The sequence below is a fragment of the Miniopterus schreibersii genome (assembly GCF_964146895.1).
Source record: "Miniopterus schreibersii genome assembly, chromosome: 1".
NCBI classification, from domain to species: domain Eukaryota; kingdom Metazoa; phylum Chordata; class Mammalia; order Chiroptera; family Miniopteridae; genus Miniopterus; species Miniopterus schreibersii.
In genome coordinates, this window is record NC_138101.1 from 53561768 (window position 1) to 53633856 (window position 72089).

At 36.0% G+C, this 72089-nt stretch overlaps 1 protein-coding gene across 1 annotated transcript; it reads left to right on the forward strand.

The window, feature by feature from the left end:
* The first annotated feature begins 12150 nt into the window (after positions 1 to 12150).
* Positions 12151 to 59659, forward strand: MMRN1 (multimerin 1). The gene is made up of 8 exons (XM_081140602.1): positions 12151 to 12839; positions 23232 to 23351; positions 25845 to 25951; positions 35829 to 35933; positions 37233 to 37406; positions 42196 to 44181; positions 57380 to 57526; positions 58705 to 59659. Exons 1-8 carry the CDS (start codon positions 12256 to 12258, stop codon positions 59124 to 59126), a joined length of 3645 nt encoding a protein of 1214 aa, XP_080996728.1. The 5' UTR covers positions 12151 to 12255; the 3' UTR covers positions 59127 to 59659.
* Positions 59660 to 72089: the final 12430 nt, after the last annotated feature.

Here is a 72089-nt window from a genome sequence, read left to right on the forward strand (position 1 = left end):
CAACTGAGCCACACTGGCCAAGCTCAAAACTAAAATTTCATTTTTAAATTTGAAGCAAACACACTTGTAACACTTTTTAAATATTTATATAATCTTTATTGATTTCAGAGAGAGGAAGGGAGAGCGAGAGAGAAAGTTGAAACATCAATATGAGAGAGTCATTGATCGGCTGCCTCCTGCAAGCCCCCGACTGGAGATCAAGCCCGCAACCCGGGCATGTGCCCTGACCAGGAATTGAACCTTGATCTCCTGGATCCTAGGTAGATGCTCAGCTGCTGAGCCACGCCCAGCCGGGCTGTAACATATTTTTTAAATTTAGGACCTGCTCATCCTAACATAATAGGACTCCACTGGAATGTGGCTGTTTTCTAGACATGACGTATGAAATCTTAAAAATTTGAGAATGTTGGATGTACTTGTGTTGTTACAATAATGTATTCTTTCTGAAAAAGCACGTGTTCTCATTTTGTGTGAATGCTAACGTGTGCATGCATGAATTATATGTCTCTTTCTAATGAAGGACCGAGACAGGAATATCAATTAAAGATGTTTTGTATTTGTCAAAGTTGCCCATGATGAATGTAAGATGCCTTATTCTAATCAGTACTGTTGCTACAACTCTAGTGATGGATATCTAGCAGTGATTCCTATTCCTACCCAGTTAAGCACTATACACCATCTTCAATCCATTGATATATTGTTGCAAGTTGTATACTGAATCCATTTCTATAGGGTTATCTTTCAATGCATAATTTAGCTTTTGAGAACTGAACAGTAATAATAAAACTAATGAAGGAGTTGAGTATGAGTTATACATCACAATTATTGAGAACACTTCAGATGAATATAAACTGCTTTGTGAGCTATTTTTGTTCTGATTCTAACACTTGTTTACAACATCTGGTCATTTCCCAAATTTATTACTGAAGAAGGTTTGTTAGCAGCCAAGATATCTCTAAATTTAAACTATTTAAATTAAGATATTATATTAATCAATTTCCTGCAATTTAAGAAAAGTAATCCTCTCAAAAAGACTACTTTCACATTTTGGTGAATGACCATACTTCTTTAATTTAGTTCCTATAAGAATGGGGGGTGATATTATTGGCTCTTCATTCTTCTACCTCAAGTGGCTTTTGCCATGGTGGGGGGAAAAAATTGGATTGCTATTCAATGATTTATTATTAGGTTTAGTCATTTCTGTCTTTTTGCAAATTCGTATTTCTGATATTGAATCACTTTATAAATATTATTTTGACTTAGTTAATATGTAAATATATATGTGGTTAAAATCACTACTTAGCATTTTCCCTTCTTTAATAAAATTAGAATAAATCTTCTAAGCTCTTAATTTAACTGAGTTTAGAGGTTTTAAGAGAATGTGTATGAAGACAGAATTAGGTTTAGAAAGTCTACTGACTTGGTTTTAGAAAACCTGGCCTTTAGCTCTGATTCTAACAGTGAAGATTTCCTAGTGTCCTGCTATATTTTTCATTTTATTTCATGTTCTAGGCATATTACCTTTTTGGTAAATATTAACTCAATTGTAGTTGATGTCCTGCCCTATATGCCATCTCTGCTCCACAGATGAATATAAATATTAGATGTGTTGTATTTGGCAAAGGAAGGAAAGCTTATACACTTGATTTAAGAAAAAGCAACACACAGCTAGGGAGGGGTAAACTTTTTTTTATTTTATTTCAAGCTTATTAAACTCTTTTTCTTTCACTTAAAAAATTAATGTGTAAATTGCATACAATAAAATGTACAACTCTTAAGTGCTTAGTTCAATTACTTTGACACTTGTATATCCTCAGTACCCACGACCCAAAGAAAAATGTAGAATATTTCCATCATCCCAGAAAGATCTTTCATGTCCTTTGCCAATAAATCCTGTCACCACCAGAGGAAATTACTGTCTCATTTCTACCACTATAAATTACTATTTCTTGTTCTTGGGCTTATATAAATAAAAGTGTAACATAGATATTCTTTTCCATCTCAGATCTCTCACTCAACATATTGATTTTGAGATTTATATGTGTTGTTGCATATATCACTACTTTATTCCTTTTTATTGCAAAAATAGCGCTTCATTTATATATTCTCTTGGTGGACGTATGAGTTGTTTCTTGCTTGGGGCTACTCTTAGGAATAGGCTGTTATGAATATTCTTGTACAAGTCTTTTTAAGGACATGCTTTTATTTTTTGGGAGTAAATACCTCAGTGTAAAATTCCTTTATCAGGGGTGAAATACACATTCAACTTTATAATTACTGCAGTTTTCCAAAGGGGTGGTACCATTTTATGCTTCTACCATAAATACCCGAATTCTCGTTGCTTCACTCACTTCTGACATTTGTTGTTGTTTGAGTCTTTTTAAATTTTAGTTCTTCTAATGGTTGTGAATGCTAATTACAGATGCTTTTTGACTTATGTACCGATAAACCCATCGTAAGTTGAAAATATCCTGTCGAAAAGGCATTTAATATACCTAACCTACCAAACATCATAGCTGAGGCTGCCCTGCCTCAAACGTACTCAGAACACCTACATTATTATCAGACAGTTGGGCAAAATCTTCTTTTTTTTTTTTTTTTTTAATTCTTACCCAAGGATATTTTTTCCATTGCTTTTCAGAGAGTGGAAGGGAGAGGGAGGGAGGGAGGGAGGGAGGCAGGGAGGGAGGGAGAGAGAAACGGGAAACATCGATGTGAGAGAGACACATTGATTGGTTGCACCTCCCTGCCCAGGTCCAGGAATGGAGCCTGCAACCCAGGCGCCTGCCCTTGGCCTGAATCGAGCCTGGGCCCCTGCATCCGGGCGACACTCTAACCACTGAGACACTGCTTCTAACACAGTGGAGGCCCTGCGGAGCATCAGCTGTTTGCCTCGCCATCGCCTGGCTGACTTGGCAGCTGAGCTCACGGTCACGGTCCAGCATCACAAATAAATATCTACCCCAGAAAAAGATCAGAATTCCAAATTCCAAGTATAGTTTCAATGGGATGCAAATCGCTTTCAGATCATCGTCGAGTAAAAAAGCGTAAGTCGATGCATCAAAAAATAAAAAATCCAATTATCTTAAGTTAGGGGTCATCTACATAGTTTCAATTGCTATGCTTTTTTCCAATAACTAAAAAAAAGAGAAAGTTTCATTATGAATGGAGTTTTTAGATATTTTTATGTCTTTTTCTATCAATTTTAGTCAGTTTTTTCAAAAGAATATGTCCATTTTATTTAAATTGTCAGATATATTGGCATGTGGGTCATGTGGAAACAAATTCTTTCAGGTTTTTGCCTATTAAGATGTTTTTATTTCCCCGTTATTTTGAAGGATATTTTTAATATATAGAATTCTAAATTAACAGGTTATTTTTTCCTTTGAGTACTTCAAAGATGTTATTCCACTGCCTTCTTTTATTTATTGTATTTAGTGAAAAGCGAGTCATAACTGTTATACCCTTTGTGTAATATGGATTTTTTTTTATTGAGTGGTTTCAATATTTCCTTTTTCTTTTTTGTGTTTTCGGATTTCACCTACAATATACCCAAGGGTAATTTTCTTCTTGCGGTTTTCTGAACTTCTTGAGTGTTTAGGTTGATGTGTTTCATCAATTTGGGAAATTTTTTATCTATCATCTTTAAAAATGTGTCTTTTGTCTTAATCTCTTTCTTTTCTCCTTTATTTTTTCCTTTGTTTACTCCAATTATATGCATATTAAGCCACAAGGAAGTGTCCCACAGATCTCAGACACGTTCCCTTTTGTCTACACATTTATCTTCTCTGTTTCAATTTGGATGATTTCTTTTTTATCTGAATTCATATTAACTGATAGTGTTTCCTTAAATATTTCCTATGTGCTATTAAGCTTATCAAATACATTTTTATTTCTGATATTATTCTTATTTCTAGTGTTTCTATTTGACATTTTATTATAGCTTTCATCTCTGCTGAAATTCCCTTTGTCTTCAAGACAGGTAGCCCCCATTCTCTACCCCATTCGATCCTACTGTACTCATTTTAAATCGCCTGTCTGATATTTCTAATATCTGGGCCTTTTCTGTATATTTTCTGTATATTTTCCTGTTTTCTTGACCATGGGTTACATTTTTAAAAATTTATTCATTTGTCTCATAATTTTTTATTATCTGAGAGGCATTATGAGTAATAAAACTTTAGTAAATACTATTTACCTCCGAGAAGGGCATGGCCCTTTTCCTGTCAGGCCTCCGCTGTGGGGGCCGAGTCACACCCGTCTGTAGTTGAGCCAGGTCTAATCCAAACGAAAGTTATTGCAGCCTTAATTAGTTTTAATTTACTACAGCCTTTAAATACTTGGAGAGTATGATCAGGATTTACTTTTTAACTAAGATTGAGATCAAGCCAGACAATAGAATCCTCTACAATAGAGCAAAAAAGCCTTCTAACCTTTGTGTGGTATAAGGACTCAGATTAAGATGCAATATTATGTGCTGCCTTGACATGAGAAACTGGAGGGCCTCAGATGGCCTTGACCACAAGTTCCCTTCCCCACTCTGCTCCAGCGGATAAGGTCCCCCAGCCAAAGGATCTCCCTTATCAAGGGGACCAGGCACAGTTTCTGCTTATCCATGAGTAGTGGGTTTCAGTTCCCTTCAGCCCGTGGAATTATTTAAACAAGCCAATTACATCGTTGGTGGGAGCCAGGGGCCAACCCACAGTCCTGATATTACAGACCCTGTGTCCTCCAGGCCCTCGCTATTCACTCTGTTCCTGAGCACAGCTGGTGCGTGGCATGTGGTGTTCTACTGTCCCCCCCCCCCCCCAAGGATGTGAGTATATGTACAGGCTGCCGTCAGTCTCATCCATCCAGGGTCGGGTTCCATGTGTTCACTCACCCCCATAACCATAGGGTGGGAATTCCTCCCTCCCCAGCGGGGTGATAGGAGGTGATGAAAACACTGTGGGGGAGCTGCTACTTTACAGTAAAAAATCATTAAAAAAATATATCGGGTAAGTTCTCTTTTTTCCTCAGACCCACCCTTGTATTTCTACACCATGGATGGTATCTCTCCAACCTCTTGCCTTATCTCCAGCCTTTGGGGGTCCATTGAAATGTATTTGGTGAAGGCCTGGCATGCCTCTGAGCTATTTGTTTCTTTTAGTTTTCTTTCCCTTTACCCAGTCTTTGGATGGCTATGGCAGTGACGAAGTGGAGCCTTTTTTTTTTTTTAATATCTTTTTATTGATGGAAGACAGAGGAAGAGAGAGGGAAAGAGAGAGATAAAAACATCAATGATGAGAGAGAGTCATCGATCGGCTGCCTCCTGCACGCCCCTTACCGGGGATCAAGCCCGCAACCTGGTTATGTGCCCTGACCGGGAATCGAACGGGAATCGAACTGTGACCTCTTGGTTCATAGACTGATGCTCAACCACTGAGCCATGCCAGCTGGGCAAAGTGGAGCCTTCTTTTTTTTTTTGCTTTTACCTATTTCCACATATCTTTATTGGGTCCTAGGTAATTGCTATTGGTCCTTATTTTTTTTAATTTTTGTTCAAAATATTACAGATGTTCCTTTTTCTCCCCATTCACCCCTTACATCCCTCCCCAGTCCCTCTCCACACCATTGTCTGTGTCCCTGGGTTGTGCATATATGCATATAAATTCTTTGGTTAACCTCTTCCCCTCCACCCACCCGCCCCCCTCTATCCCTCTGAGCTTCATCAGTCTGATCCAAGCTTCCATGTGGTTGAGTCTACTCTGTTCATCAGTTTATTAAGTCCTTTAGATTCCACATATAAGTAGATCATGTGATGTTTGTTTTTTTCTGACTGGCTTATTTCACTTAGCATAATATCTTCCAGGCCCCTCTATACTGTCCCAAAGGGTACGAGATCCTTCTTTACAGCTGCCTAGTATTCCATGGTGTAAATGTCCCACAGCTTTTTTATCCACTCATCTACTGATGGCTACTTGGGCTACTTTCAGATCTTGGCTATTGCAAATAGTGCTGCTACGAAGATAGGGTGCATATATTCTTTTTGATTACTGTTTCAGGATTCTTAGGATACATTCCTAGAAGTGGGATCACTGGGTCAAAAGGCAGCTCCATTTTTAATTTTTTGAGGAAACTCCACTCTGTTTTCCATAGTGGCTGCACCATCTGCATTCCCACCAGCAGTGCACCAGGTTCCCCTTTCTCCACACCCTCGCCAGCACGTCATTTATTAATTTGTTGATAGTAGCCATTCTTATAGGTATGAAGTGATACCTCATTGTAGTTTTAATTTGCATCTCTCTGATGATTAGTGATGTTGAGCATTTTTTCATATGTCTCTTGGCCATCCATATGTCCTCTTTGGAGAAGTGTCTATTCAGATCCTTTGCCCATTTCTTAATTGGGTTGTTTGTCTTCCTCTTGCTGAATAGTGTGAGTTCTTTGTACACTTTGGAAATTAGCCCCTTATCAGATTCATCCTTGGCAAATATGTTTTCCCAGACCATGGGCTCTTTTGTATTTTGAGGCTGTTTTCTTTTGCTGTGCAGAGCTTTTTAGTTTGATGTAGTCCCATATGTTCATTTTCCTTTTGTTTCTCTTGCCCTAGGAGATGTATCAGTGAAAATTCCACTACATGAGATCTCTGTGATTTTACTGCCTATATTTTCTTCCAGGATTTTTATGGTTTCATAACTTACATTTAAGTTTTTTTTCCATTTTGAGTTTATTTTTGTGTATGGTGAAAGCTAGTGGTCTAATTTCATTTTTTTTTTTTTTTTGCATGTAGCTGTCCAATTTTCCCAGCACCACTTATTGAGGAGACTGTCTTTACTCCATTATATGCTCTTGCCTCCTTTGTCAAATATTAACTGACCGTAATGACATGGGTCTCTTTCTTGGGTCTCTGTTCTGTTCCATTGATCTATATGTCTGGTGTTGTACCAATACCAGGCTGTTTTGATTACACTGGCTTTGTAGTACAGTTTGATATCCGGTAAAGTGATCCCTCAAAGTGGAGCCTTCTTGATGATGAAATTTCTGGCTTCTTTGTTGGCCTTCTCTGACACTACCCTAGGGAAGGGATGAGGGTCAAGGAACCTTGTAAGGTGGGGAAAAGCTAAGCTCTTCTTACAGCCTTTGCTGGTAGACCACAGTTTTTTGCTTTTGGTGTTTTTTTGGAGGGGGAGGTTGGTGTTTTTCTGGGGGCTTGTTGTTAGGTGGACTAGAAAAGTTATTGTCTAAAAAGTTTCCTGTCTTTCTAAGCTGATCATTTTCTGGTCCTTGGCTTTTCTTGGGGCTCATATTGTTTGTATCATTGATGTTTCTAGTTTGCCAAATTCTCCAGTACTCAGTCTGGGAGATAGGAGGCAAAAAGAAAATCCAGAGGACTGAATGCTGTGTTTGTTCCTTGGACCTGCTAGCCAGCCTGCTTTCTTTTCTCCACCTTTCAGAGTCTTCTTATATTTGTTTTACAAATAATGTTCAGAACACTTAGTTAGATGCACTTGGCAGGAGGAATAAGAAAAAGAATGTCTATTCCTTAGCTCCAGAAGCAAAAGTCATAAATGATAATCACTCAATAGCCAGACATAAATTTTCATTAAGGAAATGAAAATACTGTTATTTCTAAAATGTTCAAAAGAAATTAGTCTTAAAAACTTTTAAAATTAGCTCTTTCATTTCAAGTGTATTTTTCTACTTAAAGCGAACATATAAAATAAGCAATAGAGTAGTTTTGCAACCTATCAATACAGACATTTTCTTATGAGGGATATTTGGTCATCTTTTATCAATGTGTTTGTTCTTTATATTCTTAATTATAAAGTAAAAAACTTAATGTTAGAACAAAATATGTTGTGGTGTTTTTCTGACAATTTAACATGCCTCTCTCACCTAATATTAAGAATTGTACTCATTATACTTTCATATTTTCTTTCCTACCACCCCACTCAGGCTGAAATTTTGTTCTTAATTTTAACCTTTTTGCATATTTTAGATTGTTCTGGAACTACTACTGCTTAATTATCTTTTATTACACAGTTCTGAGTCTTTGCTTTATGATTTTCATCGGTGATAGTTTCAAAATAAACTATCTCAAATTTATTTTGAAAACAGATGAAGTAGAACAGTGGGTTTTCTGAATTTTGTTTAGAAAGGACTTGCAAGAGGCAATCTGATTGAAAGTGCATTATTCTAAGAGACGTTTTAAGCTGTATTTATAGGGTCAGTACATATTTATTTAGATTGCTTTTTTTTTTCTTTTGTGTGTCTATGATTTTAAGAAATAGCTTGTCTTCCCTAACTCCCTGGCAGGTGCTATTACTGTATATAGAAGTCCATTCAGAGTTTCATCCATTCATTTATTTATTCAAAAAATATTTATTGGATGCCTACCACTGTTCTAGATGTTGACGATGTAGCAGTCTTCTGCTCCCATTGAGGTTCCAGTTTAGCAAGTGAAAGGAGTATGTTATCTGTGCTGTCAAGAATAAGGCAACACCATCCCTTACAATATTGCACAGGAATTGAAAATGCGCCCAACCAAAGAGAATAAACAAACAAAATACCTGAAAAGATTAAAGTCAAACTTATAAAAACACAAATCCTCCCCTCTAATTTCAAAAATTCAAACTAGTAGCAATCTTTATTTTATTAACAGCATCACAATATATTTTAGCTGTGAGATAAAAGCAAAAAATACATTAAAAACAGTTGAAAAAATACACTTAAAACAGTTTTTAGAATATTTTCTCTAAATTTAGATCTTTACTTTTTATTTTGGGGTGGGGGGCATTATTAAACGGTGGAAAGACTCAGAATGAGAGATAAATGTCTGTTTTATCAATTAACAGTGTGTTACCTTTGGAAGTTATTTAACTTCTTTAAGCTTACTTTTCTAACAGTAAAGTGAAAGTGGAACACTTACCTTGCATGATTGGGAGAGTTAAAAAATATGCCAAATTTATCTTACCTAGCAGATCATTTGGCTTATCAAAATCACATGTAAATCTGCTTCTTTCCTTCCCCCAGGCCTCTTACTGAATGCTTATGAATCTCTTTGTCCACATACAAATTTAACTGAGTTTTGATACCCTTCAACCACCATAAAATTGAAAAAAAGTTTAGAACTTCGTTTTGTACAATTATCCTTTGACAGTGTCAATTTATAGAGAAGGCCTCTAATAAAATCTTATTTTAAATGCTTGAACTTTTTAAAGAAAATATGAATTTCTTGTGTAAAAAAGAAAGAAGCTGCCAAATCATCTGATGAATCTAGTGGCAATTATTCCATACCCCCAACATTTTACAAAGAATAATAATTCTTGCAGCCATAAAATAACTTTAAATAACACTTAACACAATCTACAAACAATGAACCCTTCGATCTAAGATTCTCTTTTAACTCACATTTATATTTCGTTTCAACTTAGTAAACATTTTTGTTTTCTCTTGTGATTAGAAAATTAATTCCTATGTATTTTAAGGGAAGAAGAAAATAAACCTGCTATCTCACCACCTAGAGAGAACCCATTTTGCAATACGCTCCATCCTACGTTTGTGATACAATGAAAACTGACCAAAACCTCCTGATAGCACATAATATAATGAGTTTCACAGTTTCTTTTTTATAAAATTACTAAAGGTGGATAAATGGCAATAAGGTAAAACATAATTGAATACAAACAATCCAGTGGGCAATGGGTGCATAGCAGAATGGTGGAGTGCAAGGATACAAATCTCTGATGGCACAGTTCGACCCAAGCATAGCATTTACAGGAGCTAGAAGAATGGATTGAGTATCCCTTCTTCAGACTGTAACCCAGGGATATTATTTTTCTTAATTGTTATTTGATGAGGATTAATGAGTTTTACAAAGCAGAATTTAAGACTAGGCCTCTGACAGCATCTGGAGTACTGAGTTTGTGTCTTCAACTAAGAGATAACCCAGACACCTAAAACCAACTGTCGAATGAGCTGGGGATTCTCTGGGGAAGTGCAGCCGAGACGACTGAGTGGATTGATAATAAGATCCAGTACCTCTCCTTGTATGCTAGAATAAGGGTAACCAAAAGTCATTATGGGTCAATACCTTACAGGAGGCAAAAGAAATTACTTAGCTCAGGTCAGTTTTTATTGCCATTGAGAGCTACCTGTTATCAGTTGTAGATCCAATGAATGACCCTTTACCACTAAAGTTTACCTACCCTGAGCAGGGCTAAGTTTTTTTTCTTCAAAACATGTTTGTGCCATTATACCAGTTGCTTCTTAAACTTTCGGGATAGTTTATTCATCTACTGTTACTAAATCTAAGGAAATGGACTTAAAATTGTACACTATTAAATAGAAAATTTTTACTTGGGTTTTTCCAAATTACTGTTCTGCTCTAAGCTAAAGGCAGTTAGTTGCCTTTAACTTTTTCAGATAAAGAAGCTGTCATGTGTTTTTCTCAGCATTAAAAACCATCTTTGTGCTTTAAAAATTGTGCAATTTCTTTGCTCTTTTTAGTAACTAATTGCTGCCTGTATTGTCTGTGCTGGACATTTTTGCTCTTTTACTAAAGCGAGGTTTATGGGATTTTTCTGTGGTATATCTGAGAAGCAGATGCTTTGTACTCCATATCAAATTCATTTGAAGTTGCTGCTGATTAATGTGTCTTAGTTTAAATAATCTTACATTATATACTCTTTAATATGTCAAAAATGTACTCATAGAAATGAATGGCCAAGATTAAGGAGGAAAAAAAGTACTAAGACCCAGTAGTTACTAATTTACAGAAAAATAAGGCCTTATTGCAAATCCTGGTGTCCTGTATCCAGGATTAGGAACAAAAGTACATGTCTGCAAGTATACATAACCAAACAGGTAGTAGGTTTCACATTTTCCAACTCCGAAAGTAACCGTTACATGACTAAATATTTAGCAAGAGCCTGATGCCCCGCACAGAGGTTGACAGGAAGATTAATTACATAGGGACCTAGTTTTCAGATAACATATAATAGAACATGAGCAAATTGAAAGCCAAGAATATTCTTGCTTTCCTTTATAATCTCAGTACCTGAGAGAGTGACTTGCTGAAGCCAACTTAGGGTTTGGGTAATTATTGAATGAATGACCGAAAGAATGAACGAATGAATGAATGAATGAACTAATTTGTTATTTGTATGTCCAAAGGGTCTCTTGTGGATTTTTTTATGGGTGAGAGAGCTTAACTGAAGTCTGAGAATCAGAGATTTGCTAGAATAGTGAAATCATAAATCCCATAAAACATATCTACTAGAAAAGCAGCCATAGAAAAGCATTTGATCAATTTACTTCTCTATTACCTACAGCTAGTAGACTTTTGTACTACAGTAAAAGTACAAAAGCATTATATAGGATCCCATTTTAATGTATTTTCATGTGACTTCACTTTTTCTTCATACATTCCTTAGTGGTAAAATACTAATTATCCCCAACCACTAGAAGATCGGAATTAGAAAACAGAAGAAGTAAAATTCTGATTATTCATTTCATTAAATAATTCTGGTAAAAGTTCTGAGAGCAAAATTTAAAGTGTACTCCTTGTATGCCGGTATAATTCAATTATTTATATTTTTCTTTTTTATTACTTACAATTGAGCTTAACTTCAAGTGATGCTACAGCTGAAGAGTATTTATAAAAATGGGGTTTAATATTTTTTTAAAAGAACTCAACCTGTGATGTGTAGAGACCCTGCAAATGAGTTTTTGTTGATATGTGTATGCATGTAAGCACTTGAATAAAATGTGGCTCACTGGGTGGGGCGTAATGGAAAGGAATTGTCACAAGCTTTTCCCCCCTCAGTTCCCTTGTGTAGTAGAACAAGATGCTAAACTTTTCATTCAGTTCATCCAAACAAATTCCATCATCAACATGAAGTTCCTCTTCAAAATCAGCAACATATGACACATAAGTGTACCCAGTACCCAGAGAAGCAAAGTTACTTCATTTTTCCTCGTGGGCTCTCCTGATAACAGCTCCTGTGTTTTCCCATTTGCCCTTAGCCTCGTCAGAGACCCTGCGCCACTTCCATAGATCATCCCACCAGAGGTCACAGATCACCCCGAACCTACAGAAACAGGAAACCAGACTTCCTCAGGCCCCTTCAAAACACAGAAACCTGTTTCCTTTACACATCTCACATTGGCAAAGCTCTGGCTTAGCAGATTCAGTGTGGAAGCAGCTGCCGAAAAGGCCAGAAGGACTTAATCCTCAATTTCGGATGAGTTGCCTTCCTTCAAACCACTGAGATGAAGGGGGCAAGGCTGTTTGTTCTGCTCTCCAGTATATGGAGTGGGGGCCTTGGGCTTAACGACACCACGCAGACTTGGGCTGCATCCGAGGATGGCAGCTCCCAGAAGAATATGAGCTCTGCTTCGGTTCCTCTAAATAAAATACAAAGTCACCAAATGCTGCCAACCTCTCAGACCGTGCCAGCTGAGACGGCCCCTGAGGCCAGAACCTCCGAAGAGAGTCGCCTGAAGTCAGCACCGTCTCGCCCAGAGTCAGGCGCATCCCCTGCGGGTGTGAGACACCCAGGCCTCAGGTCCACGGAGGGGACAGAAGAAAGGGTGCTGCAGGTGCAAACCCTCGCCCCGCCGGCCAAGTCCAGCATCAAGGTTAGTCCCGGAGCAGAGCCCGTGGTCCTTTCCAACTCCACGCTGAAATTTCTGCAGAGCTTTGCCACAAAGTCGAATGAGCAAGTGACTTCTCTAAACGCAGTTGGCTCCGTGGGAAATCGATCACCCCGGGAAGCATATCTCGGCAGAGGGGACACCAGGGAAAGCCAGAGAACCAGCTACCAAAAGCCAAGCTTCGAGACAACTAGAGGGAAGTAAGAAACATTATTTTCTTCTTTTTCTCCCTAGCTATGGGGCCTGTAAGACGGCAAGCCAACAGTTAAGCTACCTCGCTCCCAGAAAATGATTTTGTGTTCCAGGTGAAATTGGACCATATTTCAGTTAGATAAGGCCAGTAAGATAACTGAGCGTTGCCTTATCTAACGGAGAACAGATGAACAAACAAAATGCAACAATCCCGTTTTAATTGAAGTTGTCCGAGTCACTTATAGAGGTGTTTTCACTTGGGATGGTTACTAACAAAGAATGTAACACCACAGTGGCTGTTAGTTTAGTTAACTCAATTCAAGGGCATGTTGGTTGTGCTCAGAATTACACCCACAGCATGAAAGAAAAAACTTCAATATAGTTGGGATGTGAACAGATTTAAAAATTGAGACAGCCTGGTGCTGTGGAAAGTATACAATTATCAAGATCAAACCAAGTAGCCCTGGGCTGCAATCCTGGCCCCAGCACTATCTAGATTCATAACTTTGAGCAAGTCCATTGATCTCCCTGAACCTCAGTTTCTTCATATGTAAAATACAGATACAGTATAAGGAGTACAAATGAAAAATATAACTTTTCATGCTTACCATGCAAGATTCGAATTAATGAACTATGTTTAGATGTGTGCTTCTCAGAGCAGGTGCTCAACAAATCCTACTTTACCATCACTGTTATATTCAGTTATGTCATCATGAATGTGATGAATAAATAAGCCAATTCTTCAAAGTGATTTAGATTTAAAATTAGAGCAAAGTCAGTTCGAATTGTTGAGTAAATTTACAAAACACAGCTTAAAAGAGTATCATTAAAGACTTTCAAAAGGACTTCCCCCAAACCTGTGAAAAATGCAGATCAATATTTTACTCATTTAATATTCAAAGTTATCTGTATGTTTGGAATACTAGAAGTTTAGTGATGTGAAACTAAACTTTCAAATACCTTTTGCCTATAATAAAATAATTTCAAGATACCAAATAATCTTTTAGGAGCTTAAGTGAGTTAAACACCTTACTAACTATAACACATATTCAAGCTAATAATAGTAGCTTATACCTGCTACATGGAAGACATTGTGTTCAAGCTGTAGTTGATATAAAGATGAGGAGACACTGGGAAAAATGCAAGCCACTAGATTCCCATTTATGTATTCTCTATTCATTCTATTTCAGAGATTACAGAAATTTTAAAAACACTTAATTAAATCTGATTTTAATTAAAAACTTAACTTGGTGGAATTTAGAACAATTCCAATTTACTGTGAAACAAATGCTACAAATTACAAAACGTTCAATTTGGGATAAATACATTTTGTCTATAACAGACATTTTAAGATATAAATTAAACTTTCTCATGTTTAGGGACAACAGAATTGATCTATTAAATAATAATAACAAATGCTACTTATTGAGGCCCTTTTCTAAGTCACTTACATGATCATTTCTATGAACCATATTTTGTTAATTTAATTTTTTAAACCAATTATATAGAACTCTCAGGCATTCACAGGAAATGATTGGAAACTTTTTAGAAATGGCGTCAGCAAGACATCATCTTGTGTGGCTCGGTGGTTGAACGTTGGCCCAGGAACGAAGAGGTCCACAGGTTCGATTCCCGGCCAGGGCACATGCCCGGGTTGCAGGCTCCATCTCAGCAGGGGGCGTGCAGGAGGCAGCCAGTGGATGTTTTTCTCTCATCAGTGTTTCTGTCTTTCTATCCCTCTCCCTTTCTCTCTCTCTAAAAAAAAAAATCAACAAAAAACCATATTTAACATATCATTTAAAATTTATATAGCCTATAGAAAATGGGATTCATTTCATAATTAGAACTAGTAATTCATCATTTAAATAATACTAGTTTTTAAGTAAATTCTAGTTGTTCAACCCAAGGGCCTCACTTCTGAAGCTTGTGGAAGGAACTCTTATTTATTTGATCACTCTTCGTACATCACCTATTATATGCTCAAAACTGTGCTGGTCTCTGGGGATACATGGAATTTTCAAAATAAGAATAATTCTTGCTTCCAAGGCATATGTCATATCAAAGGTAAGCACCAACATATGAATCAGATTTTTTAAAATTTAATATTTTTAGGAGGAAATAAATTATTAAAGGTATAACCTACTAAACAGAACTTTATTTCATGGATTTTCCCATGAAAATAATATTAAGTTATTTCTGGAGAAAAGTACCAACTGTCCATAGAACTTCTATAGGCTGAGGTACTGGAGAGTCTGAGGTTTGCTTTTGGTAATCCTTTCCATGGAGTACAAGACTTCTTGCTCATTAGGCCCTGCCTTAATAATAGTACTCCAGAAAACTTAAGTCTGCTTTTTATGGACACAGTATTGATGCAAGGATAAGGCCAAAAGGGGTCTTTCATATTGTCATTCAATTAGTAAGTAATAATAATTTAGGGCATTTGTTCTTAGGCCTGTACTGTTCTGAGTGAATATATATATACATATATATTTCAATCATTTAATCATGACTATAAATCCATGAAGAAGCTTCAGTTGTTACTTCTTTGCAGAGAGGTTAAGTAACTTGACTAAGGTCACTTACTTAGTACAGCTCAGGACAAGATTCAAACCCAGGCCGGCTGCCTTTAGAGACACAGCTCTCAATCCCTTTAGCAAGCACAGCCTACTATCCCAAGTGGAAAAATAAGATGACCACTCTATTTCCCTTCTTATGAGCCTTTGAGGCTATTCTTTGCCTCCAGAATAAAGTCCAGGTTCCTTACCCAGTCAATCATGCAATGCTATTCTTTTCTGGCTCCTGCCTAGCTCCCAGCCTCATCTTCTGTGTTTCTGGTCATTAAAATTTGTAGTTCTCTGCTCCACAATGTGCTATTTGTTCAACCTACCTTTGTTCCCTGTTTGGTCTTCCTCTCCCGTCACCTACTTCCTTTACACCTAAGAATAATACCTCCAGGAGCCTTCTCGGGCTAAGTTAGGTGACCCTTCTAACTGTTCATATAGCTCTTTTTAAATTCTTCTATCACTGCACTACAACAGTGTACTGTAATGAACCTGTGATCTCCTTGAGTACAGGGACATTTTTTCATTGCTAGCAAAGTCTCTGGCTTATAAGTACACAATAAATATTCAACAAACTGAATGTAAAATATTTATAGACCAATATGTGAATATAAAGAATAATCCTTCCCAAAGAAATATTCTTATTTCTCTATTAAAAATCCTGGTTGATTTGGGTTAACTAATTTGAGATAATTTGGGATTGAAAAAATAACTTAGATTTTTTTTTTCCTACTGCTTTTGGAATTTTATAGTGATTCTAAATAAAAGGAATACTTATGTTTATAGGGTTTTTTCTGGCATATTTTGTCTCATCCTATACTTTCTCTCATCTGAGCACTGCAGTAATCACTACTGGCTATACCAGAGCCGTGTGTGGTTTCCTGTCTAGCAGAGTGGGTGTTTGTCAGTGACCAAGCACATTGAAATAGCCTGCATAAAAAAGAAGAAATTAGGCTTAATGCATTTGTGTGTTGAGCAAGTATGTGCTGAGGACCTAATCTGTCCCCAGCACTGTGCTTGCCCTGCCCTCATGGATTCTGTAGACCAGTGGGAAGGGCATGGGGAGGAAAACAGTGAATCACAAATGTTGATGTTGCATTAAAATGGTTATAAACATTCTGAATGAAGCTCATGAGTATACAAGGGGGCGCCACTGGAGGTTAGTAAACCCTCCCTGAGAGGATAATAGGTGAAGTGAGGTATCGGTGCACATCAGCTGCTTACTTCACTTCTCCCACAACCACAACCTCTGCACACATGTACTTGAATTTGAATCTTCGCCATCTCCGTGAATGGCTAGTTTCATAACTAGAAACCTGGGATGTATTCTTGACATTTTTTTCCCCCTCTAGTCTTAAAAAAAATTCTTCTTGGTGCCCCCTCCAATATATTCCAGATTCCTCAGCTTTTCCCCACCTTCACTACACCATCTTATTTCTAGCCACTGTTATTTAACCACTAGTCTCCTACCTTGTCCACATGTTTCCACTCTTGCCTTCTGTAATTCATGCTCCACACAAGTAAGAGATCTTTTAATTTTTTTTATTGAATATATTTGACATATGACTTTGTTTAAATTTAAGGTGTTTAAACTTCTAAATAATTTTATTAATGCATTTCATTAGATGTAAGACTTCATCTATTGTGACACATTATATTACATACTAATAAAAAGAAAGTATGACATCAGTATTTCTTAGGATTTTTATTTTTTATTTATTTTACTTTATTATTATTTTTTTCAGTCCTCACCTGAGGATATTTTTTTCCATTGCTTTTCAGAGAGAATGGAAGGGAGAGAGAGAGAGAGAGAGAGAGAGAGGGAGAGAAACATTGATGTGAGAGAGACACATCGATTGGTTCGGTGCCTTTCGCATGAGCCTCAACTGGGGCAGGGATCGATCTTGCAACTGAGGTATATGCCCTTGGCCAGAATCGAACCTGAGACCTTCAGTCTGTGGGCCAACATTTTAACCACTGAGCCAAACTTGCTAGGGCTAGAATTTTTAGATTTACTTATCTCTTAGACTTAGGGATGTTTTTTACTATATATCACTTTTTTGCATATTTAAATGAAAATATAGATGAAACTGACCAATACTCACTGAAAAATACCATTGATTTCAAAATATATTCTGGATTTCAGAGATGTGTGTCTTAAAATCTGTGGAATTTTGTATTTTTTCACATGCTCAAAATTACTCAGTAGCTTTCTATTGCATTTAGAATAAAATGCTGAATTCTTACCGTGGCTCACAGGCCTTTCTTGACATGATGAGCTTGGCTATTTTTGTGATCTCATCTTCCATTACGATGCCTGCTCACTCCACTTGACCTCCTCCAGCCACACTGGCCTTCTTTCTGGTCACTGAACCTATCAAGTTAACATGCATCGTCAAGGAAATGTTCTGTTCACTCTTGCTAGAATGCTCCTCCTTTGGGAGCATTCGTTTAGAATGAGGACTCCTCTTCCTCATGAAACTATAACGTTAATGTCCCTCCTCAGAGACCTTCTCTGACTACTCAATGTAAAGTTGTCATCTTTATCTTATCACCTTTTTTTTTTATAGCACTTTTTGAAATAATTGGGTCTATTTATGTAGAGTTGTGTATTTCGTGTTTTTCAACAGAACATACATCCCATGAAAATAGGAACCTTGCCTTTCTTATTGACTATTCTATTCATTGCTTACAACAGTGCCAGGCACATAGTAAGAGCTCAACAAAACTCTATAGGTTGTGGCTCAGCTGTTGAGCATCGACCTAAGATCCAGGAGATCTCGGTTCGATTCCCGGTCAGGGCACATGCCCGGGTTGTGGGCTTGATCAGTGACTCTCTCATCATTGATGTTTCTGTCTCTCTCTCCCTCTCCTTTCCTCTCTCTGAAATCAATAAAGATATATTTAAAAAAACAAACAAACCACCAAAACTTTATAGGCTATGGATAGATTTGAAAATTTAGAGATCAACTAGAGATATAAATCTTGGAAATATAGAAATATGCACACTCTACTGAGGAGGTTTTATTGTGTGTGTTTTTTTCTTTTTTAATAAAAGAAAAGAGAGAGGCAAAAATCAGAGGTAGGCCAGAGGGTTTTTTCACTTCTTTATTTGTTGTTTTATTTTATTTTATTTTATATATAGACTGGTCATAAATATGGTAAAATGTTAATAAAGAGGGCCAGAAGGAAAATAAAAGTTCAATACAAAGCAACATAAATATTTTATTTGCTGAGTTTAATAACTTGGTTTCTTTTAGAATTTCATTTGTTAATTCTTTTTCTATAAGCTTCATATTTTGGTGTACGTACAAGTAGGCGGCTTAAGTTAAATGAATTCTAACCTCTAATATAATATGTAAAATTATAAGTTCTACAGGTCTTTTATTAGGCTACACATAGACATAAAAAATCTGATCAATAAAATTCACCTGTTGTCTAGGTCCGTTCAGGCTGCTGTAACAAAATAACACAGACTGAGTGGCTTAAGAAGAACAGAAATTTATTTCTCACAGTTCTGGAAGCTGGGAGTCTGAGATCAAGTTGCCGGCATTGTTGGGCGAGGGCCTTTCCCAGGTCCCAAGCTTTTCATTGTATCTTCATATGGTAGAAGAGGTGAGGGCTATCTTTAGGGCCTCTTTTATAAGGGCATGAATCCCATCATGAGGGAGTGCCCTGATGACCTAGTCATCTCCCAAGCCCCCACTTCTAGATACTATCATATTGGGCATTTAAATTTCAACATATGAATTTGGGGAGACACAAATATTCAATTTATAGCATATGTAATTTGCAAAGTTATTGTCAGGACTACTAGCATCCAAAGGGGATTATTCTCATATGCTATAAAAAGAAAACCATACCATTATATTAAAGAGTATTTTTTCTTTTATCCTTAGAAAATAAATGCATCTACTGTATTACCACCAGTGAAAACTAATACTAAATAGAATGTAAGCTGCATCTTAATTTTTTCTCATTGTTCGCTCTTATTTTATTCCTTTTACATTTCTCTTCAGTAAGTTACTACTGAATATATAAGTTCATATTGTTTTATAGATGCTAGAATTTAACGAGCCTTTAGTCCAGGTGATTAAATGAGAAATTTTTGTATTTCCACACCTTCTGTTTTTTAATATGAAAGGGTTATTTTTAAAAATTTCTTATTTAGAGGCAAATGCTGAAAGAGTCCATTTTCAGGAACAACTGGCTTATGTTTAGAATTAAGCATCACAGTTTCTAGTTAGCCGGCCTTTCTTGAGGCTTCGGGGTCTGCACACTAGGAAAGCCTGACACCTGCTGGAACTGAAGCAGCTTGCATTGTCTCTGAATATGTGAGGTTACAGTGTGGGGAAAAGAAACAAAAAAAGGAAATTGGTAAAATAAAACAAATGTGTGGAAAATGGTTGTTTTAAAGTAACTTTAAAAATTGTTACTTATAAATATGTTATACATATCTAATTCTGTGTACCTTTTAAAATGTACTATTATTGGCTTTAAAACTTGGAAAATAGGTTGGATCCCAAAAGCAAACTCCATGTGTCTCCTGGGATGGGGACACTTTCAGCTAATTTTCCTAAAATTTTACACGAAGAATACGGTATATACACAATAACTTGTGACTCTGAGGCACGGTACAGTCATCTATCATCAAAAACTCAATTACATTCACCATACTGTGCCCACTATGGAAGGCGAATTAATGATGTCTGACAAAAGACTTTAACTGCAGAAGTCAATATATAAAAAGGGGCTTATTCTTAAAACCTTAATTAACCAGAAAATTAAAGTATCAAAAATTCCCCATGCTCTGAGCTTTGCATGATTGCCTTTCAAAATATGTTTCAAATATTTATTTACATGATTCTTGTGTAAAACTAATTTGTTTCAAATATTTATTTACACAATTTAGTGTCAATATTATTTTTAGAGTAAATAGACTTTTGAAAAAGATGGATTGTATAAAAGTACTTACACTAAAATAAAATGAATTAAAAACATGAATAGTTTGTATTTGAAAAAAGTTATTTTTCTTAAGGAGGTAAATATCAGGATGAACTTATCTTTTAGACTGTTAGACAAAAATAAATATAAAAGTCTAATTATTTACGTGTGGTTTGCATAATAAGAATCTTTTCACTAAATCTAAATACCTATTTCTGATTTTTATTATTTCTTCTTTCATAAGGTGTATATTTTCTCTAGACTAGTTTATCATTTATGAGTTGAACTATATGTAAGTTCTAGTCTCTCATAATTTGATACAGGTCACTCCTTTTTAGTCTAATTGAAATTCTTATAAAATAAAGATTTTATAACATTTGGGAAGTATTTATGTTCATAACTTCTTAAGACTATAGAGATATTTTGAGAGCTAAACTTCATTATAAGAATTAAATATAAATGATATTAATAATCCTGTGTAATGGTTTTCTGGAAATTGTTATTGAACTGATATATGAGCAATTATAGTTAAGATGAATTCATCAGGTCATGAAAGAAGTCAAAACGGAGCCATGTCTCTACTTGCTATGAGGCAAAAAATTGGAAATATATAAATATATAGACCTATAGATATCTATTCTTTTCATTAAAAATCCTACTGAACTCTGAATTTTTAATCATTATTGGCAACAGCAAGTGTTTTATATATATTTTATTAGCTCATTTAGTCTCACAATAATCCTGTGAGATACATAATATAATATTTATTGTATAGGTGAGGAAGACACATTTAACATACAAACTAATGGCTAATAAATTGTAGAATCAAGATATAAAAGCACACAGTCTGACTCCAACATCAAGTCAACAGCTGTGCTGCATGCTTCTCTAAAGTCAAGGAAATGTTTTCTTTATTTTGTTTCACTAATTTAGTTATCCCCAACCCTGCTCCTCTCCTTCTGCTTAATTTGACAATAGGGAAAAAATTTTTAAACATCTACACAGAATCTTTTCTTCATTTGCCTCCATGTGTGGAGTAAAAAGAGAGTGAAAATCTTGTTCAATAGTTGGTCCTTCATCATAGAAGTGACCTTCTAAATCTGACTTATATTATGGATGCTAATCCCTTTCATCTGTGCCAAATATCTTCTCCAGTTCGGTGGCCTTTCTTTTAAAATTATTCCTGGTGCCTTCACATAAAAAAAATTCTTAAACTTTATTTATTCAAGTATTTTAGTTACTATATAGACTGAGGAATTGCAGGGGTGGGTGGGAGTGTGTGGGGAGAGATTAACCAAGAAATTTATACGCATTATGCATAACCCGTGGACACAGATAATAGTGTGGTGAAGGCCTGGGGTCAGGGGACAGGTGCAGGGTGGAAGGAGTCAATGGGGGAAAAAGGAGACATCTGTAATACTTTAAACAATAAAGATAAATTTAAAAAAATAAACATGTGACCCATCACCAAAAAAAGAAGAAAAAAACCCACAATTGATGTTTTTGTAAATTGGATTTATATCTTGCAACTTTGCTAAATTCACTTATTACCTCCAATAGTTTTCTTTGTAGATTATGACCTTGCTCATAAAACTCTTGTTTTCTATAAATATACATAATCTTGCCTCTTAACTTCCAGTTTATATGACTTTATTTCTCTTTCTTGCCTTATTACATTGACATGGTAATCCCAGGTTATACAAATATATATATACCTGGGCTTTCTTCTAAGAGCTTTACAGTTTTAGCTCTTACTTGTAAGTCTTTGATTTATTTTTGAGTTAATTTTTATATCTGGTATGAGATAGATTAAATGTAGAGTTCAGATCATGCATGTGTGCCCCTTTCTCTCAAGAATCATATCACTGCATTGTCTGTTGTCCAAATCTGAAAACTATTGCTTTATATATCTTGTCCAGCTTTATAGTTCTTACTAAAAACCTATATAGATTTACCAGGTAGATCTGGGGCTTTGTTATAGCCAGAGCCAGAAATTTCTGGAATTTATGTTTTTAGTTTATTCCATAAAAATTTGTAGAATAAGCTTATTAAACTTGTATCAAACTGAGATTTGATTAAAAGTGCATTGAATCTATAGAGTAAATTGAGGAGAATTGATATCTTTACCTTGGCTGTTCCCATCAATGACCATAAGGTATTGGATTTTTTTTTTTTTTCAGGCTTTTCAATAAAGCTTAAAATTTTCATATATTAAATCTCATGCTTTTTTGTTGGATTTAACAAGATAATATTATTATTTTTGCTATTGTAAACAGTATTTTTTTAATTTGTTATTGGTACATTGAACTGTAACTGATCTTAAAGATGTGGCTAAACTTTTTATTAATTATTAAGTGTTATAGTGATCTTACCTACATTGCTGAACTCTCTTGTTAATTAGAATTATTTGCATCTAGACTATTTCATTTTTTTCTTTATTCATAGTCATTATCTGCTGCTAAAAAGAGTATTTTTTTCCCTCTTTTTGATCCTTACACCATTTATTTCTTTACTTCTGTCTTACTGCACATTATGTAGAGGTAATGAACGTAAATCTGAATCTCCAGTCTCAGCCCTAATATTGGTATTTGCCATAAGGGCAATCTTGGATTTTGACTTAGCTTATAGCTAAACAACACAGGTTCTGGTTTTATTTCTGATTTATTCTTAATTTCTTTTGATCTCCCAGTGTTCCTTTACTTTCCATGAGTACAGCAATGCAATAACAAATGCGTTTTTCTCTCATCTCTAGATGTTCTAAAGCTAGATATCAATATTTCAAAGTATCTGATCTCCAGTACTGGCAGTAACAGGCATAGTTCTATGAAAATAATTTTGATAAAAAGAATTCTTGGACAATGATTTTTTTCCTAACAAGAATCATCTCTTCCTTAGGAACTGGTGTGCGTATGTACATACCAGATTATCTCCCACAATGATACTGTACAACCAAGCCACTTATGTTCCCAGTGGGAGAGCGCCTTGTGGCTGGAACAGCGGGTTCTGTTCTCAGAGGTATGTAATGGTTCTTGAAAATAGTAATTTCTTCCATCAAAATCATATATGGCCTGGAATATATAGAGAAAGTTAATTATCCCAGATACATATGTAAAGTAGGGTCATCACGTTAAACTAGATGTATGATCTTGAGTAAGTAAAATGTAGATACTAATAATACTTTGCCTCATATGGGTGTTTTTAGAACATGTAAGATAATGCAGTGAAATACTTGACACTAGTACCTGGTACTTTGTAAGTCTTCAATAAATGTTAATTCTCATGCTTGTTTCTATTTTTACTACAACTATTATGTGTATTCTGTAACCTTATCAATAACCCCGTCCTTTATTTCCTTATGAAATTCACACACAGCTTTAAAGGTTTATTGATAATTTTTCATTCTAGGTTAGAGAGAAGTCCACCAAGTGCAGTTATGCACAGTAAAGCAGCTACCTGGGGCCCTCCTTTTTGTGTCTATTTTCATGACTCATGTTATTTAGTTTTCACTTTTAAAAAATCTATGTAATTGTCCTAATATGTGGAGCTGAGTAACTGATAAATTCTCTGAATTCATACACAGGAGCTTAGCTGGGTGTATTTCAAAAGAACCTGCAATAAAAACTAAAATTGTTATTCAGGTCATGATGGTTAATGTTATGCAAATTGTCATACAAATAACTCGGGCAGTGAATCTGACACATCAGCAATCTGGAACAGCGCGCAGTAAGAATACATAAAATCAAGGTGTTTCTTAGTCCCTGGAGGAATCGCCACAGTTCATGGTCCAGAGAGCTAAGCACATCTTAGGGATTTGGGGGAGCTGAGCTCCAGTTCTGCTTTCAGCATTTACTCCCTTTGTGACAATTTCCTTGTCAACATGAGATACAAAGAATGCCTGGTTAATTCTTTAGTAATGAAAATATTACCCCAGAAACCTGTATCATATTGCCCTTTTGAGTTCAAGGTTTGTTTGTTTTTTATCTCTTTAAACAAACCAGAAATATGTATCTTTATTTGCATCTCTTATCTTTCTCTACCTTTGACTGGGTCTCTCCATTTACTCACTATTTCAGTATGTAGGCAATGGTTGTCCCTTTCTTGTTCATTGTGTCCGAGCAACATACAGCAGAAACCCAGTTTGCCAAAGCGGGGAACATAGACTCCGAGAACAACGCAGTTAACTGCCTGAGTTCCCTCCCACAAACCCGAAAGAGTCTTTTCCCCAACTGCCTGACTTCCTATTTAGCTTTAGCTGCTGGACTGGAGGTGATATTTCACTGGGCAGAGTTATTTACTGAATATAATTTACTGAAATAAGCAGAGATAGATAATTAGCCTACTTTTAGAGATGGAAGGAATCTTAAAGCTCATCTTAAAATTGAGGAATGACCTCACACATTTTGAATTACTCATCAAGTTACAGCAGAAACTAAAACCCAAGTCTCCTGAAGCAAAGCCCAGTCTGTTGTAATGCATTTGCTCCACATAACAAAGGCTTTATTGATGAACTTGACTGCAGTGTCTCCAAGATGTTGTATCTCACAAACTCTAGCTCGTGCTGGGGAGCTCACCCACACAGCGTGGGCTGAGACTCTAGCTCGATCACTTTCAGATGGGAGACTCTGAGCAAATTATTTCATCCTGTTCCTCAGGTCTTCATTAGCAAAGCAGGATAATAATAATAATACTTTCTTTATAACTCTATGAGAATTAAAATAATATGCCCATTTCATAGACCCATTTGATAAATGTTAGCTAAATATTGAAGATATAGGGATAAAAACAATACGACCAAGTTGTATTTGTGATTTGCACTTATACACATAGAGCTTGCAATTGAGTATCATTCGCTATTTATGTTGATTATTGAAATATTATAGTTTCTTGATTTTCCTTTCATGGTTTCTTCTCAGAAATATTTCCTCATGTTAGATATCTCTCTCTCTCAGAGGAAAATACTATGTGAAAGAAATAATATATAGTATTATTAGAAACCTTGAGAAATGAGAAAGTTCAGGTTGAAAATCATAGTGGTTATCATAATCTCAATTAGATCACTAATTTGTTGTAAGTTGTTTGATATTGTTCAGGAGTAAAAAGGATCCTTTTAACTATAACAATATAAGAAATAATGACAATTAAAATAAAACAAATTATCCCTATAAACTATTTAAAAATTGGAATTAAAATAACTTTTAACATTGATTTAGTGAAAAGCATTATGAAAAGAAAAGCTATAGTGTTTTTAGAAATGTAATGATAGATATAAATTTAAAATAGCAAATAGTATGACCTTTAGTACAGTTTGTAATATGTTTAAAGAAATCTAAGTTTGACAATAATATTAATAATAAATATAATACTAATACTAATGATAATAACAGATAACACTTACTGAATGCTTATTATATGTCAGAAATCATCCCGAACACTTTACATTGATTATTCCAACTGATACTTTCATGTGAGACAAAATAATCCATTTCCTGCCGTTGCTCTCCTCCCTAGACCTCAGAGGACAGCAAAGCCTGTCTACAGGATGCAACATAAAATTGTTACCTCATTGGAATGGAAGTGCTGTCCTGGATTCAGTGGAGCAAAATGTGAGCTAAAAGGTACAGTCTATTACTAATTTTGTAATAACAATTAGAAGCATAAAACTTCTGAAGGATAAGCAACTGATTCCAGTAAAGAAAAGAGTTGCATTTTCCCTTTTGAACCAGTTAGTTAACATGTAACCAAACTATTAGGACTGTCAGCTTTCAGAGCTCCCTAACTTAGTAACTATTATAGTACCCTAAAATCTCATAAGCTGTCTTTTAAATTCTCCTCTCATTTTTATGTTGGTTTTACATGACGAGTAAATGGAGATCTGATTAAATAGCTTCCTTTTTTCTTAACTATGTGCATGCCTTATTAAAGTACCAGAAATCCCAATTTTTAAATACATCATCATTAGACGTGACCCTATGTAAAAACAAACAAACAAAAAACTACTCTGTATTTTCCTTCCAGTTCAATTATTTGAAATAATACTGTGTTTATAAATGAAATTCAGTTTTAAAGAATACATACAAATATGGCATGAATTATTCTGCTTTTTTAAAAATCCTAATGGAGCCATTTTTCCAACTGAGATTTTAAGGGTTTTCTGGTGGCAGGGCTGATCAAACACACGGTAACCTGCTGTGGCCTAACATCTACGTGACTATTATTTTGCTTATGGCTTTAAACAGGTTTCCTTTGAAAAATATGTACGGCATCAACATACATATTTTAAATGAATGTTACAAGAAAGGCTATTAGCAGTGGTGAGGAATTCAATCAGCAGTGTCAGAGTCTGTGATTAAAAATTAATGTAAGTGTGGAGAAACCATTATGATTCATATTTAAAAAAAAGAAAGTTGCAATAAAAAAGCTATAGGAACCCTGAAATTTAGTTAGGGGTATTACATATGGTTCTTCTAGCCCAATTCAATGAGCATCTACAGGTAAATTGCACAGTTATGCTATTTGTTCTCGGTCTAGCCTGACTTTCAGAGATGTTAAAAAAAATTAATACATTTTCAGAGTGTAGCATAAATATGTGCTTCATTTATAATCAGGTAAAATAAACTTTTAAACAAAATATCTATACTAAAAATATTTGGAAACAAGATAATTTAGGATATTCTTTAAAAATTCAAGTATGATACTGCTTTCAAAGGACTTTGGACTACCATGAGGTGCACAAATATGCTCACAGTGGTAAAACATATTTGTTTATAGTTCTGCATTTGGCAGATGGCGACAGTTCTGGGCAGTATTTAGAATTATATTTCTAAAGCCTGGTTAGTTTTTATATTTTTCTTCTGTGAAGAAGGATTTGTTAGGAATATTAATTCTATTATTATTTCTTAAAGACTCAAGTGTTTGTTCACAGAATACATTTCTAGAAATTTAAAATGTCGTTACACATCCTATTGCACATAAGGGGCTGAATGTAGATTTGTGGAAGGAAGCAAAGTCTGTACAATAGAGAATGTCATGGGCTCCAGCTGATAAGCACTGCTGTTGTATCAGGCTTTTTTGTTGTTGTTTTAAACTTATCTTTATTGTTGAAAGAATTACAGATGCCTCCTTTTTCCCCCATTGACCCCTTCCACCCTGCACTCACCCCCCACCCCAGGCTTTCCCCACACTGTGGTCTGTGTCCATGGGTTATGCATATGTGCATATAAATTCTTGGTTAATCTGTCCCCACCCACCCACTCACCCCCCGCCTTCCCTCTGAGATTTGTCAGTCTCTTCCATGCTTCTATGTCACTATTTTGTTCATCAGTTTATTTTGTTCTTTAGATTCCATATAAGTGAGATCATGTGATGTTTGTCTTTCTCTGCCTGGCTTATTCTGCTTAGCATAATATTCTCCAGGTCCATCCATGCTGTCTCAAAGGGTAAGAGAGCCATCTTCTTTACAGCTGCATAGTATTCCATGGTGTTAATGTCCCACAGCTTTTTTATCCACTCATCTGCTGATGGGAACAGGGCTGCTCAATGTTGCTAATCATCCGAGAGATGCAAATTAAAACCACAATGAGGTATCACTTCCTACCTGTCAGAATGGCTCCATCAACAAATCAACAAATGACACGTGCTGGCGAGGGTGTGGAGAAAGGGGAGCCTTAGTACACTGCTGGTAGGAATATAGACTGGTGCAGCCACTATGGAAAACAGAGTGGAGTTTCCTCAAAAAATTTAAAATGGAGCTGCCTTTTGACCCAGTGTTCCCACTTCTAGGAATATATCCTAAGAGTCCTGAAACACCATTCAGGCTTTGTTTTTTTGATGCCTACTGCAGTTAACCCTTAAACAATGCAGGGGTTAGGGGAGCTAATATCTTGCACAGTAAAAAATCCACATATAACTTTTGACTCCCATGGGTGATTGGTGACAGGACTCCCCAGAGATACACAAATCCACAGATGCTCAAGTTCCTGATATAAAATGGAGTCTTACAATGCATACAGTAGGCCCTCAGCATCTGTGGATTCCAAACCACCAATAGAAAATACTGTTTTCCATCTGGGTTGGTTGACTCTGTGGATGCAAAACCCTGGATACAGAGGGCTGGTTGCATATTTATTGAAAAAAATTCACTTATGAGTGGACCCACGCGGTTCAAGCCCATGTTGTGCAAGGGTCAACTCTAATCTGTTATTAATACACCAGGGAGGGAAAACAAACCATAGAATTTCATCATTATAAATGTACACACAAGAAACAAGACTAGTTGATGGTTTTTAATATCTATTATATACTGTCATTCCCTTTTTCTCAGAGAATTATATGAAATATTTAAATTAAATTCAAATAGCTTAGTTTTGAATGTTTAATGACACCTTGTATTCTAAGTGGAAGCAACTTGTGGATATTTTTAACACAAGGTTTATAAATTGTTTCCATAAATCCTCATTAACAAAAATGTCTCAGAACCATTTTGACTATGACCCTCTGTCACAATACTATAATTAGAATTTCTCACAATGGAGGTGTCTGCTGATTAAGCTGCTGTGGAAAGGTCTTCTTTCTATTGAAATCTATAACAGGAATAATTTTCTGATGGCAGACATTCCCATTGTGTGATATTGTCATACAATTAATTCTACTATCACTGCAATTCCAAAAGAACCTGCTGTTGCTCCCTACAATATTCTGACCATCCTACTCTTTAGTTTTATTGCAGTATAAGCTTCTGAATTTTTTATTAGTGCAACTGATGCACTGGTAGTAACAAGAACTACTGTGTCCCTTCGTCCCTTCAACCATTCTTTATCATCTCATCTATTCTGGGGTGATTTTTTGTGTGTGTGCACATTTTCCCTAATTCCTACCCAATTACATGTCAAGTTCCTCCCTCTTTTTTCTTTTTTTTTTTTATCACACTTTATATATGTGCAACAGTCTTTTATGCTTATATAGGAGAAAAAATTGTCAGGTTTCCTTTGACAACACTCTCCATGCCGCCTCATATGACAAGCCACCCCAAATAAGGCAAGCATAATCAGTGTGGCCGTCCACTCTTTAAACCTCCTCAGAGCCCTCAAGGGTTTGGAATAACCTGGTGGTATGACACCGTGGTAATTACTTCAGGGCCAGTCCTTCACATTAGGAGATTATTGTATTCAAGGAAATTTGTAAAATACTGCAAAAATCTCTCAAGTTCTTGCTTCCCCAACAAGTTTCCTCCTTACAAGCAAACTAAATTCTATAAAACAGAAATCATAGTTTTCTTTAAATTTATATTGCAGTAGGAAGACCTTTTTAATTACGTAAAGAGATTAATAGATCAGGAATAAATTTGAGCTACTAGCAACTACACTCTTTTACTTTTCCTCCCCCAGTTGGTACCCCTCTGTCTTTTTCTTTCTCCCTCTGTCTCTATAGATCCATCCCCAACCCGTTAGGAAGGAAAGTCATGATTCAAAGTCCTGGGGCAACCGGTCCTCTGTCTTATTCTACAACATGCTATTTCTATTACTGAGCCTCCACACATGTTCTTTTTGCTGCAACTCAGATAGTCGAAATTCTGGTAATAAGTTTTAGATTAGCTTATTTAAGTATTAGTCATGTTTTCAAGAGGAAACCAATTTTTAAAAAGTCTAAGTGAATAGAACTTTGTTGAAAAAAAAGGAGGAGCGTCAGATCTAATGACACTATAATAGTTTTGATGTATTTTACATTTGTTATACCTTTTTAAGGGTCAAATAGTTTGTTTTCAGAAAGGGATCTAATTTTGTAATATGATATCTGAGATTTTTTTTGAAATGTCACTAACAACATACTTTTTAAGCCAATTTTATAAAATTTGCAATAATGTGTTTTTCCAGTAGATGTCTCTAAAATGTTCCAAAGTGGAACAGGGAAATTGTGGCTTTCTCTAATGACACAAAGAACAGAAATTTAAGTTCAAATAATATTAGATTAGAGAGGAGAAAAGAACAACTCCTTTGCAAATATGTTAAAAAATATTTAGTCATTTCCCCTTTATAGGAAAAAGGTTAAAAAAAGAAAAAAGCTATTTAATGAAACTATGCTTGTATAAATCTATCACAGATATTCTGAATGCTGAAAACATATAATCATGCAGTTATTGGAATAAAGTGATTCCTACCTTATGTTATGAATATGTGGAAATATTTCATTTATCAAATACTAAAAAATAATTCAATAAATTATATAAGAGCTAGTGTAACTAACATTTTTTCAAATGGGGCTTCTCCAATAAGGTTATTTAAAAATATGACTTCAATTAATATGAAATAAAAATTTTAATCTTTAAAACAGAAAAAAAATCCCTCTGTTTCTTTTATGTTTGCATATCTAATTCTTCCAAGTAGTGACCCAATGCTTTTCTCTTTGAGAAAGAGCATTACCTCCTGCAAACAGGAGCAACCTCCTGTATTGTTCACTACAATTATGATACATTTTGTCAAAAAACACCTTGTACCTTAAGTCTTTCTTGCTCCAAATTGCCTTATTCGATTTAACTACTAAATCTCAGTAAATCTTTATATAGGTACTGACCTCCACCAAGCAGTCATTCACTGAATATTGCAGGATCAGCTGGACACCGTTCTTGTCAAGCCACACAGGAAGGTTTCTGGTCCTAAGGGCGAGAGAGCAAGCTTCTTCATTGCTGAGCTGCCATTAATGACTTCCTCCATGTGTCTCAAAGGCCTGAAAGAAAAAAAGAAAATTCACAAATAGCATTTGTCTAATTTAAAAAGAGAAGAAAAAAAAGAAAATATACTTCATAAGGAAGCTGTTGCTCTTGACACTTGCCAACCTTGCTTTCTTCTCTAAGTCCTTTGTCCATCAAGGCCAGAGTTTACAGTGCAAGGAAAAAAAGAGTAATTATGTTGGGAGAAGAGAAGACAGGAATCCAATTTTTTAAATATATTGAATTTTTAAAAAATCTGAAGTGCATAAATAAATGCTTTTTTGTCTCAGTTTCTATCTCGTACAGAAGATCCAGAAAAAAACAGACTTAGAAATCTATGCTCTATGGGACAAAGCAAAGGTCTATGTGTAAGTGCAAGATAAGATAGATTGCCTGGAAAACCTAAGATCTGTGGCAGTCCTTGTGGTAGAGAATACATATGGGAAGACAGAAAGATTGCTCAATGGAAAAAATAAAAGAGCATCGATCAGCCAGGAAGTTTATCACAGGAGAGTAACTGACTCCACTGTTAGAGATTCTATCAGCACTTCTCCACCAGCTAAATCCTGTGCAATAAATTGGGATGAATGCAAGTATTGAACTCCAGTCAACAAACAGAGCTAGAAAAAGATAACTTAAACTATTGAGTTTGTTAAACAGGCTTTTAAAGGGTTTAACAGACTTGGCAGGGACCCCATCCAATGAATTCCAGAGAAAAGAGGTTCATAGGGCAATTGAATCCTAAACGTCTTTGTGGGATGCTTACTAGTTGTTGTTTTTTTAACGTAAGAGTACAATTTTCTCACCTATTTCCTCCTAACACAATTAATTTAAGAATAACTGTAGCTAAGAGCAAATGGGAAGTTTAATGCACACACACAACCACATTAGTTTTTGTCATTCACTATTTAAAGTATTTTTCCAATGACAATTTATTTTAAATCAGGCTTTTTAAAACTTCACAAAATTATGGAGAAAATTTTTCTTATTTCATATGTATGCTTCCACATAATTGGAATGAATCGTCAAAAATCAGCATTCAAGAAAACTGGAGATTTTCACTCTTTACTTCTGTGTATGATTCTTTATGCCTTTCAGTTTCTTTTTCCTTTCTAAAGAAAATTACCTTAGAATAATAAATAAATTATTATTTATTTTTCCCTAATCTTTTTAGATATTGTTTCTAATCTGCTGATTTTCTCCAGTATGTCACTTTTTATTCCCTTGTTTGCAATGCAATAGCATTTTTCCAGATCACTTGAAATTCTTTTGACCCTAAGTTCAATAGAAAATTAGACTTTACTCTTCATTTACCTCCTTTCTATTCTGGGCACCTGACCTTGTACCCAGGTTTGTTTTCACCTCTTGCACAGTCAGGATCTTGCCTTGACTGGGTGGCATAGAGAGAGCTATGAGGAGAAAGTGCCCCCACTCAAATATGACCCTAGAAGACTGAAAATAACCACCCCCACACACACGCACTCTTGTGTGTGATTCTCTGCTTTTCTTTTTTTTCTTTTTTTTTAATATATCTTTATTGATTTCAGAGAGAGGAAAGGAGAGGGAGAGAGAGAGAGAAACATCAATGACGAGAGAGTCATTGATCGGCTGCCTCCTGCACGCCCCCGACTGGGGATCGAGCCCGCAGCCTCCCTGCTTTTCTAGTCCTTCCCAAATGCAGAAGGAAACAAGTGAAATGCGGTGTTATAATCTCCACATTCAATGTACAACATGCAATACTTTACAAAGCATGAGATAAAGAGGCCTGATTTCATTAGAATATAATAATGCACTATAAAATAATGCCATACTATTTGTAATAAAGCTTTAGCAAAGTATTTTGAACCTCTAGAAATAAATCCTATGTAAAATGCTTGTGATTTTTGTTGAGGTCACTCCATTTCAGTAAGGGTCCTGAGCACCTAAACCAATCTGCCTCTTGGTTATGAGGATGCGGTGGAAAGGGTCAGGGGTCGTATTCAAATCTGTAACAACCAAGTCAGTGGTTATTTTATATATTAAAAGATGTTCCATAGTAACAAATTTTAATAACTTATTATAAATTCTCAAATAATATTTATGGAAAATTATGCACTGAAAACAATTAGTATGTATGAACAAGTAAACTAAGGTTAGCACCAAACAATTTGATGATTCTGCTAAAACACTGAATGTTTCATAAAGTCTACGTAGTGCATGACATGGGCCAGCAAACTGTTAGTTCTGAAAACACTCCCAGATCTTGTTACAATAGGAATTCCATTCATCATGTATTCTACAAGACATATCCTTTATTGTGCATCCACAATTACCTTGGAATGTTAATTTTATAATATTTATAACTAATTTGTCATTGTATGTTTATTACATATTTGCCAACAGGTATGGCTGTACTTCAAAATTTTAATAATTGGTAGGCTACATTAGTGCACAGTGACTAAATATAATCTTGGAGGTAGGGTACGTAGAACGTTACTAGATGGGAGTGAGGAGTAATAGCCTGGATTTTTAATGGAAAGGGTATTTTATTTCTGACACATTCAATAATTGTCTTCGATTGCTGGGAAGGTGGCTTAAACACTCTTCACAGTCTTCCAGGCTTAGCAGTACATATCCAGGGATCTTGTGTCATAACAGTAGAGAGCATGGAATTGTCTGCATGAGGGAATCGTAGAACTGTGAAAAGCACCTTCCACCCCACCCTACTTCACTTATTCCTTATAAAGACTCACCTCACTATAGAGTGGTAGGAGACTCAAGGTTTTCATTCATTAGAGTTTTAATAAATCATGTCTTTAGCATATGCTCTTGTTATCAACAAGCCTGTGTGACTATTTTAAAATCTATAAAGATCAATGTCTGTATTGCAATTTTAATATAAAAAGTATCTGGTATTTTAAACAATGAATTTACTTCTTAGAATTAGAAAATTTTGCAATTTGTTCTCAATCAATGCTTCTTAAGCAGGGTGATACCTCAAAATCAACTGTCAAGTTTTTAAAAATATATATACACATGCTCAATTCCCCAGAACAGATCTACTGAATCAGAATCTTCAGGGTGGGGGTGGAGATGGAAAGAACATTGACACTTCTAGTGTTTCAAAGTTTACAGGTGCTTCTTATATCCATCCATGATGAAAACCACTATTCTAAAGGAATGTTCAAAAAAATCCATAACATGTGGAGAAAATTCATGATAGAAAAGGAAATCTTCCTAGTAGGCTTGTTTGTATGTCACAAAACAATATAATCTTTGTTTTCACTATAATTGTGTAGTGCTTCCTAACAAACTATCTGCTGCCTATTAAGTGATATTATGCCTTTTAATGCAGCAGCTCTTTTTATATTCCTATGATCTAGCTCAAAAAGTAACCAGTTAGAACATGAAAAGACCATTTGTTCATCCTGTTAAACCCACCTGTTCCTTTTGCTGTAAATACTCACAAGTCTGTATCCTGAACACTGTTTCACTGCTAAGAGAAACAGGAGGTAGTGAGGTGGGAGTTGCTAAGGAAGATTAATCTTTACACCCTACTCCAGTGTTTCTCACACTAATGTACATTGGGATCACCTGGAGAGCTAGTTAAACCACACATTGCTGCCCCACTGCAGAATTTTTTAAATGAGCAGGTGTGGGGTGGGGCCTAACAGTTGCATATTAGGAGTTCCCAAGGGATGCTGATATGGCTGATTGAGAGACCCTGGTTTGAGTACCATTGCTCTAAGTACCTTCTTGGGAAGACAGATTTTAGCTGCCAGAAATGCTTTATTACATCATCGAAGAAGGAATCTTGATTTCTAAAAATGCAATTATTTAATAGATATATTTGTATGAATTAATTTGAATTTAGGCTATAAAAACATTATTGCTAGAACTTAGCAGAAAATTAACACTTTCCATCACATACTCGAAGTCCCAAAGTGAGTCCACTTTTCCCCAAGCTATAGATTGTCTTCTTCAACCAAATAAATCAACAATTATGTAGGACTTTCTATAATACAGTGGGGGGTGGGGGTAAGATCAAAACAAAAACCTTGGACATGAATGGAAATTCATTAATTTAGCTCAATGCTCTGAAGAAAGGCAATGCAAAATTCAATCTAATAATAGAGGCTAACTCAAATGTATGCCAAATATATTATACTTCCTATGGAGTGGAGATACTTTACCATTATTGTCACAGCCACATACGCTTTTGAGAGCATGATTTCCATGAGCCAGAGGTGCAGTTTCTCTTTCTTTTCTTTCTTTCTTTCTTAAATATATCTTTATTGATTTCAGAGAGAGGAAAGGAGAGGGAGAGAGAGAGAAACATCAATGATGAGAGAGTCATTGATCGGCTGCCTCCTGCACGCCCCCTGCTGGGGATCGAGCCCGCAACCCGGGCATGTGCCCTGACCGGGAATCGAACCCTGATCGCCTGGATCCTAGGTCGAGCCACACGCTGGCCGGCTGGAAGCTGCGTTGCTAACAAGCAGCCTTCCTGGCAGGCGGCTTGCGAAGCGGCCGCAGCTTTTTACACGGCTCATTTCCAAGGCCCCTCAATTATGCAGGCCGCTGATGCCTGCCCCTTTAGTTTCTCCAAACTACCAACCATTCTCGTCTAAGGGGAGACCTGAATTTTTTCTCGGGCCCCCATCGGAGTCCTGCTCCCCCCAGCTCCGCGGGGGGGCGGGCAGCGGGCTCTGCAGCCGAACGGCAGGGAGCTCGGCCACATTGTTGCCAAAGGATGGGGACGAGCGCGCAGCCCCGACGCTCACCGCTCTCCCCCGCTTGCCTCCCTGCAGCCCCGGAACGGCAGCGGCTGACCCACACCAGCCAGGCGGAGAGCCACGCGGCTGTCGGCGGAGAGGCGGGCGGGCAGCAGCGGCGGCAGGACTGCTGTGACCCGGGTAATTACTGTCACCCCTAACCAGCTGTTGGCAGCGCCGTGTACAGCTTCCAAACAAGACCTCGCTCGGCTGTCAGATGTTTGCTGGTGACGCATGAACATACCTCTGAGCCCTTTGCCGTGGTGAGGGGAGGATCTGCGGCTGAGCGCCAGGCTCGCGGCCTAAGGGGCCCTGGAGGATTGCTGGAGCTCCTGTGCACACGGGGAGGGGAGGGGAGGGGAGGGGAGGGGAGGGGAGGGGAGGGGAGGGGAGGGGAGGGGAGGGGAGGGGAGGGGAGGGGAGGGGAGGGGAGGGGAGGGGAGGGGAGGGGAGAGGGCTGCATTGCCAGGCTGTCAGGAAACCACGGGTTTCCAAAGGAACAGCAAGCTTTTGTCCCCCAAAGGGTGCAGTCATGGAGCATCTTGAGGTGGAAGGAACGGCTGGATTCCTTAGAGGGAGCTCAGAAGGCTTCCTTCCCGTGGCGATGGAGATCACTGAAGGGTGCTGGTCACTTAGGGGAAAGTATGTGACTCGGAACCAACAGGGGTCTCCTGTTGATCCAGAGTTGTCCCGTTGCATACTTTCTCAGCTTTCTAATCATAAGTACTTTGCTATTTCTTTTAGGCTTAACTTTATCTGTTAGAACCATGGATTGGTGACTGGGGATCTCTTTAAGAATGCAGGTGAATGTATCTTAGAAACTGCATTCTAATTTTTTAAAGACTTGGAATTCAGTATCTTCATAAGATACCATAACATCCTCCTTGAATTATTGAAGTGCATCTTAAAAGGCATGGAAAGTAGCCCTTAAACTGAAATCTCTCTTTCCGTAAATACCTCAGTAAAGAATAAAATTCTCAGAATATAAATACATCTGTATACATATAAGTATACAGCTACACATATTTAATGCTGGAGCATTGGATTTGAAAGCAGAAGGTGAGGCATTAGCTCTGAAACCTTAAGCAAGTTATTTTGGTTTTCTGACCCTGAATTTCTTCATCTATTGAGATTGTAACAAAAACTCTTTGAGGTAAGCAAAACAAAACACAAACAAACAAATAATTTTTTTTAAAAGACCTGAACATTCTGGGCATAGTTAAAAGATTTTAGAAATCTAAGCTAACATAATACTTTTTAAAATTTCTACCCCTTAGTGTAAAATTCAGGTTGCTATTTGCTAAATGCATATAGCCTATACCTTTAAATATACAGTGCAAACATGATTTATTTGAATTACCTTTAAACCTATCATAAAATTTGAAAGGTTTTAAATATGTATTTTCTATTGTTTCCAATTTCCTCTTCTTCTCCATACAGCAGTGACACAAAAACTGACTGACCAGATGAACCTCCAGGCAGTGAAACTGACCCTTCTGCAGAAGAAGATTGACGATATTTCTTTGGTTGTGACTGATGTAAGGAACACCTACTCCTCCCTGGAAGAGAAAATCAATGAAGATAGAGGCAAGGAATTTCAATCTTTTCTAAAAGGTAAAAGTAAAACAAAATAAATTCATTCATTTAAGGCAAAAGGAAAGCAACTCATTATCTTTCCTCATATCGCTTCGGTATCTTTGCTTTAGATTGGGTGGTATATTAGTCTGTATAATACAGATATTAAAAAAATTTTTTTATATCTCTTTATTGATTTCAGAGAGAGGAAAGGAGAGGGAGAGAGATAGAAACATCAATGATGAGAGAGCCATTGATCGATCCCGCAACCCGGTCATGTGCCCTGACGGGGAATCGAACCCCAATAGCCTGGATCCTAGGTCGATGCTCAACCGCTGAGCCACGCCTGGCAGGGCCAGATATTTTTAAATAAGCTACTTTTAAATCACTTAATTCTGAAATAATTTGGAATATCTAAATATTTTCACTATGTCATCAAATCTCTGACTGAATATTTCATCTGATTTATTGACATTATGTACCTAGTTATAGCCTAACTGGTATTTCTCTATAGTTAAAAGAAATTAAACTATGAGCCATATTTAATTTATTTTAATTGTGGTTTTCAGGTCAGGATAAAGATGAGGTTAAGGAGTGATTAACAAGGTAGCTAGATACATGGTTGTCTCAATAATATTGCTGAAGGTATTGAGGATAAATCTAAAGTGCATTGTGATCCCAGAAAATATCTAGTTCCTACAGTACCATCAATAAAATATATTCTGAAACATCTAGGGTCAGAATAAGAATAATTTCTTCATAAATGCGAATCAGCTTTGTCTGAATTTTTTACTTTTAAAACAGAAGGCTGTGTTCCTTCCTGGAGCTTCTACGGGATAATTCAAGTTGTCAGAATTCATTTTCTTGCAGTTGTAGAACTGAGGTCCCATTGTCTTGGTAGCTCTAAACTGAGGCTTTTTCCCAGCTTCTGGAGTCCACTGAGTTTCTTGCCTCATGTCCTTTCTCCATCTTCAAAAGCCCACAGCTGTTGAGTCCACCTGCCGCCTCTCAGGCTCACCCTTGGGCCTTTCCCTTCCTCTTTAAGGACTCATATGATTGCCGTGGGCTCCCCTGGATAATCCAGACTAATCTCCTCATCTCAAGGTTCTTAACCTTAATCACACCTGGTAAGGCCATTTGCCAGGTAAGATAACATATTCACAGGTTCAGGGAGCTAGGGTGTGGACATCTTGGACAGGGCAGGATTATTCTGCCTTCCACAGGGATTTATAGACAGTGAGTAATTGCTCTGACAGTGTTAAGCACAGGGTACTAAGGGCCTGGTTGATAGTTTCAACAAATCCAGTGGAAAGAGACCAGGAAAGGCTTTTGTGAAGAGAAATCATCTCAACTAATAAATGATGGATCAGGAGGAGTTAATTAGCCAAAGGGATTTCAGGTAGAGCATGGGTATTCTAGGAAAATATTTCAGTTACTAGGAACATCTCAGCTCACTGGGTTAATTTTTTGTTTCCAAGTTTCAGGATTATTGGTTTCTTTCACTTTTTTCTACAAATAAAAAAAAAGCACTCATTAAGCACATTTCTATCACTCACAAATCGTATTTTTTTCTATTTTTCACCTGTGGTTTACAGGTAAAAGAGATTTTAAAAAAAGTGGACGTTTCTATTTCCATATCATCTACCAGTATTATAGCAACCATGATCGTGTTTAAGCATGTAAATAACTGGTGCATAATTATAAGTCCTCTGAAAGAAAGACCCTGTTCTACGCTTCTGGCATGCCCACTATGGCCAAAACTTACTGATCACAAGCATGAGAGAGGAATACATTTTCCCTGAAGTAATAGCAGGAACAAGTAGTCAAATTGAAACAGGATATAATTGACTATAACCATCATAATGAAATTTGTTTAGCAAAATTTGGTTATCACAACCTGAGAGAATTAAGCCTGTCACCTGCTTCTACATAAACCTACTAACAAAACTTCTGGCAGCGACACAGAAAACATACACTCAGAACAACAACAACACAATTCCCTCCTCATTAGGAGGCATTAGTTGTATACTGAGCACAATCAATTATGAGAATCAGAGGGCTTATAATTAATGAATGTCTTTATAGGCAACAAAAACTAAACTCACCCTCCCAGGTATTGTGCTTGCCTAGCAAAACCACAATTTCTTCCCTTGCTTATTCCAAATCTCAGGTGAGAAACACTGTTTATCTACTAGGATCCATAGAAAGTCTTCAGAATCAAATGCCCCAACCCCTTAAGAGGTATTTGAAAGTTATGAAAAGGCCATACATTTGCAACCACGGAAGGGGCATGTCAAGGTATCTGATATCAAGCATATCTAAGTCACCAAATACAATGTCATCTTTTTTAGAAAGTATGAGCACATGAGTCATATGAAATAGAATCAAATAAAATTATGTGCCCACTCAGATATTAACATAAGCACTTTTATGTATTTTTGTAAAAACAGATTCTTACAGATGTTTCTTTGGTAACAAATTATAGAAATGTTACCTGAAAAGCTAATTTGTCCTGAAAAAAGTTTTTAAGCTAATAATCTAATTTCTTTTCAGTCACTACTGTGATTTTAGCCTTCACCCAATATATTTTTCCATTAAAGAACAGCTAAAGTATACCCTCTAATTTTAATTTTTATAGTTTATTATTTTCTTAATTACTTTGATCAATATTCTGTACTGAACTTTACCTATTTACAGTGTTTTTACCTACTATTATTCTTATTTGGACTTTCAAATCATGTTATTTTTCACTTCCTGAAATTAAATACCTATTATTATTGTATATAATTAATTAATTAATTCAAGCATGCTTAAGTTTTACTTTACCTTTGCAATCTTGAAAATCATTTTAAAACCCAAATTGTAAGATTATAATTTTCAAGAAAGTCTGATTTCTAACCTTAAATATTTTATTGTATTTCATCAAGCTGTCATCATGAGAATTAAAGACAATTTTAACAAACAGGAAATAGCTAAATGATCCTGAAGAAAGTACAATAAAAATAACTTTGCTGTTGAGAAGCACCTATACTTAGTGAAGCTAACATTTTAGTATCAGAAATGTCACCTTTCAAATTTTATGTTCTGTGTAGCATATAGAATGCACTCAACAAAGATTTGTTTTATAAATGGATGACTGCTTAAATGCTAAGTAAAATTTGGAGAATTAAAATAGTTTATAACCTTTCTGGCATAATTATTCATGTTATTAAATACAAAAGCTAGGACCATTTCAGTATAATTTATCTTAATTGTGGCTTTGTAATCTTTTCTAATTAATTTAGCCATCCGTTAGTACTTAGTTGCTATGTGTCATTGATTACTATTCCACACTTCATATGGTTTTATTTTTTCTATTACATACAAATTGATTTTCACTTAATTTTTTTGGCCTTTTAAATTTATTTCAGTCTTCACTAGGTTTAGAAAGGTACAATAATTTTTTTTGGAAATCCTAGACCCTAAAGGTCAATTGAGCTTTAGGGTCTAGAATTTCCAACATTGATTTTTAGGGTCGAGAATTTCCAGGAAACTATTCATGTTAACAACATTTATAGCTTTATCTTAGTACCAGATTAAATAATACCACGATGCTGAAGCAATACCTCATTCTATTCAGGATAATTGCTCTTTCATAATAGTTTTTCTGTCATACATCTTAAATACTTTAGAACTTGCTAACACAATATATACATGTAGAGACTATATATTTTAGTCCTATAATCACCTTTTTTGAGTAGGCTTCCTAGTAGCCATAACTCATTTCATAACATCCCATTGTTCAGACCTTGTTTAACATTCTTTGTATTGTGTTGCCTGTATTTTACATTATAGTCATTGCTTAGATTTTGGAATGGACATACCTTCTATCTTCATATGTATTATAAATATGCCTTAAGTATTTGTTTTATTTTTTCTCATTTTCTGTTTTTGTAACAGGCTTTTGGTTTCATTTTGTTTTGTTTTTAAGTTTTACATTTTAATATGTGCATTTTCTAATCTAAATTGTTCTGAATAGTGCAGGATGCTTTCTCTTTTCCTTTTTTTTTTTAAGTACTACTTGTAGAACTGTCCACAATCCTAGCTTATGATTTGTCCATGCTTTCTAATACTGGAGATACTATGATGTGCTTCATTAGTGGGAAGTGGCCTCTTCTCTTTTTGCTAAGAATTAATGTCATGTTATAATACTTAAGGTATATATTGAATTCCTGTTTTCATTTGACTTAGTGATCTCCAAACCTCTCATTATTATTTTATTGTTGTTATAAACTATTGCTGAATATTTTGACTATTACTTTATATTGTTCCTCATTTGAGAATCTCATAAAATTATTTCTCTGCAATTTATTAGTTTTTATAAGCTCGAAACACAGGCTTTGAAATTTAATTACTAGAAACCTAGTAACACAATCATGACCTAACATTAGATATTACTTACTAAGGCAGAAAGCCCAAAGTCATGTTTTATACAAGACTAGTTTTGTACAAGACTAAAACTAGACCTAGAGTCATTGCATACAGGAGCCTGTTAACTGAAGACAGTAGTACTTCCTTCATGTATTTTATCCAGAGAAACTTAGAGTTGTGGTTCTGGTGTGTTCTACACCACAATTGATTTCTCCCTTCAGACTTATGAATTAAGAAAGTGATCACCATCTATAAACTACAGAAATTTTAAAATTTTCATAAGTGTAATCAAGAAGTATTTTTATTATTACATGTTATTAGTGTTTGGCCTCAAACTTTTTATCTTTTTAGAGATATTTAAAATTTACATAGTTAAAATTATGTGTCATTTATTGTTGTTTATTACTCCTTTCTCTAGGTCTAAAATCCAAAAGCATTAATGATCTGATAAAGGAGATAGTTAAACAACAATTGAAAATTTTCCAAAATGACATGGGAGAGACAAAAGCTCAGCTCCTCAAGACTGTATCGAAACTATCAAAGGACCTCGAAGACACCAAACGCGTAATTCAACAAGTCAATGAATCCGTGGTGTCAATAGCAGTCCAGCAAAATTCTGTTTTAATGCAGGAAAAGAGTCCCACTTTAACTGATATACTAGATCTGAAAAATCACATTGTGAATATAAGACAAGAAATGACTTTTGCATATGAGAAGCCTATTAAAGAACTAGAAGCAAAACAGACTTATTTAGAAGGTGCTCTAGAACAGGAACGGTCAAGGAACATTCTGTATCACGAATCTCTCAATAAGACACTTTCTAAAATGAAGGAGGTACAGGAGCTGCTTCTGTCAACTGGACAAGCATCACATCAGGAGAGTGTTCCAGCTGCAGAATCGGTTCGCAACAATGTCCCTGAGCACCTGTCTACTCTTCATGAGAATGTAAAGAAGCAAGGTTTGATGGTCTTGCAAATGCTGGAGGATCTGCACATCCAAGACAGCAAGATTAGCAACCTCACCATCGCTTTGGAAATGGAGAGAGAGCTTGTCAGGGGTGAATGTGAAGACGTGTTATCCGAGTACAGAAGTGATTTTAAATTTCAAATTAAGGAAACAGAAGAGAATTTACAAATTCTAAACCAAACGTTAGCTGAGGTTCTCTTTCCCATGGACAATAAAATGGATAAAATGAATGAGCAACTAAATGACTTGACTTATGATATGGAGATCCTTCAACCCTTGCTTGAGCAAGGGGCATCACTTAGAGAGATAGTGGCATATGAACAACCTAAAGAAGCAAAAGCTACAAGGAAAAAAGTGGAAAATCTGACTAGTGCTGTCAACAGTCTAAATCTTCTTGTCAGAGAACTTACAAAAAGATACAACTTACTTAGAAATGAAGTACAGAGTCGCAGTGATGCCTTAGACAGACGTATCAATGAACATGCCTTAGAAATGGAAGATGGCCTAAATAAGACAATGATTATTATAAATAATGCCATTGATTTCATTCAAGATAACTACATGTTAAAAGAGACTTTAAGTACAATAAAGTGCAATCCCAATGTCCTTGATAAATGTAGCCAAAATATGGAAACTATTTTGACATTTATGACTCAATTCCAACATTTGAATGATTCTGTTCAGATTTTGGTCAATGACAATGAGAGATATAACTTTGTCTTGCAAGTTGCCAAGGCCCTTGCAGGTATTCCTAAAGATGGAACACTAAGTCAGTTCAACTTTCAAAAGATTTATCAAATGGTCAATGAAACCACTGCCCAAGTGATAAAATACCAGGAAAATATGAGTCATTTGGAGGAAAAAGTGCTCTCAGCCACAAAGATTTCCCAAAATTTTGAAACTCGGTTGCAAGACATTGAGTCTAAAGTGACCAAGACGCTCATACCTTATTATGTTTCACTAAAAAAAACCAGTGTGGCCACAAATGAGAGAGACCAGGTTCTTCAACTGCAGGTATTAAATTCTAGATATAAGGCACTAGAAGCAAAATCCATTCATCACTCAATTAACTTCTCCTTACTTAACAAAACCGTCTATGAAGTTTTGACGATGTGTCATAATGCTTCTACACGTATATCAGAACTGAATGCTGCCATACCTAAGTGGATAAATGGCTCCCTACCAGATATTCAGCTTCTTCGAAAAGGCCTGACAGAATTTGTAGAAACAGTAGTTGAAGTAAAAACTCAAATTGCTGTATCTAATTTAAGTTGGTATATAAATCAATCATTATCTAGTAGTCTTGCAAATGTTTTCAAGTCTCAGAAGCAAGTAAAATCATTGCTGAAGAAAAATGCATTTAGGAAACCACCAGTGAATGTTACCACTGTCCTGGTCAGCCGAGCCCAAAGAAACACAGACAACGTGCCAGCTTCTGGTAAGCTATCACTGAAAATCACCTTGAATCTCTCTTTCTGTTTAAATGGTGCTTAATAGATCTGTACAGTTTCAAAACACCATAAGGTATAGAAGGCACTTAACTTGAATTTGGGTAAGTAGTTATGTAATTCAAAGATCATTGAAGTATTTAAATCGATCCTATTCTATGTAAATTAGGCATCAGTACAAAACAAGTGCTTATAGTGTATGTATTTGTCTGTGTTTCTTAACTTTTTTCTGATAAGACAATCAAATCTGTCCCTGTAGAACATTTTTCTTTGCTTATGTAAATAAAGAATGCTATTAGACAGTGAGCTCCCTGATGAATAAGCCCAGACTGCCTTGTTCATTTTGGCATTACCTGGCAAAATGTCTGGTATGTGATAAGAGCTCAATAAATGTCTGTTGACTGACTGAATGACTGCATAAGTAAGCAGGCATTTCATTTTGGTAGATCACAGAAGGCCACAAATGCCCCACTAAGTATCTTAGTTTGTTCGGACTGCCATGAGAAAATACCACAGACTGGGTGGCTTACAAACAACAGAAATGTATTTCTCACAGTTTTGGAGGCTAGCAAGTCCAAGATCAAGGTGACAGCCTGGTCACATTCTGGTGAGGGCCCTCCTTCTGGTTCACAGCTGGTGACTTCTCACTGTGTCCTCACATAGTGAAAGGGGAGAAGGATCTCTGTGGGGTCTCTTTTATAAGAACACAAATCCCATCCAGGGGGGCGCCACCCTCATGACATAAGCACTTCTTTCCAAAGGCCCCAGCTCCTTATATCATCAACTTTGGGGGTTAGGGTTTCAACATAATAATTTTGGGAGGAATTTAGGCGCGATTTTGTAAAAAGTGGTCTTTGAAACTTTGGAGCGGAGGGTTGGGTGAGGTAAGAACAATCTCAGAAGCATGAAGCTAGCTGTAGTAGTGTGTAGCCTGACTGCAAAAAAATGAAATTAGAAATACCAGTTAGGACGTCACTGGAAACAGCAATAAGGGACAGATCTCACAATCGTTGAAACAGTTGTGAGAAATGTTGTGAAAGTAAAATCAACAGAAACAGAGGGATAGTGGAAAAATTAATGATCTGAGGCTCAACCAATCATAATTCTGGTCTCTGTAGTTTCAGTAAGTTTGTGTGTAGCCTTCAGTAAGCTCATCACTCTGCAGAAACTGTGTTTCTTCCTTGTAAGTAATGGGAGTGCAGTTGATATTTTACTGAGCTTATTGGTAGAAATATGTTGCAGACTGCATCACTGTAAAAAAATGTGAGCTGTTCACAGCCTGAATGCTCGGCTCTTAGGGAAGGAGGGATCTAGAATATTCTAAGGTTTTGAATTTGGGAAATGAGAGAGTGGTGGTACCATTAACAGATGTTTGTAAACACTGAAGAAGGGGCATAAATTTGGGAAGAAAGAGAAATTCAGTGCAATGCATATAAACTACTTAATAGTCTCTCTGATGAAAGAAGTGTTTTATGAATATGTTTGGCATATGAGTAATATTAAATATTCTTCCCACAGTGAAAAGAATAGCTATGATTCCTACTAAAGGAAATGGCACTGTTCCTCTGATATATATCTGCAATTGAATTATATACTCATTTGGGTGAATTTTGTGATTTATTGCTTTTTAATTACAAAAGGGTGATCATTATCTTAACATAATATGACTCATATTTAATCTCTGAAAGTTTTGATATTTAAAATCACAAAATATACAAGGCTGAATGTTCTCTTGACTATTTAAATTATTGTATTTATTTTTGATTCCCTTCAAATTAATCTGACCCAGGAGAACTAACCTTGCTCTCTGGAATCATAGAACAAATTATGTAGACATATATGTTTCTAAGAGAAAGGTAGTACTTCTATATTCCAGTGTTCTTACAATAATAATTTTAGGGAAAATAACAAATTGTTCTTTTTCCATACTATTATAATCCTTGGTCTTCCTGTGATTACTGCAAATGAGTTTCTTTTAAGCTCTATAGGATATGTAATCATACCCCAGGCAAAGTGTGTCATTCTTTTTCTTAAACAAAAAACACCTGGACTTATGCAGTAACTATAAATTTTTGATATTAATTCTAAGTTAATTGAGTTAAAAGGCTTAATAGGGAGGGCATAAGAACTTATAGACTTTTATAATATAAAGAATGCATTTTATAATTATTGGGCCTAATGGGCAAATAATTAACTCAGTTCCAATTCTTTTCTGCAATGATGCCCTGATAAAATTGTTTCCTGATCCTTTATTTACTGTAAGTAGAATTTTTATAGGCTTGTGATTAATAATTAATTAACAGTTCTTTATTTTTATCTCAGTGAAGATAACCAATAACGATGTCAGGGCAATAAAGATATATTCACCTACTTTCATGTATGGGGCGGATATTCACTTTATGTAGGATCAGCAACGTAATTTTAACTGGGTGCATAGATATGCGTGTTCATTAAGCCGGTGCTACTTCTATGGGCCATAAACCTGGTGGCACTCATTGGGCAGCTGAGCAGGTAAAGTCTATGCACAGTGATGAAACCAGTGGACTCAGGCTAAGTTCTCCTATACGAATAAATTGCAAAATCAACTACCTCCTTTCATACCCTGTTTTATACTGGGGGGGGGACACACTGGCTAAATTTGGTCATATTTCCTTTGAATTTTGCTATTGTATTACAAATAGCAAATAGCCTCATTGATCCCCTACATAACTAATGCATCTCACAATGATATTATTCAGATTATAGCCACTATCATTTACAGAATAAGTGCAATCTGTTAGAAGAAAAATCATATAAACATGTTTTTTAAAATTTAACCTTAATTTTAATGCCAAATTTACTTTGAAGCCTAATAATAGTAATTTTGTAATAATATTGGATACTATTTAGCACTTATTCTATATATCCTAGGCACTGTATAAATTACACTCTATACATTACTTCATTTAATAATACCTATGAGGTAACTATCATTATTCTTATTTTGATGAGTAGACTAACCCTCGGATGGATGAGCTAGAGGATCCTGTCTATGCCCGGCCGGGCGTGGCTCAGCGGTTGAGGGTCGGCCTGGGATCCAGGCGATCGGGGTTCGATTCCCGGTCAGGGCACATGCCCGGGTTGCGGGCTCGATCAGTGACTCATCATTGATCTTTCTCTCTCTCTCTCCTTCTCCTTTCCTCTCTCTGAAATCAATAAAGATATATTAAAAAAAAAAAAAAAAAAAAGGTCATGCAACTAGTAAGTGATGGAGCCTGACTCCTATTCTGTGGGACTCAGGGCTCAGTCCTTAGCCACTGGACTCAAAGAGATTGTGGGGGGTGTTCAGCTGCCCCCTCCCCCTTTCCTCCTGTTTGATGCCTCACATCCGTGTAAGAGCCTGAGCATACCTGAATGTCCCCACGGCCAGAGTTGGCATTCCCAGGGACTTGCCTTTCTTGAGGATCCAAATACTGCCCCTCGTTTCCCCATCGGCCGGGAGGCAGTAGAGGTGCTACATGTCAGCTTGGCTTTTCGGTGACATGACCAGTAGGCAGTTATCATTTAAAGCCACCACCAGCTGTCACAGGCCTCCTTCTGACTGACGCAGAAGGGCAGCCTTTAGAGCACCCATCCCTGTCACTGCCGCCTGAGCCGTTGTGACTCAGTGATGCCGGTTACGATTCTTCCCAGGCCAAGGCCGATAAGCTGTTCCAGTTGGTTGGCTAAATATTTGATTTTTTTCTAAACAATATTGCAGTGGACACCAAGAGGGTCTGAACTCATCTTTGAAGATTTGTTTGTATAGCAGTTGGCAGAGTGGGCCCTGCAGAGAGTGTGGCTGCTCGCGGCTGTGACATCGGTCGCAGCATCACTGCTGAGGACGCGCGTCCCCTCGGTGAGACGCTCGCTTCATTTTAACCGGTTCCACATATACACCAGAAGTATGTGGCGCCCCTCAGTAAAACAGTTTTACTCTTATTACCTCTTCACTCCTCCTAAGAAAGATGATATTCTGTAAGAGACTTGCTCATACACCAGATACAACTTTTTAAATGATAAACTGCTGTGAACATAAGCAGTTTAAAAGAGAAAAATAAGACCCTAGTAGATATTTAACTGTTTCAGATGGCTTTGAAACCGTTTCTAACTTCTGTGACTGCATAAAGGCAGTTGGGGTGACTAAAGAGCACTGAATTTGGAATCGGGGAACCAAAGTTCAAATCCTGCCTGGCAACATATTTATTTGTAATAAGTAATTTTTCTAGACCTTACTTTCCTCATTTATAAAATAAGAATAACACACCTACCTTACAAGTTTATTTTGAGGATCAAGGAAATAACCTGCATGCAGTATATTATTATGTTCCTTATGACTATATGGTACAATTTTCTTAGCTATATTTAATATCTATACTTTATTTTTATAATATTGTCATTTAATATTTCATATATAAATATTTCCATTCATCAGCATAGTTTAGACTCATACCATCCCACTGTTCCCTATCTTTACTTTATAGATCACTGTTTTACTTTATAAATCATTGTTTTAAATTCAACATAGTGTTTATAAATGAGCTTATGCTTATTACATACAATAAATCAAAAAGAACAGGAGACGAAATCTAAAGGTCTTACTGTATAAAAGTGCATGTACATTGACAAGCACTGAAAACACCTGCAAAAAAGTTTAAATGAAGGTTTTTTCCAAGGTATTTTCTATTCTTTCTATTCTTTTCTGTACTATTACAAATTAATATTTTCAAATATACCTCAAGATAACTAACAAATGGACTTCTGTACAAAATGTTTTAATATAAGCTGATCAAATTTTGAAGGATATTTGCTTGAATTTGAAATTTGTAATGTGTTTTATAAGGTCTCCAAAACTGCACACAATTTTGGTGATCTGATAGAAGCACTCATGGGATTCAGCATACAGTTATGCACACAGCTAAGGTTTGTTTGTTTGTTTATTTATTTGAGAGAGAGAGAGGAGAGAAATATCAACACTGGAAAAATATGGATCGGTTGCCTCCCATATGTGCCCCAACCAAGCATCAAACTGAAACCTAGATATATGCCCTGACTGGGAATGAAACCCTCAGACTTGTGGTGTACTGGACGACACTCCAGCCACCTGAGCCACCCAGCCAGGGCCAGCTACGGTTTATCAGGATCAGCAAGGGAAAATGAGACAGGCAGAGTCTGGAGAAATCCTGGCTTCCTTATGTTCTCTCCCTCCTAAGAGGGTACACACTTACGTGTGCTTGTTTTTCCAGCCACGCACACATGCACACAAAATGTACTAACACGTGTGCAATATTTCTGCCCAGAGAAGCCTATCAGGAAATATTCAGCACCCAAGGGTTTTATCAGGGCTGTCTTGGTCAGTTTGGGTGGTTGTAACAAAGTACCATAGATGTGTGGATTATAAACAACAGAACTTTATTTTTCCAGTTGTGGAAGCTGGAAGCCTGAGATCAGGCCAGCATGGGCAGGCCCTGGTTTTCTTTGTATCAGAATTGATTAGCAAACCTGTCCCCTGGGGATAGCATCCCCAGTTTGTGTCAATAAAGCATATCCGTGTTGAAGCGAATATTTAATGAGCTACTTTTGTTCATGGTTCCCTGGGAGAAAGACTCCCCTAGAGTTCCATAGGACTCCCCTTCATGGGAAGGACGACAGTTAAAGAAAGAATGCTCACAAACCAGCAATCCTTTTCTGAACCTTGCTTGCAGTGAAGTGGCCACAATATCTAAGGTGAGCAGTCAGAAACCCGTGCATTTAATGCTCACATCTGAACCAAAATTTATGACACATGGTCTGACAGAAGGAAATGGGACAGAACACTAGGTTCCACTGGCACAGTCCATGCCTGTGCTGCGGTTCTTTCTCTCACAAGAATCGTACGGGCTAGTTTTCAACAACAGACTGTTATTTTGACAACAGAGACTAGAAACAAAATTTGATTATGAACTAGCCTGTAATGAATACAATGAATAGATGTCTTTATACTGGTCATTAACAACATTATAAATTCAAAATTGTACAGTATTATTTTGTGCCATATTGATTATTAAACATGAAAAGGAAAGTGCAGGAGTTATTAAATCACAGATTGTGAACTTGTTGCACAATCATCTAAGTGGAGAGGATACTTGCATCTTGACAAAATATTGTAGCATAAAAATAATTGCTGTGCCATGTATTAACTACATAGAAGCTTGAAAAACATACTTTAAACGTCTTTAATTGCAATTTTGCTATACACAGCTTATTAGTGGTTCTGAAAAAAATAAGTATTTTGTTATAAATTTAACTCGAATTATTCAAATCTATTTTAAATGTCGTTTAAGGAGAAAATATCACATGGCACTTTATTGATATCGTTGATTGATCTAAACTCTCGTCTCTTCAACTCTAAAAATAAACTACCAGTAACATTATTACAGTGTTTGGAGAACTGAAAAAATCAGTGAAAGAAAGTTATTTCATGACATTGTGTGAGAATGATATAGGAACCAAACAAAACACACATTTACATTTTCCAAAAAAGGAAATCATTTTTCATGATTAATCAATACTCCTTTAAGAATTCTGTATATTCTAGGTTTTATAATCTTAAGTAAGTGTTAAATTTTGAAATTAAGATTTAAGGGGTATAAGCATGAAGATGGTGTTTTGAAACTCTGGGTATAAGTAAGATAAGCCAGGGGAATGTGCATGCAGCAGAGACAGAAAAGGGAGCAGAGTCAGGGAAAGAGCGTCCTTGGGGAGAGACGTCAGGAAAGCATGTCGACAAGAGACAAAGATGTAGTGGGATGGTCATGGTTTATGTGGACATTAGCATCTAACTGTATTTTCTAACACCACGAGAGTAAATTAGAAGTTATGGAAAATATTTAACCCAAATAATTATCTGAAAAATAATGAGGAGACATCAACACTACCTGTAAAACATAATCGAAACTCAGTACCTTTATTGTAAACTAAGAATTCACAAAGCCTTGTGTAATAGTAAGCTAAGAATTTTGCTTGAGGAAGGACTGCCTCAAAATCTTTTTAAAACACTTTCTTAGATTAAAGACATAGTAAAAGTATATAATTTTTATTATACAGTGTTACATTAGCTTAAAATATTATGCTTGAACTTATTTAAGCAGTTTTTCTCTTAGAATCAAAATAAACTATCTTTAATGTTATTATTCTTTTTGGAAAATCATAACAATTCTTAACTGTTCAATTCAATTAACAAGTATTAATTAAGTGCCATATGGTATCTGGTATTGTTCTAGAGCTTTGAGTATATCATAATGTTAAAAAATCCCTGTCTTCCTGAATTAAAATGTAAATTACAAAATATGTTAAAAGGCGATAAATGCTATGCATCAAAGAAAAACCAAAGAAAAATAAGGAAAATCAGAGTACTGTGGGATATACAGAGCAGATTGCAGCATTATTAGAGAAGATAGGATAGATGTCATTTGTTGGAAAACAAGTGAAATCTGCAAGAAACTGGGAAAGGAAAGGAATAGGAAGACAGGAGGGCCCTGGCTCAGAAGTTGCTGTTTCTGATGTACAGGCAATGATAGACTTCTCGCTAATCTGTTGGAAACTTCATTCTGCCCTAAATAGGATCAGTTATCTGTCCTCTGCAAAGTTATTGTTTAAATGAAGAAATAAAAATTAAGATCTTGATACTAAAACAGAACTAAGCAATAAAGTACAAATTAAATATTTAAATAAATAACAAATAAAAGTAAAATAATATATAAAACATGTTATATATAACATGTATAATATAAATAAAAAATAAAAATGCAGTAGAAGGTATCATTACAATGTGCCCCTGCATTTTATTCACCAAGTACCTAGTGAGTAAATTCTGCGTGAGCACTGAGAAAGACTGAGTGGAAAGTGTGGTAAATTCAACACAGTCTCTCTTCTCATGGAGTTTATACGTTATTATAATAGGAATGGCAAATGTTAGCAAAGGCGGGGTGATTTGAAAATGTAGGGAGCTTTCCAATCATTTCAAATTTAACATGAACATTTATGAAATATGGAAGTGGAATTAATAGAAAAGTGTAACTTGAGCACATATCAGAGTCCAGAAAGCAAAAGCCAAAACAAATTGAGACTTATGAAACATTCCAAGACAATGGCAAAGTAATTTTAGTCATGCTCAGAGCAGGGAATGAATATTGAAAGATTAGTTATAGTACTTGCACAAGATAGTAGAATGTTGAGTTGGCAGAACTGTTCAACTGATTGCACAGATCTGCAGTAAAGAAAATAAATGGACTAGAAAGAATTTAAGAGCTTTGAAGCCGAAGGTGGAGAAGTGGAGAGTGTGCTTAAAATGAGTCCATGACTCTGGAAAAACATGCCGGTGGCATGGTGCCACTTGTAAGCTATGAAACATAAAATATACCAATTCATGTCTTACCTTAAAGCTCACACACTCCCAACAGCTGAGAAATCCTTTATCATTATTTTGTTTTTGGTTTATAGTTCTCCAGACATCATAGATATATTGGAAGGACTATGTTTCAGTAATTTTCTTCCAGATAATCAAATCCTTTTGATTATTTTATAAAATGAATAATATATAAAATATTTTATTTTATATAATATATAAAATTAGAATAATATTCTAATTTTAGAATATTTGTAAAATTATAACAAATTAGAATATTTGTAAATTTAGAATATTTGTAAAATCATTGGCACTTTTAGTGCTTTGATGTTTGAAGAATTATCATGAAATCTATAGATATGTAATTAGATTGTTGCTTTTTGCTTAAACTAGGCAGTTGAAGTGGGCTATGAAGACTCACTCTAAACTAAGATTCCACAAATAACTACTGGAATTGCACAATAAAAATTGTTTGGTGATTTAAAAACCTCTGTAATTTTTGAAAAACTGTGAAGAAGGGATAAAGTATTGGATAAGAATGATGTGGTTATCTAGTTAATCTTTCCCTACTTTGTTTATTTATCTTTAGGAAGACCTTTCAGCACTTCTGTATGTCAGGGACTGTGCTATTCAGTAGTGACACAAAGTTTAAGAGATGAAAGACCTGAGCCCTGACTCACAAAAGCTCACACTCTGGTTGGAAGGAAGAAGGGCATGGGAGCAATTAGAGTACAGTGTGCTAAATTTAATAAGCAAATTCCCAAGCGTCAGACAATAATTAAGAGAATTATATGTAATTAAGTCTTTTGACAGGCATAGGGAAGATGTCAAAAGGAAAATGATGATTTATTGAAGGCCTATTTTTGTTGTTAATTCAAGAACAAATTCCCTACCAGAGATATATGCAGAAACTTATAAAGGTATCTAACCATTTTTAAGTAGTTTAGAAATCAGGTAGAAAAATGAGAGTCAAATGATTCACAAAGTTATATTTGTAGCCTGTGTAACAAAGTACAAATAGTTTTAATTGACAAATCAGTGCCAACCAATCTTTAGTTGTGTGTTATAAAGCTGTGTACTTGACACTGATTCATAAAGTATTTGTATCAGTGACTTGGATGAACACGTGAAACATAACTTTGGAAATGATAAGAAAGATGGGAGGGTGGTTAAAACATTGCATACAGAATTAAAACAAAGACCAGAGATGATAAGTCATACCACAATAAGATACATTTAATTATCAGTAATAATTGTGAATTCTTGTTAAAATAAGTTAAATAAAAATGGGATTTTTAAAGACCACCTGTGATGTCAGAACATAGAAGTCCTGTTATGACACAATGCAATTCAGGTACAAAAATAGACAATCAACACTTAATGCTTATGTAACATTATGTAAGGTAATTTCTTTTTGACAACTGTTACCATAGCTTGCTCTGATTAAACTCAATTCACACCATGTCCAGTTCTGGGAACCATAGGCTTAATTTTAGGAACTGTTATGTGGACTATTTTGGCAGGGACTTAGAGGCCAGAGGTATCTAAAACATCAAGGAAGGCAAGGAACTTAAAACACAAGCAGCAGAAGCGGGTGCAGAGCAGTGGGCGAGGCACCCCGGACAGATAATCTGCAGGCCAGATGACGGAGGTCCTGGAAGGCAAACCGCGTGGTCAGCAAGTTTGAGCTCCTACAGCAATGAGGAGACATGCAGGCCCCAGTTAGACGCAAGTGAATTTTTACTCCAGGTGAATGACCCTACAAAGGAATTGAAATAAAGGGCAAAATGGCACCCTCTGAAGTGGCTCGGAGAAGAGCAAGGCAAGACCCCGTTTCTAGAGGTAATGGAACACATGCAGCGTGCCCCCTGAACAGTAAGGAGAAGGCGAGGGCCCAGCTCCTGGAGAATCGCAGCAGAGCCAACAGCAGCGCGGATTTCTTAGTTTCTGAAATCTGCCTGCCGAGAGCAGGTTCGACCCCTGATTCATGGGCAGGGGAGAGTCTACAGGGGACAGCGGCGTTTTCCCATCTTGGGAAATAAGAATTACAGAGCTAATCAGGCTACCTAAATGATTCAATATTCCCTCAACTCCACTGCACAGTTGATTCATTCCTAGTGAAACATAAATTAAATACTATTCTGTGAGTTGATCACTATGCTAGATTCAGAGAATGTGAAAACAGATGAAGCCACTGCTTTGACATAAAGAATTCACATTTGCCCAGTCGGGCGTGGCTCAGCGGCTGAGCATCGACCTGGGATCCAGGAGATCGAGGTTCGATTCCCGGTCAGGGCACAGGCCCGGGTTGCGGGCTCGGTCCCCAGTGCGGGAGGCAACCGACCAATGACAACTCTCTCATCGATGTTTCTCTCTCTCTCTCCCTCTCTCTGAAATCAATAAAGATATATTTTAAGAAAAGAATTCACATTTTTATAGGTAATGGGAAATCATTAAAGATTTAAAAACTAGCAAGTAATGGGCTTGGTTTTAGAATGATAACAAACAGCAAACGGGTTTAGTAACCTATTCACATGGCTGAGAAACAATGTTTACAAAATGTAGGCTGATTTAAAACATTTGTTAAAAGATATTACATGTGTAACATTTTTATATGTACTTTAGTTGGGAAAATACTTTATGGGTCATTGTAGAAAATTTAAATTAGTTTCTACCTGCATAAATAATATATATTTTCCTTGCCAAAAATTTGAATAATACAGGCATAAAATTTGGTCACATTTTATGTGAAATTGAATTATTTAAATATGAAGTAGAATGTATATAAAGTATTTATAGGTTGCACTTTCTGAGAAAAATGTTAAACAATGCAAATAATCCTAAATTTAAAAATCATTGAAATGAGTGGATTGTAAAGTGTGTACACTGTTGCCACAGCGTGGTGCCAAAGTGATAACTGTGGCCAGTAATGTAAGTATTCTTCCAACCTATTCTCTGTATTTACATGATTATGTTTTACATTTGTAACCATATTCATAATTTGAGGCTTTCTAAATAAGTGAAACTATTCTATATCTAATGTGTGAACTGGAACTTACTGTTTTCAGTCAATCAAATGTGCCGGGTATCTACCTCATCCTTTAACAGCTGTCTAATATTATTTAGTGAAAAGATACTGTAATTCATTTAACAAGTCCCACATCAATGGTCATTAGGTGCCTTAACAATTGTCCACTAAGGCAAATGATGTCATAAAGAATATTCTTGGACAATTATCTTTGTATACATAAGAAATGTGTCTGGAATATATATTTTACCAGGTAAAATTTCTGGTTCAAAGCAAATGAACCTTTTATATTCTAATAAATATGGTGCAATTGTCCTATTTAAAGGTTCTAACAATTTAAACTCTAACCAACATTGTATGAGAATGCTCTTTTTCTCCCGTATTGCCATGATGGAATGTTTTGTATCTTTTTTTAAATCATTTTTAATTTTTCAATTACAGTTGACATACAATATTATATTAGTCCCAGGTGTACACCCCTATGATTAGACATTATGAAACTTATTAAGTGATCATCCCGAGAAATCTCATATCCATCTGACACCATACAGTTATTAGAATATTATTGACTATATTCCCTATACTGTACTTTACACCCCCGTGACTACACTGTAACTACTAATTTGTACTTCTAAATCCCATCACTTTCTCACCCATCCCTCCAAACCCCCTGCCATCTGGCAACTGTCAAAATATTCTCTGTGTCTGTGAGTCTGTTTCTGTTCTGTTTGTTCATTTATTTTTACTTTTAGATTCAGTTGTTGATAGATATGTATTTATTGCCGTTTTATTGTTCATATTTTTTATCTTCTTCCTCTAAAAGAAGACCCTTTAACATTTCATGTTTTCTATCTTTTAAATGTTGACACCTCATATAAAAACGTTGGTGGAGGTAATTTACCATTCCTTCATTAGTAGTGAGGTTGACTAATTTTTAAAATTTTTCATGAGCGTTCATGTTTTTGTTCAGTGATTTGCCAGCGGATATCATTTGCTTATTTTTTTACTTTTTTTGAGGGGTTACATTTTTTGTTGTTGTTTTGGATTCGTCAGAACTTTTCACATATTATGGATATAGTCATTAGATTGTTGTGTCTATTGTTTTGTTTTCTCTTAATTTGTCACTTATCTTCGAATTTTGATAATGGTGGCTTTTATTGCAAATGAGTTTTAATTTTTTTTATAGTCAAACAAGGATTTTTCTATTATAGCTTCTGGTTTCTGTTTTGTTTTGCTTTGCTTTGAAAGAGTTTTCCAAAATTTTAAATCTCTACATAGATATATTTTTTATTTGACTGTAGTGCAATTATATGAGGTTTTTTTTTAATATTTAGTACTTTTGTACATGTGGAATTTATGTTTTTATGGATATCCAATTACCTGAGCACAATGTATTGAATAGATATTTTGCTTTTCCAATTATTTGAAATATTACCTTTATCATGTACCAGTTCCAAACATACATGATTCTGTGATCAGATATCCTGCACTGTTCTACAGCTGACCAAAATATTTATATTTCCGCACAAATAAATGCAATAGATCACAGAATTATTCCCACTTCCAAGAATCAAGAAAGAGAGCTCTGAGAGTTAAGGGACTTGCATGAAGTCCTGTGACTACACTGGTGACCCACCTGGACCTGGGAACCCATTTTTCTTATTTCTTAGTATTTTTTTCTCACTCTGCTGCAAAGTATGATTGAAGCCATCAGAAAACAGGTCACTTTTATCATGTTTTCCTGATTCTTTTTCAGTAACAGAGGAAGTGTGTAGCAGGTCCCCCTGCGAGAACGGGGGCACATGTATAAGTGGGAGAACCAGCTTTATCTGTGCTTGCCGACACCCCTTCACTGGCCACAACTGCACTGTCAAACTGGTGGAAGAAAATGCCTTAGCTCCAGGTACGAAAATGCACGCATCCTTGGGCTTGTTCAAGGTCGTATGCAGAAAACATTTTGAAAATATTTACAAGTGAATATTTAAGCCTGCTTCATCGGGGCTCACTGGAGGATTAATTCCTTCTACTTCTGAAACTTATTGAATAATGCACGTGATTTAGAAGTGAAAATGTCTTTTTGTCAGGTACATTCATATTGATGTTCACTTGTTGAAATTTTTAATATTGGTATAAGAGAGGCAGGCTTTTTTCCCCTGTGCATCCTAAAAGGAAAATTCTATCTCTTTAAACTCTTATCTCCATAAAGTTGTTAAACAGTACAACTTTGATTCGTCTCAGATATGGTCATTTAGATGAAGCTTTCCTAAGTGCTTACCAGCAAAGCTTACTTTCCATGAAGGTCGAGCTAATAATAGTGCCATTTGACTGGGTAAGGACTGGTCGAAGATGTCTTTTTTTGTGTCCATTTACCTTTGTAATGATTGGTTGCTATAAATTTACTTTGAGTGTGCCATTTCTGATTTTTTTGTACAAGAAAATATATGCAACACTTAAAATGTATTCTCTTTAATGAGAGCAAAAAAACCTACTTCAAATCAGGTTTTTAATATGCTGCACAGTGAAAAGGACATTTTTTAGTCTATTTTTGAATCTCAGCCTTTGTTAGTGCGTTTGGCATTAATTACATAGAAAATTCCTTTTGTCTACTTCTCTGTAGTGCATATGACTTCATTTGGTTTCCATTTAGCCTCTAGAAACTGTTTGACAAGGTGTTGGGGAAATTGTTTCCACATCATGTCAGCTTCAATTCCTTCAAGGGGCTTTAAAGCATTCTGGCAAACCATAATAATCACCGAGCGCTTTGAATTCCTTTGTCTCTGGAGAGATCAAAGCAATATGCAAATTAATCTTTGAGGCATTTTTGTGAGAGAGTTAAAATGTTATTATCATTGTGTCCTGATTTCAATGGAGAAACTGAGGCTCAGAGATGCTGTGATTTCGGGTAACTCAGCCAAGAGACGAGGCAGGCCTCCAGGCACACCTGCCCTTGTTAAATAAGATGAATGACCTTTGCCTTCTGCTAATCCTCTTTGTAACTGAGACGAAATGATAAAGATATGAGGAAAGGCAAAACAAGAGAAAAACATACAAATTAACTCTCTTCATTTTTTCCTTTAACAGATTTTTCCAAAGGATCTTACAGATACGCACCTATGGTGGCATTTTTTGCCTCTCACACATACGGAATGACTGCCCCTGGTCCTATTCTATTTAATAACTTGGATGTCAATTATGGATCTTCATATACTCCAAGAACTGGAAAATTCAGAATTCCGTATCTTGGGGTGTATGTTTTTAAGTACACCATTGAGTCACTAAGTCCTCATATCTCTGGGTTTTTAGTGGTTGATGGAAGAGACAAGCTCACATTTGAGTCTGAAAATATTAACAGTGAAGCACATTGCGATAGGGTGTTGACTGGGGATGCCTTATTGGAATTAAATTATGGGCAGGAAGTGTGGCTACGACTTGTCAAAGGCACAATTCCAGCCAAATTTCCCCCAGCCACTACATTTAGCGGCTACTTGTTATACCGAACATAAATTAGCATGAAAGGCAGACTCGCACCCCTGCTGAGAAGCTGCCAGTGTTTTTACTTACCTTTGCATGCACATCTGCTCTGTTTTTAGTTTTTCTACACAACATGAAAATCAACTTCTTTTTTAATCTGAGTAAGGCTGAAAATTTATTTCATAAAATTATTGGAATATCTTTTAGATAACCTGAATATGAGGGTATTCTTGCTCCTAAAAAGATTCAGTGGCACAGAAGAAAAAGCGCATGTGCTAACATAACTATTTTTTTCTCATGTTAAGTCATTTCAATCTAAGGTAATATAAATTGGTAATGACTCAATATTGTCAGTCACAGCAGTCTTTCCAATAAAACATTAACTTGTGTTATACTCTGCATACATAAATATTAACATATTTCTTGAATTCACATATTCAAATAAATTACTCTAAGATCAAGAAGTGTTTTTTTTAATTTTGATATTTACTATTTACTGTTGATCAATTTTATATATTAAAATTTTCATATATAATAAAAATTAAGAAAGTTGAGTTTGACACTTGAAATGTGCTTAACTATTTCTGTAATTTGAGGATAAAGTAATTTGAGGACAAATATTTGAACATTTACACCCAAGTCTAAGGATATATAAGTGGATCTGTTACTTGTCTCCGTCACATAATATCTGTAGGGGAAAAATAAAACCTTTCTCATGAGTGTCTTTCTGCAACAGGCCATTCACACCTGCCTGGGTTTTTATGCAGGGTACAGAATATTCTGAAGTAATGCTATAATTTATGGGATGTTCACTATGCTCAGATTCTCTTCTAAGAAATTTACATGTGATATCTCATTGATCCCTAACAAAGACTCTTATAAGATGGGTATTACTGTCATTACTTTTATATTTGAAGAAACTGAGAAAGAAAGATTAGTAAATGGACCAATTTCCACAACTACTAAGGACCGGGGCAGAATTTAGAATGAGGCCCTATCTTCTCCAGCACACACATCCATCCTTTACTTATAATTGCCTCCTACGGATATATTACAATTTATTTCCTAATGCCTTATCAAAAGTCATTGAGATTGTCTCCAATGTTTTTTGTTGTTGTGAACACCCTTAAAATAACTTCCTACATATTTGACAAAGCATTTCTGAAGAATTGATTCCTATAGGTAATAGTAAAAATAATAATGAAAAATTTTTGCTGTGCAAGCATTTCTCATGAATTAACTTGCTTAATGCTCACTGTAACCCTATGAATTACATATTAAACCTATGAGATACACACTACATATTATCATCTACAGGCGAGAAATAGGCACATACAAAGTAAGTAATTTTTCCAATATTACAGAAAATTATGGAGATTTTCTTGAACAGAGGATAAGCATATTTTTAAAATTTTCATAGCTGCTACCAAATTGCTCTTAAAAAGATTTCTACCAATCCATAGTTCCATTTTGTTCATGTAAAATAGTACTTTTTATCCCTCACACATCCTCATCAAAACTCACAATTTTTAAATGCTGCCAACCTTGAAGGTGAAAATAGTATTTCCTTATAAGCAGAAGCTTGAGAATTTTTCAAATTTGCTGTAACTTGAAAGCATATGTCCAAAGACTTGTACACAAATGTTCATAGAAGCTTTATTTGTAATAGCCAAAAATTAGGTGCCACTCACATATCTAGCAACAAATGGTTAAGCAAACTCAGGTTTATACATAGAGTAAAGCAATGATTTTCTTTTCATTTTTGTTGTTGTTTTTTATAATTTTTTTTTTTATTCTAGAGAAGGAGCAATGGGGGAAGAGGGGAGAGAGAGATCAATCTCATATCCATTCATCAGTTATTTAATAAATATATACTTTGTGACAGGCAGGGCAAATCATATGTATATTTTTAAAAATCAAGTAGATCAGTACAGGCAGATGCTGCATTTGAAATACATTATCCAGAGACATGAGGTATTTACTACCATTAAAATCATGAGACGCTCAGTAAGAGTGGGAATGGATCTCTAATAACCAGCCCCCCTTTTTTCTGCACCTCTGACCAACCTTCCATTTCCTCCTTTTGGATCACTCAGGAACTGAGGAGGTTCATTTTCAGAGTGAAGTATTCCTATATTGCTCTTCCATACTCATTCTTACCAACCAAAACTCTCATTTTGGAAGAATGGGCTGATACCATTTGGGGACTATGAAATTATTAAAATAAACCACATTGCTCTTTGGTTGATTAGACTATTTAATCCTCAGAGAAAAATTGTTGTTGTTCATCTGTTTCACAGTATAAATTTACTGAATCAAATGAATTTCTAATTTATAGAAGTTCCATTAAATATATCATATACATTATATATCATACAAATATATTATTTATATATTATATCTTTATATTATCTATACATTCCGTTAGTTATATATATATAAATTAAGGTTTTACTTATCTAACATATATAAATATGTATCTTTATCCATATATATAAATTATATATTATATGATATTAAAACTTTACATATTCTATATATAAATTATATATATTATATGATATAAAAAATTTAAGGGTTTTTATTCACTTTTAATTCAAGTATGAAGAAAATGGGTTGACAATTTGTACCTTTTTAAAAAAATGTTATGGTTTATTTTTGTCAACTTTTTCCCATTAGAAACTGGTTGAGTAATACTCTTTGTCTTTATCAAAGGCAATTTTGAGAATAACAATTTATCTGATTAGTCAAAGCTGTTTGCATATCCTCTATTCTTGCCAGGTACCTGCGGGACACATTAAAGCAGAAATGATAGGCCTGCTCTCAGGATGTGCATTTAGTTGGGTTGATTTCCCCTGTTAAAGGTAGAGATGTGTGCTGCCCCAGTGATTTCGAACCCAGGGTTTCATCAGTGAGTTGAAGAGTGTTATAAAGCACCTTCCCCTGAGAGCTTTTACCACAGCTCAGTGAGAATCTTCAATGAGCTATAGTGTTTGTGTCTAGAGAAGACAATCTCAAAGTCGTGTTCATTTCTCTGCAATGACATCCTAATTAAACAATCTCAAACTCTGGAAAAAGTCCAGACTTTGGAGTTTTTATTACATTTATTCACGGATTGCTTCATAAATTATCAACTCCCAGGCTTTAGTCAAACATAGCAAGTGTTGAACGTAGTAATATTTAGAATATTTTTAGATGTTATTTCCATTGTTGTAAAAATATCAGTTTAGAGCAGATCTCAGTTGTAGTGTGATTTCTTATTAGTAATTAGATTCAAATAGCTGCTTACATCAACCCCACTGAAGATTACAGTAAAAATGCTTCATGACAAAACCTAGAAGTCAGTGGTTTTGTTTTCATTTTTCTTTTTCAGTGTATTTGAATCCAAATCCAAAAATTTGGATTCAAACACTTATTTGAATTTTCTTTTTTTTTATTCAAATAAATTTGTACTAAGTCTACTCAAGATTGGAAGTACTATATGACACAACCGAGGAGTGCATGTTCTCATAAATACTACTCTACTTTGCTTACTTTAGCAACTAAGAAGAAATTGACTCCCCAGAATACAGATGATTACAGGTAGTTTCCAAATGTTTTTGTCGTTTACTTCCCCTCATTTACCTTGCTGTCACTGTCATCACCACCAAAACATTAATTGTGCAGGATATGTATAAAGAGGACAACATGTCTATTTCTTCATTTCTATGAAATTTGTGAATTAGGAATGACAGCAATTTGCCAGAAAAGGTAGGAAAAAATCTTTTTTTTAAATGTATCTTTATTGTTGAAAGTATTACAGATGTCCCCTCCCCCCCATTGTTTATTTGTACTAGCTAGCCATTTTCAAAAATGATTTGATGTAACAAGATGGATAATATAATATATAAGAAGAATATTAAACTTTAACAAAGACAGTTACTACTTATATACCAAATACAGTGGTACCTCAATTTTCGAATGTCTCCGCTGACGAACATTTCGGGTTAGGAACCCTGTAAACCCAGAAGGAAATGCTTCGGTTTTCGAACTCACCTCGGAAGTCGTACATGCCCCACGTCTTCCACTGAGGGCAAGGCCCTGAGGCCCAGCTGTCGGCTGTGGATCCCTCGGTTTTCAAACATTTCAGAACTCAAAAACGGTCTTCCAGAACAGATTACATTCGAAAACCCAGGGACCACTCTATATGCCAAGCACATGTGCTCTTTTTTATCCCAATTTCACAGATATATTTACATGCACTAAGTTTCATGATCTGTCACAAAGTAATCTGCTATTTACAAAGAATATCCCACAAAGAGGCCACCTATAGTCTCAACCCCTCTTTTTTATCCCTCTGTACTTTGTTTCTTATCAAACCACTGTAGATTTGCTATTCTAACTAACCTGTTTCGATCTCTTTAATCCTGCTGAGAAGGCAGCTAAATAGTATGGAAATTATTCTGTAGATGAAATTTAAAAGACCCTCCAGAGATTGCATTCTTTTTCATGTGACTTTCTTTGCCCTTTGTGAATCCTGTCATTAAATTTTTTGAATCATGATTCTATTTCGTAAGTTCTAATTCTATTTTGTTTAAATGGTTAGCACACTGACTGGTCGGTCATCAGTGGGTTTTAGCTTATCACAGAGCTCTATATTAACAGCAAACCACGAACTCTACTGCATACAGTGAATGGGAACAATAAACAAAGACCATCACTGCATTTCTGTATCATTTTGGCTTCTCTCTTCCCACATGGTATATTCCAAATAAAACATGTTTGAGAAAACAATATCATTATGAACAACGCACATATATACTCTAATATGCCATTCTTGAGTGTTACAAAAGAGCATATCCTTTTATACTTAAGAAAGACCGTGTAGATATCACTGGAGCAAGATCGGTATCTGAAAACTGATTTCATAATCTACTTTAGACAATGGGAAGACTCAATTGCCTGTAGAGCACCTTAGAATTCCATGAGGCCATGTCCCAACTGCCCAAGTCGAGTTTTTGGTACTGCAGCTAGTGGAAGATCACTGAGGTCAGTAAATGCAGAAAACATACAAGGAATGTGAAAAGAATTAAGTGTCTTGAGTTCATTAATTAAATTTTAGAAATTTAGAAAATTTCCTAGTAAAATTTATTTTACTTACCTTAATGGAGACGTTTGAATTTTATAACCGCCAACCCAAACCTATTCCTGATTTCCCGTGTTTTGAATCTAGAAAATTAAAATGTGACATCTATGTTTGGCTAATGTTGTTATCTTTGTTAGACACAGGTTTTAGGCCTCTGATGAAGACATGAAAATTTCTTAAAATAGTATCATTCTTGGCTGTAACAAACAGCTACTATGTCCTAGCTAAATACTTAAATACACTGATGTGGCTTTGTCAATAAGATTTACACCAGAATTATCTTGGCAAGAGACCTAGTGAAAGACTTATTGGCAACAGGGCCAAAAAGTTACTGCCTCAGGGAGGAACGGCTTTCAACTGTAAATAATTATGCAGAATGCGATCTGCCATTCTCTGTCTGAAGCGCACACCTCCGTGAGTTACTAATTTTCCTATGTCACCACAGTTTCAATGTCATAACTTCATTTTTCCCTACAATGGTAAAATCAAAAGCAACGCACAAACTTCAAAAACAAAACTCCTGAGCATTTCCTTCCCTTACTGCTTCTGGTGGTTACCTGGCAGAAAATATATGGCCAAGACAAGACAAAAAATAGGAGGGAGCAAAACATAAAAGAAAAAAGAGCAAAACAGAACTAAGGTGGAAAAAGAGGAAGAAGAGTGGGGGAGGAAGATTCTAAGTAGAGGAGGAAGGCGGTGAGAAGTCAGGTGAGTCGGGGTTGAGAGACATACTGTGGCCAGACACAGGGTGAGAGAGCGTGGGAGGCTGAAAATCCTCTGGGGTGTAGATCTACGGCAGGAAAATTGCCACTGTCTCTACTCGCTCCACCTGCCATTTTGAAAACCTGTGAGTTTGTCTTAAAAAAATGTTAGGACATACATTGTCCTTTCTGGAATGCTGTGCTCTGAGAAATGCAACATTAGCATCACAGACTAGGAAGGAAAGAGACAAGGGTTGATTCATAATTCCAAAAAATTGTGGTTATGTATTATCATTTTATTTCCTCTCCTTGTTTCTTGTCTAGTAAGAAAAAAATCTTAGCATTCCCACAAATTTTCTTTTAGTATAATCCCAAGATTTTTTTTCTGGTGTAAAGTGATTATCAGTGTGATTGTTCAGCATACTTCTTGAAGTCCTATAAGGCAGCTTTGCACATTGAAACAAAAAGTAATGGAATTGCCAAGTTTCTCCACTGGCATTGCTGCTGAATGAATGTGTAAAGTTAGCAAATGTTTTTAATTTTTTATGTTTTCTGAGCTCTAAAAGTAAAGAAAATGCTATAGATTTTTTAAAAATTTCTTAGAGTAGTGGCTTTAAAATGAATCTGCATTGAATTCAGGTTGCCCTTAATATAAAATATGTTCTGTATAAATATTGATCAGAAAACAATTTGTAATAATATATGTTTTTTTCTCTCTCAGAAAACTCTTAAAAGGTAAGGAAAAATAAATTTACACCCATAGGGAAGAAAAACAATCTTCCTTCTATCTTCTAAATTCTTTTGGCTGGAACTAATAATTGAATTAACACAAAATAGATTAACAAGAGAAAAATGACCAAATTTATTACGTATGTACCAGAACATACCAGTGTTCTCCAAAAATATGGGACCTGAGAACAGAAGTAGGTAAGGCTTATATGCCATCTTGGGCTCTGGAGAAAGCAGGGGTAGATGGGTGGGACTTCAAGGGGCAGGAAGGCAATTGATATGCAGATAGAAAAGCAGATGTTTGGTAAATAAATGTTTGCTGGGCCATGTTTAACAATGGGACAAGGAGAGGACTTTGATCCAAGGGGCCCTGCTAGGTTCCTCCCTGTCTATCACACCTAGTTCATATTATATTACAGTCATCTATCATAGCTCCCTGTCTGGAGCAGGCCTTCTATCGAATTGTTTTTAGGCAGTTTGGGAAGTTGTGGGGGAAGGTCAAAGGTTCTTTGAGTCTTTTTGTTTCTTAAAAATAACTAGCTTAAAATAATCAAATCTTAAAAGGTGTCTTTTAGGGTGGCAAACTCTTCTTCCCCTCAGACCTAAAGCAAGATTTCATTGATTTCTGTCTGCATCTCTTTAGGAAAAGAAGAGAATAACATTATATATTTATATATACGAGCCTCTCAAGCTGCTGGCCTTCCCAGCACCCAAGGCCGTTCCCGCGCAGGCACATGGCGCTTGCAGCGCCTGGGGACTGGCCCAGACCTCGCTGCCTCTCCCGGGCCGCCGGCCAGAGCTGCACGTCTCCCCCGCCCCACCCTTTCCTTGGGAAGCAAACCTCAAGGCCGGACTCGCCTTCTCAGCAGCCCACAGCTTATTCTCTCCAGGGGCCTTCCCGGGGCAGCAGGAGCGAGCCCGGCCTTTCGAGGGGAGGGAAGAGCTCTGCCATTTAGACTTTAACCCCCCTCGCCTTCCTGGGCTCCCCGCCCCTTACCTTGCCCTTGCCCCCCCCCACCTGCTCTGCTCGCTTCTGCGTTCCCCCTCCTCCACTCCACTTTGCCTCTGATAGCGTAAGAAACATTCAAACCTGTGAAGAGTTTTTGTGAGTTTATTTGACCCGAACTATCGACATATGCGGAGGAGCCAAAATCTCAACAGTTTGAAATAATGCTCCGGAGAATGGCAGCTTTGCCCCTGGCTTTATAGATGACACTCGAAGGGGGACCCGAGCGGGTTACAAACAATCCATTGGCGATGGGTTAGGGGGAGGGAGAAAGCCAAGCGGGGGAACCTGTGGGATTGCATACAAAGTAAAGTGAGAGACACATGCTTCTTTCACAGGGCTGGGTGCAGGATAGTAACAGTCACCGAGGCCTCAATCACAAGGACAGGATTCCTGGCCTCTGCCCTGGTGCACTGAGGGCCCGGAAAGACTGGACATTGCTTTGTTTTACAATGGTGCCGGTTAATCAGGTATGTTGTCTCAGATGCAAAAGACAATTTAGGTGAAAATTAACCTTTGCTAGGGAAAAATACTGCCTTAGGGCCTGACTACCAACCATAAATTGCTTATGTTTAAAAAGATTTAATTGCAGACCATCCCTTGTGGTTACTTTGGGCCTCTGAGTTTGCAAGGCCCCCACTCAGGCCTGCCCTGAGCTTGTCAGGTTAGCATGTGGCCCCTTCCAGCTACATCTCTCATCCTTCTTTCTCCTTCCTACCCTCCCTTTCTTACACATTTCCATGAACCATCACTTAAAGAATGTTCCAATTATAAAATCCTATGGTTCCTTTTCCCTCTTTTATTCTTTACCCCATATTTTCTAAGATCAAGTAGTAATTGAAGACACTGCCTAGGATGTACTATATTTTCAATAACATTTATTTCCATTATATATAGTACTGCATCTTACCTAAACTGTATTTTTTAATGAAAATGTTATTGCTAATGTGCTGTTGAGTAGGATTCTCTATCTGAATAAATTAAATTAAACTGCCATCTGAATAGTACACTTCAAAGAAATAATTTAACATCATTATTTACAATTTCATCCAGTTTAAGCATAGATGACATTTTACTTATTTAGGTGAAATGCTTGTCATACGCAAAGAAACACTGAATTACCAAAAAATAGATTTAAAAATGGCTGCATCTATAAAAAACAATAGCCATCCTTATAATCAAGTAATATGAAAATAATACGCAACTAAATAAAATTACTTATAAAAAGGAATAAAGAAACACTTGGGGTAAATTAGCCACTACATAAAGAAAATGTCCCAGTCAAAAAATTTTATCCTAAGTCTCAGAGTCTTCTAAGTGTACAGACGTCACATAAGGGAAAATCAGTACATTTCAATTGATGAAGATGAAGTATAATGAATGCTTGATTGTCTCAGACGAAATCATATGTGCTGAAAGAACATCTGTTACAGCCTCCCCTCTTATTTTATTGCAAATTACAACCTATTGCAATTAAAACAACATGATTAAAATTACAGACATTTTGAATAAAGAATAATTTATAGACCTCCAACTAATCGAACCTATTTTTTAAATGACTAAAATTTTTAAAAAGAAGATTTCTGAAATTCAATATATTGCATTTTATTATAATGCAACACTGGCATTCAGTATCTACATTCAGACACAGCTACTGCTGTAAAAAAAAAAAAAAAAAGAATCCTAGACTAAGAAACCTATAATACCACTTATTTGTTGTATTTATTAAAGCTATTTCATAAGGACTTCACATTGGTTTTTCTTGTTACTTGCAGTATTCACAAGATCCAGCCAAATGGCCAACACATAGTAGACATTTATTTATTTATTTAGTATTTGCTTACTAACCCTTGACATGAAGCATGAGTGAAGTGTTCATAAAGACATATGCTTAGGTATACACAAACATATCATATTGTCTTAGAAAGTATTTCGAAGAAAATTATTTCAAGCAGAACAATGCCATAAATAATTGAATAATTTATACATGCACGTGTGTGAAATAGTAAGAGTAATATTACGTTTATAAAACAATCTCCCTCATATAAGTGGGATTCCCTCTAACCACCTGTCTATTCAATGTAACAATTAAATTAATTCTATGGAACTGGACCAACACCAAATAGAAAGCTATGAGAATCATTTGTAAACTACAGTTTGACTATGTGCATGTTGCTAAAAGTTCTGATATCATTATTTATTTACCTTAAATCAATTTTTCTAACCAGAATTAATCACATATTTAGGTTCCAAGATAACAAGATTTTAACAGGCTTGTGAACAAGGCCTGAAATCAGTTGTCAGTTGGTCAAACCCAAGGTTTCATAGGTATTTTACAATGACAGGCAGTCTATTAAGGCTAGGGGAATTTTGTCACTCACCTCTCCAATCTTTTAATATTTTTTCCGTTAAAAGTGTTTTTGTAAAAGATGAATTGTTAACTAATGTGTAATATAAACAGCATATTTGTGTAAGAGTCCCAGAAACTAACTTCAAAGGAAGCTGATTCCAGCAACTGGCTCCGGGAAACTTGCTGACTTTCAACCATAAAAAACAGACCTCTGCTTGACCAGTTTCAAGACAATCATCAAAATAGACTGTGCTGACTTACAAGTAGAGAACTTTAAACCCTCCTCCTCCTGACTTCTTTGTTCTGCTTTCCTTCTATTTCCTAATAAAAACCCCTGCCTGACCTAAGATGTTAAGATGGGCTTTAGGGCAGGAGTCCACCACCTTCTCAGGTTGCTGGCACTTGAATAAACTGTCTTTTCTTATGTCAGCAACTGTCTCTGGAGTATTGGCTTTTGAAGCAGCAGGCAGCTGCCCCTGAGTTTGGTATCATTGTGGGCATGAATTGACTGAGTTCAAATTCCAGTCACAAGTTATTTGACTTTAACTTTTCTGTGCTTCATTTTTTAAATCTGTGTATAGGCATAAAAATTGTTCCTACTTAGCATCAGGTGTCTTATCAGATTAAAAATGACAATGCATGTAAAACATTAAATGCAATGTTTAGAACTTAGCAAATATTCAATGATTGGCTAGTACTATTAGTCTAGAAAGAAGATTGTGAAGGGTAAAAGGGAATGCACAGAAAAAAAGACAAGGCAAATAGCAAGATCTCACTAAATGCTTATTGTTGGATTCGAGTTTTAACAAAGAAAGAAAGAGGCAGCAAAATGAACAGAATTAGTAGAGCAAGAAAGTTTATGAAAATGAACAGTGAAACTAAAGTTCCTTTGACTTTGATTAAATTTAGCTCTGAATCCTAGCTCTAGAAATCACATTTCTCTCCCCCCCCCCCCATCCCTCAGATATAAATAGCATTTCTCCTGGGTAATCAGCAACCCCTGAGGCAGCAGAAGACAATAGCTGGGACCTGACCAAAAGTCACAAGGTCTCAACCTCTGGCAGGCTAAAGATAACATCTTGACCTAAGTTATGCTTCAGCTCCTGAGCTATAAGGTGAATCTACCTCTTGTCTACTTTCCCCTGAGACCAGACAGAGGGACAAAGGAACAGATCTCAGAGCCGTCCTCAAGACCTGAAGAAGTGATTTATTACCCTTATCCCACCTTCTACCAATCAGCTACCAACGAGGCTCTGAAATCCTAAGCCGTGGTGTCTTGTGATAGTGCCCAGTATAGTCTGTAACCTACATGCCATCGGGGAGTGTAGAGAGCACATGCTCGCCTGCACTCCAGATTGGCCAGTTCTCTTACAAACCTTTCTATTCTGAAAACTCTTGCTTGTGCATTTCTTTTAGCCAGTGCAGGTAGACAGACAATGTTTGATACTCAAACATTGGGGTTTGGAGACAATAGGACAAAAGATACCATATTGCCAGAATAAACTTTCACAGCATGATCTGACAGATCAAAAAACTGAGAAAAACATAAATTAAAAAAATAGTCTTACACACTGGATTACATACTTCTAAAATGAAACGTATCTCTAACCTGAGGTGACATATCACTGTTTGGGAGAAAGACACAGGAAATGAGGGCGAACAAAGAAGAAAATGTAACAGGAAATTATTTGTTGAACTTCAGATGATATATTTATTATTCACTTTTCTTTATATTATAGTGACACAAAACTTGTCAAGGTGTAAAGAAGGGTTAATTACAAAAGTATATAAAAAAGTCATTGCCAAGATGAAAAATAATTTCTCAAGTAAGTCAATTTTTAAAATTTATTTTAGCCTGATTATTGCCTTTTAAAAATCACTCTTACTTATCATAGCATTCATAGAGTCTTCAGGTATTATATTAACCATACATGTCAAAATAACAGATCACATGGAACAGGTAAAAGTTAAAGCTATATGTAGGGAAAGTGAAAACACTTAGGCTTTCCCGCCACCGTCTCCAGGCAAAGGCCCCATTTATGTGAACATGATACAGCACAGTCATCACAGATGCCATGTCAGCTGACTAATGTCTGGCCCATTGTTGGCTGACAGCCACTGTTGTCCTGGTTCCTATAAGACTGGTCCAGGTCTTTCAGAGGGGAAGGCTTGTTCCCCTGGGCCAATTGTTCCCCCAGGTTGAGGTGTGTCCTCCGTGTATAGGAAGACGGTTTGTTTCTCTGCATGTCAGCCCTGCCATCAGCTGAATAAAGGAAATGTCCCATCCTCCTTCAGCTCCAGGGTTTGTCCTTAGGACTGTCTGGGTCTACAGTGAACCTCCCTGGCCATGGTCCTTGGCACTACAATTGCCACAGTCGTCGCCACTACAGTTGGCCTGGTAGTTGGCATTACACTATAGCACTTCATAAGCTGTTCTAATGCATCAAAAGTGCATGAAAATTAAGGAAATCATTTTATATTGCTAAAAAATGTTTGATTCAGGAATAGTAAGATGGCTTCCCTAAAACTGATTGATCTAGCTAAAATAAGAGTTTTCAAATTTTATATTAAAACTATTCTTCCTCCACCACAGCACAATGAAAAAGACACTAAAGAAAGAGCAGATTAACCAAAAGGTTTTATTTAAGAGATAGCATGCATGTGGTTAAAAGCAAGACTGTGCTGCCCAAAACCTGAAACTGAGCCTCACTTTTATTTTCTGTAAAATGAGTAATACTAATAATATCTACCTCAAAGGTTGTTGCAGGGTTTAAATTTATTAATAGGCATACATAATTTAGAATACCAGTTGACACATCAAAATAGTCCTAAAGTGTACACTATTGGTATTTCTGGAATTCTTCACTTAAAGATTATGGCAACAGATACTTGACAACCTAAAAGTTAAAAAATTTGATACAGTTGTGAGTGTTACTCTGAACTGCACACATCAATATTTTATCTAAAAAAATATTTGTTCCTAATCTCAAAGGTTTTACTTGAAACAAAGATCTTGGAATTCTTTTAAAAATTTCCCTTGAAACAAATATAAAGGCAAAGCTGTAGGAAATCTTTTATTAAGAA

Bases quoted from the DNA above. Each gene is read 5' to 3' on its own strand.
- MMRN1 (XM_081140602.1), top strand. From the start codon at position 12,256: ATGAAGGGGGCAAGGCTGTTTGTTCTGCTCTCCAGTATATGGAGTGGG. The intron at 12,840-23,231 runs GTAAGAAACATT...TCTCTTCCTTAG, and splicing joins TTCGAGACAACTAGAGGGAA to GAACTGGTGTGCGTATGTAC. The intron at 25,952-35,828 runs GTACAGTCTATT...GCCTCCCTGCAG, and splicing joins AGCAAAATGTGAGCTAAAAG to CCCCGGAACGGCAGCGGCTG.